We start from the raw sequence: 70,580 nt of genomic DNA, 5'->3' as shown, positions 1-70,580 counted from the left end.
GCGCAAGGGGTGTGCATGTGCAGGTGTGCATGTGTGCAATGTATGTGTGTGCAAGGGGTGTGTTGTGTGCAGGGTGTTTGTGCAGGGTATGCATGCATGTGCAGGGTGTGGTTGTGTGCACGTGTGTGTGCATGGGGTGTGTGTGTGCAGTGTGTGCATGCAGGGTGTGCAAGGGGGGCACGTGTGTACAAGCAGTGTGTGTGTGCCAGAGGTGCATGTGTGCAGGATGTGTGTGAGTGCAAGGGGTGTGTATACGTGCAGGCTGTGTGCAGGGTGGGGGTGTGCAAGGCATGTGTCCGAGTGTGTGTAGGCTGCATGTGCAAGGTGTTTGTGTGCAGGCTGTGTGTCAGCAGGCTGCATATGTGCAGGCTGCGTGCGTGCAAGGTGTGCATGTGCAGGCTGTGCATATTTAAGGTGTGTTTGTGCAATGTGTGACTGAACGGTGTCTGTGTGCACGCTGTGTGTGCGGGCGGTGCCTGTGCAAGGGCTCTGTGTGTGTGTGCATGTGTGGGGTGTGCATGTGCAGGCTGTGTGTGCAGCGTGTGTGTGCGTGGGCCATGTGTGTCTGCAGGCTGTGCGCGTACAAACTGCATTCGGACACTGTATTTGCGGTTTGTGCATTTTTCAGGCTGTCTCTTTGCACACTATGCACTCCAGGCTGTATGATTGATAGGGCTTTAAACTAGAATTGAAGGGCGAAGGGGGCAACAGTAGACGAGCAATGGGAAAGCCTTTGGCAGCCTGATTTAGTGGGATGTCCCTGATGCCCATGGCAGGGGGATTGGAACTAGATGATCTTTAAGGTCTCTTCCAACCCTAACTATTCTATGATTGTGATTCTGTGAAAGCCGCTGAAATCTGAGGAGCTGCATCCTAGTGCAGCTCTTCAGACTGCTCCACAAGGTGATGGGCACCGCGAACCACACTTGAAGTGTTTTTACACAAATACACACAGCACAAGGAACAAGCAAAAGGAACTGGAATCCCTGACCCAGTCCCAAAGAGATGACATTGTTGGCATAAATGAAATCTGGTGGGATGAGTTCTGTGACTGGTATACCGTGACAGATGGTTGCAGGCTCTACAGGAAGGATAGACTGGGCAGGTGAGGTGAAGGCACTGTATGTACTGGAAGGGCTGGGATGCATGGAGCTCGCAGTTGACAATGGCACAGTCAAGAGCCTCTGGGTAAGGATTAAGGAACAATCAATTAAAACAAATTCTGTTGTGAGAGTCTACTACAGGCCACCCAACCAGGATGATGACACTGATGAGTCATTCTTTAAGGTACTAAGGGATGCCTTCAAGTCATCTACCCTTGTCCTCAGGGAAGACTTCGATTTGCCAGATACCAGCTGGGAGTTCCACACAGCTACTACAAACAGGTCCAGAAGATTCCTAAACTATCTGGATGATAACTTTAGGGAAGAGGTGCTGCAGGAACCAACCAGGAAAGCTGCTTTCCTTGATTTATTGCTCGTTAACAGAGAGGGTCTCATGGGCGAACTGGTAACTGGCAGCTGCCTCATCTACAGTGACCACAAAGCAGTCAAGTATAAAATCTATAGTAACGGGGGGAAAACCAACAACACCACCTCATCACTGACTATGAGGAGAGCAGACTTCAGGCTGCTCACGGAACTGCTTAGTAAGGTCTCCTGGGAAAAAGCTTCTGAAGGTGCTGGGGTCTGTCGATGCTGGTCACTTTTTAAGCACCATCTCCTAAGAGCACAGGACCAGGTAATCCTGAAATGCCAGAACTCAAGCAGGTGAGGCAGAAGGCCAGCCTGGCTGGATCTTCTACTGGAACTAAGGCATAGAAGGAATGCGTATGGCCAGTGGAAACAAGGACAGTTGAGATGGGAGTACTACAGAGATGCTGTTTGTCACCGTAGGGCAGAAATTCATGCAGCCAAAGCTCAATTAGAGTTGAAGCTGGCCAGCACTGTAAAGGACAATAAAAACAGCTTTTATAAATATGCTAATAGCAAAAAGCAGGCCAGAAATAATGTTGGCCCATTACTCGATGAGGACGGACACCTCATAAACAGTGACATAGACAAAGCAGAGATGATGAATGTTTTCTTCACCTCAGTCTTCCACACTGGTGATAGGCTCGGACACCCCAGAGTCCTGGGCTAGAGAATCATGACTGTGCAAATTATAAACTCCCAATCAACCCCGACCTTGTGCGGGATTTGCTGCTCCAGCTCTATCCCTGTAAGTCGATGGGGCCTGATGGGATTCAACTGAGGGTAATTAAAGAGCTGCCTGATGTCATTGCAAAGCCTCTCTCAATGATTTTTCAATGCTTTGGGGAATCTAGAGAGGTACCAGTTGACTGGAAGCTGGCAAATGTCCCAATCTTCAAGAAGGGCATATGGGATGACCCCAGTAACTACAGGCTTGTGAGTCTCACTTCAGTGCCTGGTAAGATTATGGAGAAGATTATTCTGGGAGCTATTGAAAAACACCTAAAAGACAACACAGTAATTGATTCCAGCCAGCACAGGTTCACAGGAGGAAGGCACTGCTTGATAAACTCCATTTCTTTCTCTGACAAGGTTACCCAGCTAGTTGGCCAAGGGAAGCCAGTTGATGTAATCTTTCTGGATTTCAGTAAAGCCTTTGCTACTGTCTCTCACAGTATCTTTCTAAACAAAATGTCCAGGATACAGCTGGATAAACACATTATGCAATGGATGAGCAACTGGCTGTCAGGCAGGGCGCAAAGGCTCATCGGAAATGGGGTTACATCGGGCTGTGAACCAGTCACAAGCAGGGTTCGGCAGGGACCCATCTTAGGGCCAGTACTCTTTAAGGTCTTCACAAAGGACCTGGATGATGGAGTTGAAGGTTTAATAACTAAGTTTGTGGACGACACAAAATTGCAGGGAGCTGTCGACTCTCTTGAGAGCAAAGAGGCTCTGCCAAGGGATCTGGACAAATTGGAGAGCTGGGCAATTGCCAACACGTGAAGTTTAACAAGGGCAGGAGTGGGATTTTGCACCTCAGACATGGCAACCCTGGATGTACATGCAGACTGGGGAGTGAGAGCCTAGAGAGGCTGTATCTTTGCACCCTCTGGTCCAGGCTGTATCTTTGCACCCTCTGTTCCAGGCTGTATCCCTGCACACTCTACAGGCTCCACACTGTATCTTTGCTGCCTCCATGCTCCAGGCTGTATCTTTGCACACCCTGCTCGTTCCAGGCTGTACCTTGGCACCCTCTGTTCCAGGCTGTATCCCTGCACACTCCGTTCCAGGCTGTACCTTTGCACACTCCATTCCAGGCTGTATCTTTGCACACTCCATTCCAGGCTGTACCTTTGCACCCTCCACTCCAGGCTGTACCTTTACACACTCCGTTCCAGGCTGTATCTTTGCACACTGTTCCAGGCTGTACCTTTGCACCCTCCATTCCAGGCTGTATCCCTGCACACTCCATTCCAGGCTATATCTTTGCACACTCCATTCCAGGCTGTATCTTTGCACACTCCGTTCCAGGCTGTACCTTTACACACTCCGTTCCAGGCTGTATCTTTGCACACTCCATTCCAGGCTGTATCCTTGCACACTGTTTCAGGCTATATCTTTGCACACTCTGTTCCAGGCTGTACCTTTGCACACTCCATTCCAGGCTGTATCTTTGCACACCCCATTCCAGGCTATATCTTTGCACACTCCATTCCAGGCTGTACCTTTGCACACTCCATTCCAGGCTGTATCTTTGCACCCTCCGGCCCAGGCTGTCCCCTTGCCCCCCCTGCACTCCCGGCTGCACCTCCCCACATGGAGCGCTCTCTCCTCCCGCCGCTGCCTCGGGGACCCCGTCGGGCTGCGGGACTACAAGTCCCATCGTGCCGCGGCCCGAGGGGGCGGGCGGGCGGTGGAGGCTGCCGGTGCTCCCCCCGCCCTGCTGATGTGTACGGGCCCCGCGGCTCGGCAGGGCTCGGCAGGGCTCGGCACGGCTGGGCACGGCGGGCGGCGCGGAGGGCGGCTGGCGCGGTATCCTGCCCCGCGGGGCCCCGGGCCGGGCTCCGGCAGCCGTCCATGGCCTCCAAGCTGCTCCGGGCGGTGGTGCTGGGACCCCCCGGCTCCGGCAAGGGGACGGTGTGCGAGAGGATCGCTCGCAGCTTCGGACTCCAGCACCTCTCCAGCGGGCAATTCCTGCGGGAGAGCCTCCGCGGCGGCAGCGGTGAGAGCGCCGGGAGCCCCGTCGGGACCGGGGGCGAGAGAGCGGGCAGCGGGGAGGGGAGGGGATGAGGGTGGAGGTGGGGAGGGGATGGAGATAAGGATGAGGAGGGGATGGCGATGAGGATGAAGATGAGGAGGGGATGGGGACAAGGATGAGGGTGGGGAGGAGATGGAGATAAGGATGAGGATGGGATGGGGATGAAGATGAGGAAGAGATGGGGATAAAGATGAGGAGGGGATGGGGGTAAGGATGAAGATGAGGAGTGGATGGGGATAAGGATGAGGAGGGGATGGGGGTAAGATGAGGATGGGGATGGGGATAAGGATGAGGAGGGGATGGGGGTAAGATGAGGGTGAGGATGGGGATAAGGATGAGGATGGGGAGGAGATGGGGATAAGAATGAGGATGGGATGGGGATAAGTTTGAGGAGGGGATGGGGATAAGGATGAGGATGGGCAGGAGACCGGGATAAGGATGAGAATGGAGATAAGGATGAGGATGGGCAGGAGATGGGGATAAGGATGAGAATGGAGATAAGGATGAGGATGGGCATAAGGTTGAGGAGGGGATGGAGATAAGGGTAAGGATGAGTATGGGGAGGAGATCAGGTGGGGGAAACCCACCCTGGTTATGCCGTAGGTTTTTTTCTTTCCATGGGTTTGGCACAGTTCTTTCATTGCCCTCTCCCTCCAGCCTGAGCTCTTAGATCTGTCTGATAAAAGTGGGGTCTGGTGCCATGCTGGCTGCATGGGCCTTTAGTAGCTACATCCCTGTGCTGGGTGGGTACGTGCTCTGGAGAAGCTGGTACAGGTAACCTGCCTGCTTGTGCACCCATGGTTGATGGCAGCATCTGTGGACGCAGGTCGCAATGTATTAGTAACTTCATCCTGCCTCAGGTGGTTGTACAGAGCAAAGTAAAAACTGCAAAGCAGTGGATGGCAGATGGTTGAAGTGCTGGTGTGTGCTCTGCCTGTGCAACACCCACAGTGGGAGGGACGGATTTGGAACGTGCATTCATCCACGGGGCAAAACCCGCTGGGAAAATTGCTGCAGGTCCCAGGGCGCTGTGGCTGGGTGCTGTGCCAGGCCCTGTGGCAAGGACAGTGGGCGTCAGTGTGTGTCCCACGATCCTTATAATCTCCCTTCCAGAAAGCAGGGAGATGAAGGAGGTGGGCGCAGCACCCGTTCTGCACAGATCACCCCCACCCAGGACCCCAAGAGCACAGCAGGCATCCGCTGGACATGGTGATCCTGCCTGCAGGAGCACAGCCTTGCCGTGACGGCTCTCTCCTCCTGCCTGTCCTGACTATGACAGCCAGGTCCAAAGCCCTCGGCAGTCTTTGCTGTGTTTGTGCCCTGGGCAGCACTGTCGGCTGGTGAAATGCTCCCCAGACCTGGCCAGGCTTGGGAGTGGGCGTGCTGCACCCCGGTTCCTCTGCTTGGGTTCCTCTGCAGCTGCCATTAGGCAATCCCAGCAAATTTCTCTTTCCAACAGCTCCTTCTCCTCTGCTAATGTGTGAAAGATTGTCCCGGAGAGGAAGCTGACTCACCGGGCAAAGGAACAGTTAAATGGCATCAATAATACAAAACAAGCTGAGAGAACCCAGAAGTGATTTCCCTTTTTAGAAGGGTGGCAAAAAGAGGGAGGAAAAAAAGGAAAGCTGAAGTTCTGTAGAGCCGCACGCTCTGACAGGAGGCATTGTGCACAGCCCTGTGCTGGTCACTCATTTAAAAATATCCAGATTTCCTTTTATAAATAAAAAGGACAATAATATTTCCTTTGGAGAGAGGCTCAAAATTAGGAAAATTCCCATGACTGCTTTGGCTGAAGGCCGAAATTCCTGGGTGAAAAGCAAGCAGAGGTACAGCGTGCAGGAGCGGGGCAGTTCATTGAGACCATATACCCACCCAGAAACTTGCACAATCAAGGTCTAAACAAGCAGCTTGCCTGGATTTTATATTTCAGTTCATACGCTTGCTGTAGACCTGCTCTGGGGACAGTGAAGAAGGAAGAAGGGGCTTTGAACAGAGTTAGTGGAAAGTATTTCCCAAAGCAAAATGGGATAAAACCTGTTTCTTGAAGGAAGTGACACTGAGAAGTGTGGGTAATATTACTCAAAAGATAATCATCCTCAGTTTGGTACAGCTGGTGTGGCATTCAGGTCCCACCTTTGACTCAGTCTCTGGTTACAGCTCTCAGTAAGCTGCAGCTATTTGCTGTTTGCTTTGGACAAGCTGTTACACGATGCACTATGGTGCGGCAACACTGGGAGGAAATAGGTGGAAGCAGACTCTCTGCCTGAGTTTATCATCTGCACCACTGGCTTTGCTTTTTAGGAGAGCTGGGGCCCTTTGATACAAACAGCCGCGCTGGAGAACTGTAGTCTTAAAGGGACCTGTTGGTCCGGTGTTCATAGAGTAATCTCAGTCCAAGGATGGTGGGCAGACATCCTTGTGCAGGGGATTTTCCTGCTTGCTACTGCAAGATGTAAAGTAGCTGTGGCTGAGGCGTTCGGGTTTGGACGGCTTGGAGGACTCCAGCCGCTGCCTGGCATGGAGAGCGTGCCCAGCTCGCCCCTTGTGTTGGCAGTCTTGGGGAACCAGGACTTCACCATGCAGCTGAGTGAAGCAGCTGAATGCATGGCTGCTGCTGAAGTGTTTGAAGTTTTGCTACAGCAACCCTACAAGTACATCCCCTACCGCACATTTGTCTGTTAATTAGCATCCTGCTTAGTGAGTGGCTGCTCTGCTGCAGGAAGGGGCTTTGTCAAGATCTTGGAAGACTTAGAAACTGTATTGTTGGTGCTAGGAAGGGGTGATGGAGGGTGGTGAGCCATTTCCTTGGCCCATTCTTCCCCTTGTACCTCGGCGGTTGTCTCCGGTGTTGGCAGCATCCCAAGGTCTTAGCAGAACCAGACAGTTAATCTGCAATATAATTAATTTCTTGTCCCAATGGCTTGGGCTGAGGGTCTGTATCCCCCCAGACACACGTGGGTCTTATGTCTGTCCCACTGCTCCTTTTAATGTGCTTCAGTGGAGACAGAAATGGCTCCAGTCCCCTCCTCGTGACAGATTTCCTTTGTTAGGGTTGACTTAAGTGAGCACAAAAAAGGGCCAAAGGGTGTGCACATCTGAGCCCCACAGGTCCTTCTCCCCACCTTCTCCACAGGTGATGGTCTCCGCTGCCAGAACCACGCACTGGCCCAGCTGCCTTTCGAAGCTGAGGCGAGGAGGTGCAGCTTGCCAGACCCTTGGTTTTCCATAGGGATGGTGCTGTATCTTTATGTGTGGGCACAGCAGTGATGCTCTGGCTGTGGGGGTTTCCCTCTTGCCCTGCAGCCGGCTGAGGTTGTCACAGTTTAACTGTGCGGGTGCACAGGCGTCTGCGGTTGATGTCCTATTGACCACCCAGTGTATCTCCTCTCTGTTAACTCTAGATCGTGTTGCTGTAGCCTAAATAAAAAAAAATCACGTAGAAGGTTGCAGAAGGTGAGGCAGAAAGTCTGGCATTATTGTGTAAAGTCTGGAGGCTGCCAAGTGCTGTGTTTGGGAACAGCCTCTCCTCCAGCCTGTCCTGCTTCATCCTGGGTGGCTGTTTTGTTGCTGGTGGCCTTGAGGCAGGAGGCGTCCCTCAGGGCTGTAGCTCCATGTTGCTTTTGTAAGGAGAGATGCTGCAGATCAGGGTCATGTCGGGAAAGCCACAGGGAGCCTGAAGTCCCTTGTGTTACAGAGTGGATTAAACTCACGGTCAATAGATTAACAGGATTAAGCCCCTGAGTCTACAGACTGTTTTGCCTGGAGCTGAGCCCTGCAGGGAGCACTTGCTGGGCTCAGGCAGCACAAGCAGGGTCTAAGGAACCTCTTTCTACCTGTAGTAACCACAGAGCGATTCATGCAACTCCACTCTGAACCTAGCTGTAGCAATGGGAATTTTGGTGCTTGCACAGGTGCTGTGCAGTGTGATAGGGGTGAGCCCTAGGTCCTTGCATGAAGAGACCGGGATCTTCCACCCTACTCAGGAAGGACTGCCCAAACCCACTGCCCTTTGGGTTGGTGCTGGGGAGCACCAGGGGGGTTTGAACAGAGCAGGTTGGAGTCTGGGGCTGATGGCTGGTGTGGCTGGAGAGGGGATGCAAATGTAAAAACTAAAGATAAAGGCTGCCTTGAAGAAAGCCCTTGGGAGCGGGGATATGCTGTAGGGACGATGTGCTCCAGAGCATCCCTGGTGCTGGGGGACCAGGGGACTGGGCAGTTCTGCAGGTCTGTCACGTAAAATACATGTCCAATCCTCCTTGGCAAGAGGAGGGGTGGTTGAGCCACGTGTGCTATGGAGGAGGCTGAGCAGGGAGAGGGAGGCTGGGGGGTCTCCAGTAGCTGTCTGGAAGCAGTCAGCAGCCTGTGCTGGTGCGTGGACCCTCATTGTAGTGCATTTGCCCCATACCAGAGTGTGACCTCTGTGCCAGTGTCTGCCGCCTGTGTTGCTATGTGCACCCCACACCTGGGCACGCACCCCCATGCTGATGCATGCCCCCATCTCCCAAACCCCCTTGTCTGCTTTCGCTCATCACCCCACACTCATGTGTCCCCCAGCATGCACAGAGGAGCAGCATCCCTGGCAGCAGTTGTCCATCATGGAGCAGTGGAGAACCATCCACTTACATTGGTGTGGGAAAACTGCAGCCTCCATGATGCAGATCTGTGATCCTCAGCCGTATTTCCAGACTTCACAACTGCAGCTCCGTGTGTTTTTGGTTTGCAGTGGTAGGCCTGGCTCCAGCAGCCTGTCTGAGCAGCAGCCAGTCTCTTGGATGGCCAGACCTCCTCGGGGCAGCAGCGGGATGTTCTTCATCTCCAGCCTCTGCAGATGCTGAGCTCTGCCCTGGGAGCAGCTCTGCCTGCCGGCAAGTGCGTTCCCTGCAAGCCTGTGGCAATGTGTAGACCATGTGAATAAATATTAAAAAATGTAGGCGGATGCAATAATATTTATGCCCTAGCAGGTCTCCGTGCTGGTTGCATAAGATGTCGTGTATTATTTCCATCCCCACGTCCTTTGCTTCCCCAAGCAAGGAGAGCTGCCAGCAGCTCTGACGATGTATGGGCAGTGACAAAAAACTTGTCATTGAAAAAAGGTATTTTCTGCTTGCTGTGACTGGCAGCCAGTGGGACTGTGAGCCAAGAGCGGCTCAGCAGGGTCAGCTGAAATGCTTTCATGGAGTGGAGGGAGGGGGATGCAGTCCGTGTCCCTATGGTGACTCAGCCCCGCAGGCTGGTGACTCAGCGCCTGCTGCCTGCCCCGTTTTGGAGGCAGGGTTCCAACCAGGGAGCGTGGCTTTGCTGGCAGCCCCAACCTGCCACACTTTCCTGCCTGGCATCCTCTGCAGATCATTTCAGGAGGCTGTGAGCTTTCCTGTGCACACCCTTGCCCAGTGCTCCTGGGGTGATCCTTGCAGGTTGCATCAGGTTTTCCCATTCGACTCTCTCCAGGAGCTGTATGTCTTGCAAAAAAAAAAGCACCTCCTGCAACTCAGGAATTCAGCCTTCAGCCAGGTGCACCTGCCTGCCTGCTTTGACATCTTGCTGCAGCCTAGAAGGCCAGATCCTGCCTCCAAATGCAGGATCCTGTGGCTTTTTTTAGAGCAGATTTGTACCTTGGGAGGGCTAGAATGCGCTGCCCTCACCAGAAATCTTGCAAAAGTTGATAGCAAAATTATTCATTTCTGGTGACAAATTATTTCAGCTGCTGTGGGAAGAGAGCAGAAGAGGTGTTGATCAGGTCCTGGTCCAAGAGGAAAGAGGCTGGACCTCTTCTGGTGGCAGGGTCAGGACTTGTCACACGTGGTGGCAAAGAATGTTTGCATTTTCCAAACAGTTTCTTTGTGTCTCCAAGTGGCTGAAAGAAAAACGCAAGCCAACTGTGATGTAAGAAGCAACTGAGTTTATTGCATCTCTCCTTGAAGTAACATCTGCTTTACACCAGCTGTAATAATAATATAAGCAGAATAAACCCTTATTACATTGGCTGCTGGCAGCAGCTGCGTGGCTGCTGTGAAGGTGGATTGAGACTTGGTGTTACCTGTGCCGAAACCGCCGCTGGCTTCTCCTCCAGCACTGTCGGCTCCAGCTGGGTGATGTGGGGGAGAGCCAGGTGGGAACCTGGTAAGGTGTATTTACCTTGCAGTTACACTGCAATTATGTACTCAAGGATTTTATCTTGGAAATAATTTTCTTATCTGAGAATATCTTAAGTTGAGGCTCTGAAGTATTAAAACCCTTTGGATGGGAAGCTGTTTTCTGCTTTCAGCAGTTATTTAACATACACTTTGAGGTTGGATTTCCCATGAGCTCTTTACTGCTGTGTTTCACACATGAAATGGTGGATTTGCACTCTTCAGATCATTTATAAATGATGATGCCAGTTGTTCCTGACAATGGCTGTACATGGGAACTTCATGCCTATGAGCCACATGCTTCCAAATCTGCAAGCACTGCTTAAATGTATCATTTGTCCTCATGGCTTTACTGGAAACCTCCTCTGAGAAGGATTTGCAGCTATGGCTCAGTGCCTATAGGAATAGGCATTTTTAGCATCCTGTATCCGGCACTGACATCACTTTAAAACAAGCAGTGAGCCAGACAGCGGGATGTTCACCACATTTGCAGTTGTGGATTGGGTGACTGTCCAAACATTGGAGCTGTGTAGAGGTTGGTGGCATCCCTTGCAGCTGGTTCAGCATTTTCAGGACATTTAATTTCCGTGCCAGCGTCACCTGTAACCACACCAGTACTGTCTCCAAAACCCAAGGAGCGTGGTGTATAGCACGCGGTGGACACATGCGGTGTGGTGGGGACAGCGCCTGTGCCCCCTGCTGCCATCAGCTGGCTGGCAGGGCTGCAAGGGCTTGGCTGGTGCTTGTTGTATTCCTGCTTTCAGGTATTTCAGGCATTTCCATTTCTACAGCACCAAAAGGACAGTGTGGCCCCAGCCATCCGGAACAGCAGCTATGAACAGAAGGATGTTGCTGGGAAGCTCCTGGCTGAGCAATTTGGGAGGACAGGCAGAGTTTGAGGGGGAGTGATATTTTTGGAGCGGAAATGTCATGCTTTTTTTGGCTTTTGTTTTTTTTTTCTTCTCTCAAACAGAAGTTGGCATCTTGGCAAAGCAGTACCTTGAGCGAGGCCTTCTGGTGCCGGACCACGTCATCACACGTGTGATGATGACGGAGCTGGAGAAGCGGCGAGAGCAGCATTGGCTGCTTGATGGTGAGTGCATCCCAGCATCCCCTCCAGACAGGAAAATCCCATCCCCCTTTAAAACATTATTTTGATGATCTTGGTTTGGCAGCACCATACGAGAGAAAAACCAGAAGGTGCCTTTGCTGGTCCTGCCAGCCATGGGAAGAGAGGCAGGAGCTGACCTGCTGGCAGAGACATCTGCCAGCGGGTGTTTCTTCCCTCTGCCCTAAGCAGCAGCAGCAGCACGTGCGTGTCCAGCTGAGCCCTTGGCACGTGTTGGGGAAAGGGAAAGGCAGGGAAAGGAGATCAGTGTCTCATAAAGCGGAGCCAGAGAGCAGAGTGGGGTTGGAGGCGAGCCAAGAAAAATCTCTTACCGCCTCCATATGTATGCGGAGAAGCTACTCGCTCCAAGCCTGAAAGCCCCTTGAAGTGAGGGTGGAGAAGACGCTTAAAGCAAACCGGCAAAGCCTGGGAGATGGCAAGTGCTGATCGCAGCTCTAGAAATTGCCTGGAGGGTTGGTTATGGCATGAGACAGGGCTTGGTGGGTCGTGTTTACCTGTGGCGTTGGATACAGGAGAGTGTGACATGGGGACAAGTGACTGTGGCTGTAGTAGAGGGAGAAACCCTCCCTTGGCAGTCTGCTAAAGCTCTTTGAAAGAGTGAGTGAATATGGAGATAAATCTGCTAAAGCTCTTTGAAAGAGTGAGCGAATATGGAGATAAGACTGAGACAGATGATTTATAGCAGACTTGGGCTTTGGGAGAGCTCTCAGGCTCCTGATGGGGAAAGTACAAAATAGTTAACAACTAAAATAATCCCGTGGTCCGTGGATTGGGGGTGGTAAAGCCAGGCTGCTTCTCCCCATGACCCTGGGTGGCCCCAGAGGAGGGGTGGCTTGTGCTGCGGCTTGGGGTCCAGACAAGTTTTACTTTCCCCAGTGGGCAGCAGGGTTCTGGCAGTGTTGGCAGCGGGGGGTGCGACAGCATCGCCCCACTGGCTTCGCAGGGTTGATGTCAGAGACCTCAAGCCCTGTAGGTTCAGGCCTCCTTGAAGATGCCTGTGAAATTTCATTGTTCTTACAGAAATACCACTTAATTCATCAGGGAACATAGTGATTAACAACTATTACAGCAAAAAGCACTGCATAAACAAGTACACACTTCATTGTATTGAAACAGTGAAGGTTTGTATCTGCATGCTTGGATCTGGGTTCCTGCAGTTCGGGATGTTGGTTTATCATGGTATGGCTCCCAGTAGCCTGGCCTGCGGACCAGCTGCCATTTCATCACAGCTTTGCATCCAGAGGTCCCACCAAGGGCTCCACAAGGGTGAAGCAATTCTGATTGTGGACTGGTTACAAGGATTTTGGGAACTGCCTGCGTTCTGTGCTGACCTCTGCTTATACCAAGAAGTTTGAGGGATGGGCTGCCCTTGAAGCTAAAATGTGAATGCAGGTAGCAGCCCTGCTCTGTAACATTCCTCCTAATTTGAAGGGAATTCATGTGCTTAGGGGTGTGAATGGTGTCTGCAGTCAGAGTCCCAGTCCAGCAGTACTATGACATAGGGCATATTTATTTCAAGCTGTCTGTTTGATAACAGAAGCAACAGACCGACTTTACTTGGTAATACAGACTGAGTATATTCTTTCTTATAATGGCTGATTCATTCTCTGTGCCAGTGTCCTGACAAGCTCTCAGCTAAGAATATTTTCCTTGGGAAAAAGCTGGGAGGCCTTAGAGGGTTTTGCAGATGTAAAAAAGGTTAACAGAAAAGGAAAAAGTTGTTATCAGCAGAGAGAACTGGAGAGGAGACCAGTTCAGAGTCACTCCTGGTTGCGGTCTGGCAGCTGGAATGGATGCTCCCACCGCTGGCTGCCTTTTTCAAACAAAAGGTAGTGCCAGGTAGCTTCAGAGGATGGGGTTTTCAGACACCTAGGTGGTAGCTGTACAGATGATTTTTTTGCAGTGTCCTTGATGTCTACCATGTAAACGAGCAGTGTGTTACTCATCTGTGCATAGCATTTTGTTTCCTTCAGGTTTTGTTTTGTAATTCCAGCATCTATCCCCATTTTATTGTGGCGTGTGCCCTCTTACTTGCCTCCAGCTCCTGTGCAGGTGTGCCAGCCCTGCGTCGGACATGACTTTGCAGGAAAACACGAGGTGTGGTGACCTGTGTCTTTTATTTTGGGAGTCAGTGCTGTAGGAGGTATCTTTTGTGGCAGCCATATGGTGGATGCCTGTCTTTCACACTGCTTGTTCTGTAGCAAGGAACCACGGTGGGTTCGCAGCTCTGGGGCTGCGGGGTGGGTCTTTTTGGCTCCATCACTGCTGCTTTGCCGCTTCTCATGACAGACCCTTTCTGTTGTGATGCCTGCACAGGTTTCCCTCGGACGCTGGGGCAGGCAGAGGCGCTGGACAGGATCTGCGAGCTGGACCTGGTGATCAGCTTGAACATACCCTTTGAGACACTGAAGGATCGCCTGAGTGCCCGCTGGGTCCACCCTGCCAGTGGAAGGGTGTACAACATGGACTTCAATCCCCCGCAAGTCCACGTAAGAGCCCGCAGCATCACAGTGGTGCTGGCTGGGAGCAATTCACAGAAGGAAGAGATCAGAGAAACCTTTCTCTGCGTGAGCTGAGATTGTAAAAAAATCACTGGGGAGGAAATTCCAGGTAGTAAGCACTGAGTACAGGAAGGCTTTGACCCCAGGAGCCAGCCTGAAGGAGTTGTGCTAAATGTTAATTAGGGAAATGGGATTAATGTTAAATGCTGTTTGAGGATGCTCAATGGATGCAGAGCAGGATGAGGCTTTTGGCAGCAGTTGTGTGACAGGGATGGGGCTGGTGGCTACGTCCACTTGATGGTGTTTGCCTTCCTGCAGGGCGTTGATGACCTGACAGGCGAGCCGCTGGTCCAGCGCGAGGATGACAAACCTGAGGCTGTTGCTGCCAGGCTCAGAAAATACAAAGATGCTGCAAAACCAGTAATAGAGTTGTACAAGTGAGTTGAAACGTGTGAAAAAAATCATGGTTTACAGGCATGAGTGCTGTTTTCACCAGCCAGTTTCATGCTCCCATCCCAACAGTCTGAGGAGCCCTGACAAGGCCCCCAGCAGATTTTGGGGGATAGATCACTGTGCTCAGCAGCACAAAGCCCAGCCCTTCACTGCAGCCAAGCTCTGGCCCTCTTTGGAGGGAGGAGGCCGATGGAAAGAAATACACAGCTTCTGTTCGTCTTGCTGGGCTCCACAAAGGCCTTAGCTGGTGCTAGCAGTGGGAGGGATGTTTTGGCTGTGGCAGAAGGCACTTGCAAATCCCTTCTGCACCGCTGGGAAGCCTATTTGCTTTGCAGAGGTACTGCCCATCAGTGCTACAAAACTCCAGCACAAGTGATGGAGAAGCTTTGAGGTGCCTCGGACCTTGCCCTGTGCATGCAAAGCCATTGCTGAGCGAGCCAAGAGACTGCAGGTTGGTGAGGATGGTGACCTCGCAGAGAGAAGCTCCCCTCCTACCAACACTTGCAATCTGCTTTTGGTGCTGATCCAAATAAGATAATTTGCCCTGTGCTGTGCAGATCCCGGACAGTATGTGCTGTGTGTTCACACTGCAAAAAGCAGTCTAAGGGCCCCAGGCGTTTAGGAGGGCAGGAGAAGGATGAGACCCTGGGGCCGGCTTGGATGGGTCTGCTGTGAGCACAGGTGGGTTTCAGGGCTTGTCCCTTCTGCGCTCAGGGTAGTTTGGGGCAGTCATGCCCTGGCCAAGCTGGCGATAGGTGGATTGCCGTCGTGGAGCAATCCACTGCTGAAAGGGAATGAGTGCCCAGGAGCGTTTTTAGAAGCAGAATTGGTCTATGGGGGCCCAGAAGTATCCTAACAGGGGAAGGGGAAGGACTGGGATCCTGTTTCCCACTCGTTTAAGCAGGTGAATAAATCCTGCTGACTTTAGGTCTATAAAGCACTTTAGAGAGCAAGTGGTCTTCAGGGGTTGAGGGTAGCTGTCATCCTGGGGAAAGTGATTATTCGTGGTTATCTGGATTTGGCTCATCCATATGTGAGTGCAGCTGGGCTCTTCCCAGTAAACACTGCAGATGGGGGCAGCCACTGCTTGTCCCCTTTATACCCCTCCTCTCACCCAGAAAGCCATGGGTGAACTTCCAGCCCGGTCAGGCTCTTCCCTGCCAATGGCCAACCTGAATGCAAATTCCCCTGTCCTCAGGAGGGGTTGGTGCTGACTTTTCCTCCCATCTCTCTTCCAGGAGCAGGGGCATCCTTTACTCCTTCTCAGGCACAGAGACCAACAAGATCTGGCCATATGTGTACACCCTGCTTTCCAGCAAGATCCCACCCATTCTCTCAGATGAGGAGAACTAAACAGCTTGTGCCAAGGACCAAGAGTTAACGCCACCACGGATTTGGTTTCTCTGCACGGTGATGGGGCTGTGCTCAGAGTAGGCAGTTGTGCAATATCTGAAGTCTCTTCCCTGCATGTACTGGGTGACAGCGGTGTATATATGGTTGTAGCCAGTATCAGGGTGAAATGATCTTTGCTTGTAAGTTCAAATCTGCTAGAATAAGGGGTTTTCCCCCCTCTTTTGAGGTTATAAAGTATTCCTGCCTATGGTCCAAGTACACACACAGATTAGTGTTGCAAACCTGGATAATGATCATACCATCTTGTCATGATGTCTTTGCCACCCCCATACAAATCCCAGTCTCTGAACCTACAGTGTGCCCTGCCATTGCTCCACAGTACCCTTTACTGCAGAGTGCTCTCTAGGATGGTGGGGTTTTTCCTATGAATTATTTTCTATTAAATTTATTTCTCAGAGCAATAAAGCTCTGAAAAGCAAGACTTAGCCCAGTGGGAGCTGGTGGGAAACATGGTAAATGGGTACACTATGAAGCTCAGAAATGTGAAGAACACATTTTCAGCATTAATACACATAAAAGAGGGAATACATTGGAGGTAAAACATGCATTTGTTCTTCTTCCATAGAAACAGATGAAACCCCTTTTGTAAAAAGCTGCTGTACAGTCTAGTTTGAGATGCTGTAACACTGAGCAGGATGAGTTGCACTCCTTTGTGCTTACCTTGTTTATAGCTTTTAATACTACAAGATACAGTCATGTTATAAGAGTTTCTCCCAAAGATTTGTTTTAATGTGTGCTTCACTTTTGGAGAGAAATCAAGTCATTCCATCTTCTGTGCTGCCTTTGTTGCTGAGATTCTTTGGAGATTGGGTGTTCCCTAAGTGGTTCCCGCTGTGGCTGCGGCTTCACTGGCAGAAGTGGCTCCCTCCCCATGAACCCTTGGAAGGATGAGAACCTTTCCTTCCCTGGGACACATGCAGGGGCTGCTGAGAGCTGTGCCCTTGCATTTCCCTGAGATTTGCAGCATCTGAGCATGTCTCTTGTCTTCTTGTGTGCAGGAGCTTTGTGGCCAGTTGGAGTGGCTTTTCTCAGCTGGAAGTACTGTAACCCTCTTTGGTGGCAGGATGCAGTACCTAAACAATGGAGATGTTCTTTTTGTCTCCTTCAGTTGCCTTATTTTATAAGCTATATATTTAAGAAAAAAGCAAGATATGTATTTTTAAAGTTTTACAAAACCAAACCAACGCTGAATTTTAGCGTCAACTTCTGCGAACTCTGCACTAAAGTGCTTGTGTTCAGAGAATGTGCTACAGGCTGCCATGGGTGGCTCAGTGGGGGGCAGAAAAGCTGTCACTCCCTGACACCCGTTTGATTAATTAGAGCCGCCTGGGCAAGTTTCTGTTGTTGAAATGTCACTGTTTTTACTTTACTTGGAGAGCAGCCCTGTGGCAGGGGAGGGGGAGCTGACCGGCTTTTTTTAGGGACGCACGGATCCCATGTGTGAAGCTTAAGCACATCCCTGGGAGTCCACATCCTCGTGCTGTCAGAGGAGTCCCTGATGTCTGCACTCTCCATCGGAGGCAGCTTTGCCCTGGTGCTCTCCTGATAATGGAAGCAGAAGCCATTGGGCATCTGCCAAGCAGGATCTCTGCTCGTGTACTGCCAGCTCACTGTCTGCCTACTGGTGAAAGTGATGGTGCAGCAGCACCTGGGGAAGACTCCACATCGCACTCTGGATGGGAATTTCCTGGGTGGGAGTGAAGGGACCATTGGGTTTCACTGCTGTCCCCAGGGGCCTTTCCATACCCCGAGAGCTCCCAGGCTGGGAGGATGCAAATCTTCCACCCTGCAGTGAAATCCTATTTAAGAAGTATTTTTGATTTTCCCATGACCCTCAGATGAAGGTCTGGACTGTTTTTAAAGACAAATCTAGAAATAGCCAGAATGTGTGTGCTGTTGTCTTTCTAACGGTGTTGGGCAGGAGGGGAGGAGATGATGGGAGGGAGGTTTAGGCAATAAAATTAGCCTGGCCACAGTGGGCAGTTCTGCTGGAGCCATGTGCCAGCAGGGGGACTGCTCCCTGCTTTCCCTTGCCTGACCCTTCCCTGCTGCAAAATGTGTCCTTCCAGAGAGGCTTGACCCATGCAGTGCCCAGCAGTGGGACAGGGATTGCAGATGTCTTTGCCCCAGGAAAGACAGACAGGCGCTTGTTTTAAAGGCTTTGAGCCCTATAGTAGATGTATAAATCCCGTGACTATGCATGCATTGAGCCTTCGGGACAGATTTTTCTAAAAGAGTTGTTGTATGGTGCATTTTCATAGACCAAATACTGGCAGGGGTGAGGTCTCGGAGCAACACGTGTCCCTCGCCTGTCCTTCCTGCTGCCGCTGCCCTTTGGTACTTTACTGTGAATCTCACACCTTTTCTAAAGCGACAGCAATTTTGTACTGACCCAAGATACTGTGTGGTGGGAGGAGGGTCTCCCCTTGTGTGGGGCACTGCTGGCATGTCACACCGAGTCTTCTTCCTGGAGTTTCTTCCCGGTGAATCGCTGCAACTGTGTTACTGCTCAAAAGATATAAATAAAATCTTTCTCCTGCTTATCCCTGTGCTGGCAGTGTCTCTGTGTGAATTATACCTGATCTTCGCTGAAAGCTGCGCTCTGCCTAAGCCCCTGCCCTGTGCCGAGGCTGCGGGATGTGCCTCCAGGTAGCAGGTCATTTTTAATCTGGATTTTCTTTGTAGGAGACAGTGAGGAGGATGAAGGGGGAAGAAGAGGCGTCAGAGCATCCCCACTTGAACAAAGGAGAAAAGTCCCATGGTGAAGGGGAGTCCTACAGGTTTTGGGTGTGGAAACACCACCACCACTGTTTCGGTCCTGCCTTATGGCCAACTCCTTTATTTGATATAAGCCAAAATATCAGTTAAAAAGCCAATTCTGACAGTGCAGATGAAGCCAGTTGCTCCTACCCTCCCATCCTTGTTGCATGTAAAGTGGTTTTTATTTTTCTGTGTAACCTCCCCCAATAAAAGTAACGGAGAAGTGACTGTTGCCTGTGCCCCATGTAATCTGTCACATGCATTTTGGTAGAGGGAATTAAAAGCTGCAAGCTCAAGTGCCTCCACCCATCACTACTGGCTTGCAGATCCAAAAAGTTTTTGCTTTTTTCTTTAATTCCTAATAGCAGCTTCAGGGACCCTAGACCCCTACTTGGCATAAGCAAAGACTCAGAAATGATTGGGGAGAAATTCAAAGAAAGGGTGATAAGCAGTGAAACTGCTGCTGGGGGGTGAGAAAGCAGAGGACTGGCTGCGGGTTGGACTCAGCACCTGTGGGTGAAGAAGGCAAATACAGTGGATGCAGGTGATGCTGGGGTTTGGGGTCCTGGCAGTCTGGTCGAAGAGTAGGGATGTATTACCTCTGTGCAACTCCATCTGAGGGTGCATGGGTGGATATAATGAATACAAGGAGAAAAAAGCTACAATTCAGTCTGAAACCAAAAGTTTGGAGGTCAAAGAACAAAGGAATATGAGAGAAGTGCCAAAATCAAGCCTAGACAAAAGCCTTGGCTCTCCCTGAGTGCTGTCAGGGGAGCTGGTGCGGCACAAGGTTTGGCATCCCCATCCCTCCAGCTGCAGCACGCGCTGGACTGCCTCCAGCTGCCCCAAACCAGGGGCTCCTCCCTGGCTGTAAGACACAGCCCCCCAAACCTGGCACAGCTGGGGACACAAACAAAGCACCCCAGCACCTGCCAAGGGCTGCTCAATATTTCTTCTAATTTTGGAACAACGCTGAAAACATTAAAATTCCCACCTTTCTCTTACATTTGTATAATATATATTGTGAAATATCGATCCCTTCATGTAAAGTTTGTAGCATATTATTCTTTATTTTCTTTCTGCACTCCACACTGCTTATTTCCACCCTGGTTATTTAACTTGTCCTTTTGCGTATCTGCCCTTGGGGACCTGTGCCTTCAACTCCTCTATAATTTCCCCATCAGTCTGCTCTGCTTCCCCTGGGCTTTCTGCAGGGAGACTAAAGCTCCTGGGATGCTCCGATATGGCAGAGATAGGGGATACCCAAGGAAGATAAATGGAAGTATTGATGAATGCTTGGAATAAATGGCACTGATAGCTCGTAATCCCATTGCATTTGTGTTTAAGCTGTGATAAAGATTTGGGGGCAATTAACAGCATGTTTATAGCATCAGCTAGTGCTGGCCTTCCTAGGGACCCAGGGGAGTGCCCCAGGTGTGCCTCGACCAGCACGCCGCCCCATTCCCAGCTCCGCAAAGCTGTGATGATCCCCGCTGAGTCCATCTGAACGATTTAACCTTCTCCAAAAAGCTAAATATCACAGGGGGAGGGAGGGAAGATTTGCTTAGCTTTGCACTTGATGGATCAGACCTGCAGACTCCAGATCCCACTCCATGCCACATTTTAGAAGATGTGATATGTCTGCCTCCATCCTCATCCTTTCGTATGAGTCTCTGTAATCCCAAATATAACCCAGCAGGGCCCAGAGCCTCTCGCAGTTCCCTGGCAGCAGTGTCCCAGCCCATGGCTATCGCCCCGTGACCCGGGACTGCCGCCGAATGACAAGTCGAAACCCGGTGTGCGGGAGCACAGCTGGGCTCCCCGCTGCTCTGCTGCAGGAGCCGGGAGAGGAGGATGCACGGATCTGAAAAGCAAGGTAAGGAAAGCTTAGCCGTGAGCGAATGCGATGGAAAAAGAGTGGTAGGGTGCACGATCAAATATAGGGTGTTGTTTATGGCAAATTTGTGCTGAGTAATCATCGGGAAGGCATGCTTGGATCCTGCAGCTCGCAATAAAAGCAAAAAAAATCCTGCTTTAAAGCCTTGTTATATAACAGGTTTGAGGGTAGGTATTGCACAGAAAACTGCTTCTCTTGGTGGTGTAGCACATATTCCTGCCCGATGGGAAGTTAAGGTGCTGAGATTCAGCAGTGGGCACAGAGCATTTAATAACTCCAAGCTGCCTCCTGTTCTGGGTACATCAATAACTCCATGCAGAACATAACCATCTCGTCTTGCACCCTAAAATAAGTGTGTGCGCATTTTAGCACCGTGAAAGCCATTTGGGTATATTCCCTCTAAGGAAGAAAAACCAAGTGATTTTCAGGCTTTAAATAATAATTGTAGCTTATATCTGAACATAGCTGTCCTTCCTACAGGACGGGTAATTGGATGTATATATGCCTATATAAATGCTGCTACGAGATACTGATATCAAGCTTTTTGCAGTGCATCCACTGTGATGCTGACCTTCAAACACCTCCCCCAGCCATTCTCTTATGCCAAGATAAACACAGAGCTGCCTTCCCTATAAAAATCCTACTTTAGGCCAGAAAAGAGGGAAAAATATGTACTTAAATGCATACTTCATCACATTTGCTTCAGTCCTGCTAAGGAAGCCCCAGCCAGGTGCTCGGAGGGGGGAGGGCAGGGACTGGGCTGCGCGTTCCCCCCTGTGCTGCTGCTTCAGGGAGGTGTTCGGTCCCTTTGACACCACTTCAGGAGCACTGCGACTTTAAGTCAGGACATATTTAATGTCTTGCTGATGTCTGTGTGGCTGTCGTCATTATAATCTTATTTTGGATACTACCAAGGAGAGGAGGAGCAGAAGGGGAGGAGGAAGGTGAAGAATATTTTGGACAGGCCCCCAGGAATGCAAACTACAGACTTTATTCACTTTCTGCATTTGCACTAGGGCCTCCATCTTCTGATAGCCCTTCAACCGTGGATTTCTCTTAGTCATAGCCTCCCAGATAAATAGATAAATAAATAGATAAATAAATAAATAAATAAATAAAATCAGAGTACCAAGGAATTCAGATGACACGGGCAGCATGAAGGCAACCCAGGCTGCACTATATTTAGCCAGCAGTGACACAGCCAGCTTGTGTATGGCCCCAGAAACACTCCCAGCTGATAGATGCAGCATTTCGGAGAGGCTGCAGCCATTAAGGAGGAACCACATTTTGTCCTTGAGCACCAGGTTTTTCCTGCGCGCCACTGGCAGTGTAAGCGCCAACGTTTAATTGCTGACCCAAGTAATCCACCTCGCGGACAGCTTTGCCCTGCTGCAGATTAATCCCGTGGCGCTTTGCACGAGTCCTCAAAGCTGGATTTTTCAGCAGGATTTGCTAAAATCCATCCCACTTTGCTGCAAAAATATGGTGGCACCCCAGAGGGTGTGTCGGAAATGGAATCACTGGACTTTAGTGGTGGAGAGTTTGGAACTCAGATGTGCTGCTTTGGTTTTGGGATCAAAACTGGGCTATGGGGCTTGTGGGCTCAGTGCCAGCATCACAGGGTGGTGTTTTACAACACCCCCAGCTCTGCTTGAGCAGAGGCTCAGATTTGGATAAGAAAAATCTCATGCTGTAGGAACATGGTCTGGAAATCCCAGATGTGACTGTACTGGACCAAGATACTGTAATTTCCAACTACCGTAAAAATTAGATTACAGATGCTATCTCAGGGGTAGATAAAACAGCTGTGGGAAGCTCTCAATGTTCAAATGCTATGAATATTACCTCTTATTAGTTATACTAAATTATATTTTATGAACTCTTACAGTAGTTCACATTACAATGGTGTGTGAGGCTCTGTTTTGATAGGAAATGTAAACAACATACAGATTTCTTTCTCCTGAATAAGTTCTTGTCTTCAGTAACCAGAAATAATAAGGATGGGAAATGGTATTGTTTGCAACCCTGAATCACAGCTGGGAAGCAGAGACATGGAGAAATTTCATGTGCAGAAGAAAAACATACCATGAGACTGAGGTGAGGGCCAGGATTTTCTCCAGATCCTCTGAAATGGAGGTTTTGCTGTGTGGAAACTTGTGAAGTTTATTCCCTTCCCTAGACAATGTTTTGAAGCAAAAAAAACCCAAGAACAACAACAAAAAAAACCCAAACAAAAATCTAACCACTTGAATTCCTTTTCCAAGTAGTAATTTTAATGGAAAACTTTACAAAAAGATCAGTTTACTGACATGTCTGCGTGGGTCTCTGCCCCAGCACAGGGGCACTGGCCCAGGCACTGGGGGTAGGATGCAGGCAGGCTCTCTGTCTCTGCACACATTTACTCCTGGCATTTGTTTTCTTCCCCAACAGATTTTTGAAGATATTTTAACCGCAGCACATCCACACATAACTCCCAGCCTGGGAGTCAAACGGCGTAATTATTTTAAAGTCACATGGTATAGACTAACGCCTGCAATATTACTTTCTGAGTAATTTATCATATGTGATGATAAATTCTTTCCTGTCCTAAATGTATTGGAAACCTGAGCTAGATCTGGGTGGAGCCGTGAGTTTCTTCCAGCTCCATCACTTGCCCCTTGCCCAGGGCTGTTTCCAGCCTCCAGGAGAGCATTCCATGGTGCAGAGCAGCTCTCAGTGAACTTTTACAGCAGCACAGGATACATAGCCAAGAGAGGAAGATTGCTTTGAATCCTTTCTGCTGCATCAAGCATGCTTCATTTGGGTGTTCACAAAGCTTTTCTATCGCTTGGTGTCATGAAGGCATCTCAGACAGGCAACCAAGCTGTGGCATCCACAAGCAGCTGATTCAGTTAGTGTTATAGGAATTAGCAAAGCGGGGGTTGTTATTACCCTTCGTGGTGCAAACGAGTCACCAGGAACAGGTTGAGGGTGTTCATACCCAACCCTGCCCCCTGCCTCGCTTAAAGGGGCTGCAATGTCTCTGAGGACCAGACTTCTGGATCCTGGACCACTGAGTTTACAGCCTGCATCCAAAGTCATGATATGCTGCAACCTATTCCAACGCCAATGCAACTGTATGTCTCTCCCCTTGAATTACATCCAAGTTATTCTTCCAAAACTGCGGAGCACTCTGCAGATTGAAAGCAGCATTGTGGGAGGGAGCATATGCAGCCTGCTAGTGTCTGCTGGAGTATTACTTTGGAATGATGAACAGACATAACTCTGAACTCAAACTGCATCAATTAGGTGGGATGCAGGACCTGTAAGCCAGTAGATACTGTGAGCTGAGACAGACACCATTCATGTTTTATATAGCAGCCGGAACAACAAAGCTCCAAGAATATAATTTTTTCTACTAGTATTAGATAAAAAAATAAACTACCAAAATCTGTAAGAAGGTAGAGCCACTTTAAACAGGACGTGTTGGGTCTCTGGCAACCTTCCTGTGCTATCCGACCCATCTGTATCTTCCCACCCTTCATCAGCTGGACATCACTTACATATCCATCCAGGAGAAACCATTACTTTGAAGCTTGGAGTGAGGACACTCATGCCCTGGCCTACTCTCCCAAAGGAAACTCTCTTCCCATACATCCTACAATGAGGTAGTGATGCCACCTGTAGTTTCCATTCTGTTTTCATGGAAAGACTCACGGCATTGAGGAATCCTTGGTCAGAGCTACCTAAGAGCAATGACCTGACTGTTTTCACTACATTATTTGCTGCTGGTGCCTGACCCTGTGCGTAGCCGCAGTAGCTGAAGTCAGCCCATAATGTCTTACTTGCTCATGTAAGTGTTTTTCCTGGTTTTTAGCACCTGTCATTTTCCAATGTGAACAATAACCTGATGAAAAGAAATGCAAAATTCTGGACATTTTTTATGTGTTTAGAAACACAAGGAATCTGGGCGTGGTATTATTTCAAACACAGTAGAAAGAAGTGCTAATGCAATCTGCATTGTAAGTGCATGGCTTGATTAATTCCGCTTTGCCACTCGTTTCAAGTTACAAGAGCCTGGAAAGCTGAGAATTTTCTGTGGTGTGGACTACAGGCCCACCTCTGTCTCGGTTAATGAACATAGAACTTCTCTTGTTGCTAATGGAAGTATTTGTGTGTTTCTGAACTCATGCCTTTCACTCCAATGCGGATCACACATATACATATTTTGCAGACTGGCAAACAGGCTTTAGGAGGGCTCTGCACAGATTTTTCTTGGTATTTAGCCACTTACCTCACAGTGAATGGGAAATGATGAATGAATGGTAGTTAGGCCACAAAATATCTGACTTCTACCTAAATAGCTGATTTGGGCCTGAGGAATTGTATGAATGGCTGTACAGCCTCCAATTGTCCAGGCATTTGCAGGCTGGAGGCTTCCTGAGCCAACAGTGACACACGTCTATTTAATGGCTCCTTACAGATTTGGTTTTCCCATACATTTCACCACTCTCTTTGTGAAGCATATACATTTTTAGCATCTACAACAGCCTTTGGCAAGCAGCTCCATGGCTCAGCATTGCGGAGGAGCCAGTCAAATCCTTGAATACTCGGAAACAAAGTCTTGGGCTGAAATGAGTAAGTTGTGCATCATCCCTGACAGCACTTTAATGAGACGAAAAGGCAAGAAATACACAGACACAGCAATACACTTAATGGTGTGTGCTGCCACGGAGAGGAAAAGAAGGGAAAGAGGAGAATAACAGAGTCAAATACATCCTAGTGTCACCGCAAAACAAAATAATGATAAGCAGCCATGCAGGCTCACCAGTGTACCCCAACAGATTTTGCAAGCAAGCAAGGCAAGTGCAACCTTGCCAAGGATCCTGGTAGCCTGCGGTGGAACTGTCTCTCTCAAAAACCCCATATGCTCTCAGGATAACTATATTCAAGTTTTGGTGCTACGACCAGAAGCCACACTTTCGTGTGAGTGGTTGCAATGCTTTCTCTGCCATCAGGGTACCCTTCCATAGATGCTTGCGTAAGGACTGTGAACACTCTGAAATGAAATCACAGCCGCTGGTTGACAAACACTTGTGAATATGTTCTTCAGTGTCCCTCCACTGAAAAACACATTCGCTGGAGCTTCAGCTGCTGAAGCCCCAGCTGTCACCAAGGTGCTGAGTGTTGCAGTTAGGCTTTGCTACTGCAAAGGTTCAAGACTTCTTCTGATGAAGGAAAGCAAAGGTTTAACTGGCAAGCCCTACTTAAAAACAAAGCTGAAACTTTCTCAAGACCACATTTGCTTTTCATTAGAGATGAACAAAACAGGAACAGCCAGTTTGGAACTTTCTGGATATCAGGGGTGTTTAACAAAGGATTAGAACATTTGAGCCCTCTCTCCACCTGAATCCTCACAAACCAGTCCTATTTAGCCGCGGCACACTGCATCCCACAGTGGTAACATATGCTACACTGCATCAAGCAGCCGGTAGGCTGTGATAGCTCCTTATTTCTCCACTGAACTCGGGTGTGGACCCTATACTGCACATACAGAAAAAGGAGCAGCATGGGCAACCTTGACTGTAGTCCAAATACCACTATCCTTGGCACAAGTCTGGATGCTGCTTTGAAATCATATTTGTCTGAGAGCCTGTACCCATTTTGCTATCATGTCCCCATTTCCAGAGTAAAACATGGGAATCAATACTCCTGGCCAGCCTCTGGCCCTGCCAAAGTAATGAATGGAGCCTCCAGACACGAGGACAAGAAGTATAATCCCTGCTGTACAGGTCACATAAACCCCAAAATCATTTGTGCTTGCCCACATCTTATCCAAACATGGAAATGTGAAGAGCTTCTTCTACAGGAGTCAGAATTGCAACAGGCTGGTCCCGGGGTTCTGTTTTGTCAGCCATTGCCACTGTCCTGACAAAGCTCCTGCTCAAGGGAAGGAGGGTCTGGCTGACACTAAAACAGGGCAGGACTCAACATAAATTCAAGGAGGTCCCAGACTGAGGATCTGGCTATCTTTAGAGAAAGTGATTGTTTAGAAGGCACTGTTTTTCTCTAAGTTGGCCTCAAAGGTGAGTTGTAAGGTAAATCCTTTGGCTGAACCTGTAAAAGTTTATTAATTGCCTCTTAAAATCATAGAATCATTAAGGTTGGAAAAGTCCTCTAAGATCATCAAGTCCAACTGTAGAGCCAGCACCACTGTGCCCACTAAACCATGTCCCAAAGTGCCACATCTACACACTTCTTGAACATCTCTAGGGAAGAAGACTCCACCACTTCCCTGGGCAGCCTGTTCCAAAGCTTCACCACTCTTTCAGTAAAGAAATTTTTTCCAATGTCCAATATAACCCTCCCCTGGCACAACTTGAGGCCATTTCTTCTCATCCTATCATTTGTTACTTGAGAAACGAGGCCAGAACTTGCCTCACTACAGCCTGCTGTTAGGGAGCTGCAGAGAGCAATAAGGTCTCCCCACGGCCTCCCCTTCTCCAGGCTAAACAATCCCTGTTCCTGCAGCCGCTCCTTAGAAGACTTGTTCTTCAGACGCTTCACCAGCTTTGTTGCTCTTCTCTGGACATGCTCCAGCAACAAAATGTCCTTTTTTTAGTGAGGGGCCCAAACCTGAATTCTTGTAAAGATTGAGACTGATTTGACAATTGCAGTTTTGGTGGGAAGACAGGAGGAGATATTTTGGTTCTGGTTTTCTTAGGACAAGCAGTAAAGGAAAAAGGGTGATATCACACAGCTTCCTGATGACCTTAGTTAGCTGTCGTGATTTCTGAATTGGTGTCTTTAAAAAAACCACCAGAAAAACCCTATGACCCTATTCTGAGGTGGAATTGTTTTGGCTCTCACCATAGCTTTGCTTTCATTCCTTGCTCCACTAAGCCTTCATCAGGAGGGAAATGCAATACTCTTCTAAGGTGACAAGAACCAGCAGATGCAAACAAGAGGTAACACTTTCTTGAAGCTACTTTAAATGATGCTATATACCTTACGTTTTTAAGATCTTTGGTTTATGTTTGAACACATCAGGACAAAAATGAAACAAACAAAAAAAATCATTTCTTCATCTGTGGCAGTAATGACCCAAAATGCAGTGGCATTATTTCTTACAGTTCATCTGTGCTGCTTGCTGATGGTATCTGAGTTGGTCCATCCCAAACAAGGAGCTTGCTGGCTGTAATCAATTCAATCAGGCTTGCTTAACCAGGGTTAAACAAGTGGCTCTTCTTTAAAATGCTGGCAGCTGTGGAGGCCTTGAGCATCCTGCAAGTGGAGATGCTGCTGTCAGTGCTCTCTGGGGAGGTGGGCAGTGGGACTGACTCTTTTCCTGAGAAAAAATGGGTACTTGATGGAGTAAAACTGCTATGGGGCAGATCCAGAAGGAAAGGTCCAACTGGAAAATGTAATGATACTCTTGCTTTCCAGCTAGAAGAGTGCTATAGGCACTAGGGTCAGAGCTGATCCCTGCAGGGCGCGTTCCGCCCTTCCTGTTGGGGCTGAGCTGCTGTGACCTGCCCAGCATGGTGGCTATGGAAGGGCTAGGGTTTAGGTTTGGTCTGTGTTTTTCTCAGGACATGTTTTTGTCAGGCTGCTGGGGATAAATGTGATGCTGAGATAGACACAATTATCAGTGCTGTCAGTTCTGCGCCCAGTTAGATTTATGGTGGAAAGATGCCTGCACTACACCAAATTTTTGATGACTAGATTGTCACAGTCTTAAGCAATGCCTTGCTATCCAACGTGTAAGACCATGGCTGTGCTGTAGGTCTGGGTACTAAATAAACAGAAAAGGTGGTGGTTGTTATTTTTTCAGACCATCAGAAGTTTGATAAACTGCTTCAATTTATCCAAGTGTTTAAGCCTCCTCCTGCTGGCAGGATGGCTGACAGAAGAGCTCAGGCCCTCGATAATGCGGCAATGTGTGTGTGATGGGGTGGGTTACGGGGTCGCTAAAGAGTTCTGCACAACGTAATCATGGCTGAGTGCCATGGGTGCTCCTTGCAAGGTTTCAATGAAGGTAAGGAGAGTTAAAGAGATTAAGGTTATTTCATTAGGATTTGAGTGCTTTGAAGAGAGAAAAGGCAAAAATGTTAATTCTCTAGAACATGTTTTGATGGCTCAGTGTCCCACTGCAGGGAATGAGGTGCATGAGGAGAAAAGAGGAAAGAAATTATTGTAGCTTGGGCTATGGAGTGAAGGAGCTGCCCTGTGCAGCAGTATGAGCAGTTTGAAAATGGAAATATGCAATCTGCTTGAGCAAGTCTTATTTTTCTTAATAACAAATGTATTTTTTTTTCTGGGAGTGATCACAGTCCATATCGTATAGCATATCTGGTAATTCCTTTATCCTTACCTACCCATATACACGTGGGTTTGGGCTCCTTCCAGAAACACTTTATGCAGGGAAAGTTATTTCACTGTGAAAATGAACTTTAGAAAAAGCACTTATTGAGTTTTAAAGGTGTTGTTCTCGATATTAAACTAATTTTCAAGCTACATTTTTAATTCTTGCACCACTCCACAGTTTGAATGTGTTCATAAAGAATTAAGAGTATAATGTTTCACCTTAATTGTTCATCTATTTGGAAGAGAGGTGGAAAAAAATGAAATTGAACCTCAGTACAGTTGGTGCTTGATTACAGCTATGAAAAGAGACTTTACCCAGGAGAGGTTGCAACCCAGACAGAGAAAGGCAGACAGAATTAGAAGTTGGTGAGTCAATTGACTTTTCCAAGGTCAGTAATGGGGAGAGAATTTGTATCTCTTGAGTCTTGGACAACATATGACCCTTGGCATGTTGTTAACATCTCCCAGAGCCTTAATGGCACCTGCCAGCCTTATCATTCAAACATAATACATCCATGTTCTGTAGTATCATTGGCCACCACTCAATAAATCCTCAAGGATGTTAATGAATTAGTTTCTAAGTAGCTGTTCCCCTAGATCATTCTTTCTTTACTTTCATTCTTGAAAGCCATTTGCTATTTGTTAGTTGATTTGGGTTTTTTTTTTTTTTTTTGAGGTCTACATGATAAAGAATGTTCTACACAAAAGAGAGAAACCTTGTGGCCCTTCATCAACCTAACTTGAGGGGACAATAGGGGAGAGAGGAATGTTACTTTATATATTCTTTTCAGCTAAATTTCCCATAAGGCTGGAAAATGTGCAGTTTCAACCAAAGCCCACACAACATGCTTCCCTAATCCCACCTCTCTGTTTGTACTGGTGGTAATTATGAGCAAGGATAGGACTTTGCAGTCTGTTTCCTCCTTCTTCCTCTGCCTTGAGATCCCCTAAAAGGCTGCTCTGTCCCTGCTTAGTGCCTGTGCTGATGCCTTGCAGAACCCTTTTTCTCCAGGCTGGCGCTGAGGAGTACAGTGCTGATTCTCCTTCGGAACTCTATGGAGGGAAAGAAAGCTATGATCCCCCAAACCCTAGGACAAATGTGGCAAGAAATTAATTAATAATGGATTCAACAAGGAGAAGCTTTTTTTTTTTTTTTTCCCTTCCAAGTATGACCATACTTTACCTCTACGTAAATGACAGTGACATCAACATTGGATAGGAAACATTGAGCCAAAGAGGCTCTGGTGAGCAGCGACAATCAAACACTGTCTGGGGAGTTACAAATGCTCTACCTGCTTCAGTACTTGGAGACCCGCAAGCTATAACTCCTGCTGGAGTGAAACTTTCCTCTTGCTTGGATGATTTTTCCATGAGAACACTTTCAGCAGAACTTTGATTTTGCTGCCTAAAGCAGACAGACTCTTGCTTCTGGATTTAGGATACAAAATTTTATATAAGCTGAGCTTCCTGAGTTGATGGATAGAGGCAGCAGAGCAGGCCAGAGACCACAGCCTGTGGCTTAAGATGGGGGACAGGCTATGTAGGGTGTTCTGTTGTGCCAAGTTCCCCAGCTTGTTCCCTCTAACAGACTGCAGCTGTCTCCAGTGAGAGCATGCTTGAGTAGTCATGGAAATGTTACATAGACTTAATATGCCCCTTTCACCTGAGAGCCTGTTTTTTCATGTTCAGGCTGCTATCCGAGCGAGCAAAAAAACCAAGTAAACCTGCCCAATTTTCCATATTTTATTCTAAGGCACAAAACCAGTTGTAATCTGGGTTGACTAGGAGAGCCTAACAGATGTGATGCCTAGTAAAAATACCTGTGCTTTTTTTTTTTTCCTTATTAAGTCGCTGCACATGGGTGCCAAGAGGGAGGGGAACCCATTCCTAATGGCAAGCATTGCAATCTGTGTATTGCTCTATACAGACCAGCATATTAAGAGCCTAGTAATGAAGGGGTAGAAAACACAATTCTAACCCTGAGTTCAAGCTGCTAGCTGTGAACTAGCTGGGTTAGGCATCAGCTTGGATTTTTCTGAGACAATTCTGGGTCACAGATGTACCTTGTCTGCACTGTAATATAAAATTGCCGGAGTTATATAAACAATAGCACATGACGAGGTATGGCTGTACCAGATGCCTGCTGCTCTGGAGCATTAAGCAGAAAAGTTTAAGCCAAGTGTCAGTAATATTTCAAATTATGGTTAGTGCTACAGAAACGCTTATTGACATTATTGCTTTAGAAGCAAACCCACACTATTTTTTCTAAGCTGAGTACTTTGTGTGCTTTCTGTAGGAGATAGAAGGCATGCTTGTGTCTAGATGCCACGGCTACTTTTTGTGTTTACTTAGAGTAAAAAAAAAAAAAAAAAAGGTCAATTTAGAAGAGTTTATTAGTGGTCATTCCTCCTGGAGCATCCCTCAGTTCCTCTGCTCCATATACAATGAAATTATGATCAGCCAGCCACGCCTGCAAACTGTGTTGAGCAAGGCATGTCTCATCAGTTGTTCAAGGACATGCTTTGTGTTGGGTCTAAAGTCTGTTTACATGTGAACAGCTAAAAATAGAATGGCGAGACCCAACAACAAAAACAGCTTAGCAATGGGTGGTAGGGTTTCTCCAGCTGGGTACTGCCAGTGTTAAGGCAGCAGTTGCTCGGGCAGGGGCTACGGATGCTGATGATGCTCGCCGTGACACCGTGGTGCCGTGTTTGCTTGTTCACCTGCAGACGAACACTGAACAAAAGATGTTCTTCAGGTTTTTGGAGGCTTAGTACAGAACTGCTGTGCTACCCCTCCTCCTTCAGCCTGCAGAGGTGGCTCTGTCAACCCTAACTGAGTGACCTTGGCTCTTCCCAAGGAGCGCACCTCTCACCAGGGTGAAGGAGCACTCTTACTGCAGGTTGCTCTATTGAGCCCCTTTTCACGCCAGCCACACAGCCCACTCCTCCGAGCGCAAGGACCTCTCTTGGGAGAGGGATGCGCTTGCCAAAACTTATCACCAGCAGTGACAGAATCATAGAATCACAGACTCACCAGGTTGGAAAAGACCTCTTGGATCATCGAGTCCAACCATTCCTATCAACCACTAAACCAGGTCTCTGAGCATCTCGTCTACCCGTCTTTTAAATCCCTCCAGGGACGGTGATTCCACCACCTCCCTGGCAGCCTCTGCCAGTGAAATGGAAAGGGTGTAGATCCAGCACATTTTCCTAAGGGATCGCTCGCAGTAGCCGGGGGGACCCTCTCCTGCCGAGACCGCCCCGCGGCAGCGCTTCCACCACCGCGGGATCTAATTAATCAGCAGATGCTTCTACCGGGGCCCTCCAGCCCACACCGCCCGCGGCCCCCGCGATTGCTTCCGGGCCCCGGAGGGGCGGGAGGGGGCGGCACCGGGTGCGGGCAGGGGGGAGGGGGCCGCCCCGTCCCGCCCTTCCCCTCCCCTCGGGGCGGCCGGAGCGCTTCTCTTCCCCCTCCTGCCCGCGGCGTCAGAGGAGGTTCTCCGCCCGGCTCGCCCATGAGCCTGCTCGGGAGCTACCGGAAAAAGCCGGGCAGTGACGGCTATGAATCGTTGCAGCTGGTGGACAGCGGCGCTGAGGGCGGCGGCGCCAAGCCCGGGGCCAGCGCGGCGGCGGGGTCGAGCGGCCGGAGCCCGGCGCGGCAGCAGCAGCCGCCGCAGCAGCGCGGCGAGGGCGGCAGCACCATGGACAGCTCAGGTAGGGGCGGGCGCGGGGGGCGCGGGCAGGGGAGGGGCCGGGGCGGCCGCGGAGATGGGGGGGGCGCTGGCCGGGGACAATAGCGGCCCTTTGTCCAAGCGGGGTGGTGGGAATGAGGTGGTGGAGGGGCTCGGGAGTCCTCACAGTGGGCTCCTGTCTTTAGCCCCGGAGAGGAAAAGGTTCTTCTGAAGCTAAAATGGAGCGTTTGGGGATCTTTCCCCACTTATTTAATGGAATTATCTTTACTTTCCCCCCCAAAAAGCGTTTAAATTAATTCTTATGGATGATGCCCTGCGTGCACCATAAGACCAGATGGTCTTTATGACTGGCAATGGGATAGAGAGTTCCACATCTCTAAATCACAGGTTCAGATTTACCTGGATAACCAGTAATCGAGAACACTCATCTGACCGCTTTGAAGTGATCTCTTGAAATGAGCTGGCTCTGGTTCTGGTTGGGTAGATGTGCCCATCGCGTTGAACGTCTACAGCCTTTGTAGGGAACTTGTAAAGATCAAAATTTTCCAGGGAAATACCCTGTTTAGTTGTAGAGGACCAAATTTGATGTCTGTCCATTGTTATGGGGTGAAATTGCAGTGATAACTGCACCCTTTGATGAAAGAAAGGAGTGGGCCCAAGACACTGTAGTTAAAGTACATCACTTTGTTTTAATGTGGTGACCTTTTCTCAAGGGGAAAATCCCCTAATGACCTCTGTCTGGACTTAGGTGGGCAGAGTCTTACCTTGAATTTTTTTCCCATGTTATTACAGAGTCATGTTTTCCTCTTCCCCCTTGCCATTTGAGTTTGCTTCCAAGAGTTCCTTTGGGGGTTGGCTTTGTTTTTTTAACTTTTTTTACTCCTGGACTTTAAAAATTTACTTGAATTTGCTGCTGTGATGTCTCTGCTACAGTTGCTTGTAATCATAGCATGTGTCAGTAGATTCTTTCTCACAGTAGGCTGTTGTGTTACGGTTATTTGGATTCTTACATTGGCATCTGCTGCAATAGTTAGACATTGAGGTCAGTTTAATATTTACGTTAGAGCAATTATCTGAATGAGTTTCCTAGAACTTTAAGAACCCAGGGCATTAGTGTTGCAGAATGTGGCATTTGCATCCAGCCAGGCGTGGGAGCGTGCTGCAGACCTTGTTAAGTCATGGCTTTTGTCTAGCGTCAGCCCAGTGTATTATTTGAGTGTTGCTGTTGCAATAGTTCTGTTCGGTTGCTCACAGATAGCTAGACAATACCTTTATTTACAGATTTTGTGCAATATTCAGCCATTTCAACACTTAAGCTACTAACCATGAAGACATCCTAGAGCTTTAATTGTATTAATGCCCTCTATCAGTTTCAAGGATGTTCTCCCCTTAAACACATGGGCTTGATCAAGGGCTGCTTCTGGGATTTGGAAGCTAGTGGTTAAGAGATCTGCGTTAACCAGAGTTTCCTTCCCTTAGTTCATTTTGGTACTCTCACTGCCTAAATTTTACTGGCACTATAAACCACGCATCTGACACTTAAGCAGCAACAGACATCAGGCCTTAATACAGCCCTTGAATTGAGTTTATAGGATTTTTTTTTAATATCTTATCCGTTTAATAAGTGCTCTTTACTGGGTATTCTAAATCTCACATGAAATTTTAAAAAGCTGTATTGAAGGTAATGCTCTATTCTAGACCTGAAGTCCACAGTTGTGTTTGCCTTGTTAATTCAAACATTTTATGCTGATAAATGCCTAATTTTTATCAGTTCATTGCAAAGACATTTTTCTTTGCCAAGTATGAAATTTTAAAAGCTTAAAAACCCCATATCCACTCCTCAGGTGTGCCTGTGATTTCTAGCGATTTAGTAATTGAAGCTGCTCATGAATTGTGGGACGTGATTTATCTTTAATGCAGTGTGAAGATGGAGAGTTGAGGAGGGAATTAGGGAGGAGTGTAAGAGAAAGACGATAAAACAGGATGGCTGGGGTCCTGGCTTAATAGGAGCAAGGAAAAGTCCACCACCCACCTTCTGTGGTTTTGTTTTGTTTTTTAAAATAGAGACTATATTCATATTATAAATACTTCAGACTCCTCCCACTAATGATGCCAAAGTCCAAATTCCCAAGATGGGCAGTGCTAGAGCATATTTCAGGTGGCGACCTGAATTCCTTGGGAAGGAAGAGGGTGAGATGAACTGGTGGTGCAAAGGAGGTGTGCTGATGGGTTTTGGTGGGCAGGGGAGCATCTCATCTGCATAATTAGGTGGCAGAACCTGAAAGTGGAATCCTTGATGTGCCCTGGCCAAATCAGAGCTTGTTGTGTACTTCCCACCTGCCCAGCCTCCCTTTTTTTTCTCCTGGGTTTAAATGGGTTTCATGTGTAGCAGAACAGCTGCTGCCTGAGTTATGGGAATGGCTGTTTGCAGTTCAGGAGTGAAACAGTTCTAAGGTACAACTTTGTGTCACCAGCAGTGACAGCAGTGTGGGACATGCAGTGCAGTGGGCTGTGAGTGCAGTGCCTTAGCTTGTCTGTCTGGCGGGGGAGGGTATTGCTGTGCCTGAGCCGAACATCTCTGGGTGCAGTTAAATAGCATCTTCGAGGAAGTTAAGGGAAGCCTATGGCAGGGGGTTGGAAGTAGATGATCTTTAAGGTCCCTTCCAACCCAAACTATTCCATGATTCTAAATAGCTGGAGAATGAAACCTTCCTCTTCCTCTCTCCCTCCTCACATATTACGTTTTGTCTGCAGTAGGGCAGTGCACTCTGGGCATGGTAAAATATCCTTTGCACCTGGAAGATGTGTGTGTAGATTAATATTAAGCAATTATAGCAGTTAGACAGGTGGGGATTTGTGCTGAAGGCAAAGTGCTGGCAATTCTGGGCAAACTGCCGTTGGTTCAGCTAATGTAGCTGTATTTGCTATTGCTGCAATGACACTAGCTCACACAAGTTGAGAAAACAGGCCCTTGTGGGGTTTTTCTATTAATTTTTTTTAAACTAATTCAAAGTATTAGATCTTCGGATATTGTCTCATAATGTGGGCTTGTGTTCTCATAAACAGTTTTGTTGCAATGAAAATAGTCAGCGGTTACAGCTATGCTGTAAGTGCTGGCTACTTGTGATTATTGGCTTAATATTTATTTTTTTGACTGGTATTGCTTCATGTTAAAAGGGAAAAAAACAAGAACCAAGAGCCGTCTGTGTGGGGGAGGGGGTTGCTGTTGGAAAGCAAGATCTGATCCTGGCTGGAAAGGGATCTAGTACAGCGAGGCTTTTTGACCCTACCGTGCCTCTGTGCCAGCATGCTGGGGGTGCAAGCACTGGGATGGAGGGTCTGGCCAGGCTGTGTCCAGCAGCTGAGCCTGGGAAGATAAGATTGGCAAAGTCTCTGGGACTGGTAAATGCTTCTTGGCTCAGATTGTTAAAAATCCTTCTGCCATCATCACCTGTGCCACACAGAGGAGCACTGATGTGAGCTGTTTGACTGAAGTAGTGACAATATAAGTTGCTCAAGTATAGCTTGGGGTACCTGTGTGCTCACATGCAGCACAGATGGAAACTCCTATCCACAGTAATGTCAGCTGCCTCCTTGTTAGGATTGGGTGTAGCTCAAAGGAGCCAAGAGCAGAAACTTTATTTCAGATAGGGCAGCTGTATTGCTTACTGCTGGTATCTGATGATGCTTGTGTGATGACCTTGTCTTTAGTTGCTTTAAACTTTGCCAGACTTAATGCAGTCAGAATGAAATATTGGACAGTGTGTGGTTTAAATCTCAGATTTAAATCTCAGTGTGGTCTGTTCATCCAGGATTATGCTTAAGTTCTGTGACACTTTGAGAGGGCTCTGTGCAACTTTAGCATATGCCCTTAATTGCTGAGTGTTCAGCTCCTGATTTAATGTTTTAAACAACTCCTGTGGAATTTGCTGTATGCAATACAGTAACATGATCATATCACCTGCCTCTAATGGGACCTATCCATTACTGCTAACTGCCAGTTCCTCCAGAAAGTGAAGTTGAAAGTTTGAGGGTGAAGGGATGGGGTAATAAGGAGAGACTTGAGCTGAAGCTGACAGGACATAAAACATTGTGAGTTCAAAAACAAATTCCAAGAGAAGCATCTATGTAGTACTCCTTTTGTCTCTTTATTTTGCTGAAAATACTCACAAGATGAGAAGCAGACAGTTAATACACAATTTATTTGGATTTTTGCTGTGGCATTCAATAACGCTTTCTTAGCAGCTAGCTGGGCATTGAAAGAAGAAGAGGAGGTTCTAGAAAATAAGATATAAAAGTAATAGCAAGGATACATATTATGAAAGGAAAAAACATCTTTCTATGCTCTTCTGTGGTATTTATAGGCTTAGTCTACAAAACAGCTTTTAAACACTTAGGATAGTCTTGCTTGTGCTACGATTTTCTTCAGGCAGCGTAACTGTAGAAGAAAAGTGTTTTAAGTAAATTGCAGGTGTTGAAGTTGAGATTTCTTGAACTGTTTTACACTTGCAAACATAATCTCTTGTACTGTGGTAATTCTTTTCCACTGAGTCAGAAAAGAGACATCTCCATGTCACTGGCACAGGGACAAAGACCATCACTGACAATGTTGTCTTGTATTCTCTTCTAGCTGCATTTTCAAACAGGGGGGTTCAGTTTAATAACTCCTTTGTTTGGTTGGTGTTTTTTGGACACTTGAATGGTTTGGTGTTGGCAGTAGTGCTTTCTTTTTTGTTGTTTTGACAGGGAAGAGAAGCAAAGAGAATGTCAATCAACTTTAAAGACCAATTTCATGGTTCATGCTAGTAGTTCAGCATTCTGGCCTCACGTGCACTTTGTTTAATGTAGTTCAAGCTTCGTAAGGGAAAATACATAACAAATGAAACAAATTTGGCACAGCACTGGGGTGATTTCTTCCTCCCTCCCCCAGCATTACTACTCTTCTAAAAAGGGAAGCAAAGCTCCCTCTTCGTGGAAATCTTCCATATCGCTTAGTTGATGGTGCAAGCGGCATTCTTTAGTTACTATTTGTCAGGCAAAAGCAAAAATATTTTAATTCTTCAAATTCCCATGAAGTTTACATTTAGGCAGTCTCAAATGAACCTTCAAATAAAAAGCCTTGGTTTCATACAATATTAGTTCTAGCATTTGATCATGGAATAGCACAAAAAGTTCTTGACCTTCTCTGTCCTACAGTGTGCTACGTGCTGCCAGCGGCTCCAAGTGCTTCCTAGGGGAGGTCAGGGACCCTGTCCTAGCTCACACAGAGAAAGGGACATTGACTTCTTGTGGTAGGGGGGAATACTGCTTTTTCTGTTGTCAGTACCTCCCTTGAGGAGGGAGGCAATGCTGCCTGTCTGGGTATGCAGGTAAACTCTGTGTTTACCTCCTGTAGCCCATTCTCTCCCAGCCTCACCTAGTACTGCTTATACAGTTGCAGTTTGTTTTGTTGCCTTTGTCTGTGTTTAATGCCAATTGCCTGCTTAGGAAGTAAATATTCTGGCATTCCCCCTGTGTGTTGGAGTTGGCCGGGCTCTGGGGAGCTCCCTAGGTACATGTCTCCTCCCTGGGTAGTCAGACCCAACTTGCCTCTGATGAATCCAGCTTTCCCCTCCTACTCAAGAACCGCTGAGTTTTGTCTTGAGCAGTCTCATCATTAAAAAGCATATTGCAAAACAACCAGACTGTGCAGGTTTTGGTGTGAGGGATAATAGTGGTTTGGAATCTCCTGTGATTTGTGATCTGATGAGCCCTTATGCATTAGGCTCCTTGGCTCATAGTACATCTCCTGCTTCCCTATGCCCTTAGACAGTCCAAATATCATTTTAGACTGATCTTAAACTTCCCTTTGGCCATGCTGAAGTCATTCCCATTGGCTTTAACCTCTTTTCTTGGGGATTACACTTGCTAAAGCAGCCTTCTGCTTGTATGTGTCCTCTATGTGTTTTAAAGCATCAGGATGAGTAAAAACTATGTTTGGGGGTCTCAACAATGGCATTAACAAGTGTTAGGAGCCTGCTCTGCTGCTGTTGTCTTGCAGTTCTTATTCTGCATGTGTTTTGATGTTTATTTTTGCAGAACAACACTAAGATATCTGTGCTTATCCTTGTATGGAATCTAACTCTACCAGGAATCTGGGACAGTGGTGAAGGAGGGCTCAGATGAAACTGGTAGCAAAAAAAAGAAAAAAATCAGTCTTCAGGGTCTGTGTGAGTCTCAGGAATGTTGCAAGTAACTGCTGCAGGTAGGAGCATTCTCCTTTCCTGCAAATGCCCCTTTATCACTGTTTTTAGCTGCCTCTGTGTCTGCTGATTTCTCCCCAGCCCCTTTGCAAACCACTACCTAGTGCCTATTAAAAAGTTGATGTAATTATTACACTTGGGCTGCACCTGATCCAAGAGAGGAAGTAAGTGCAAATAATAGCATAGATGTTCAAGAGTCTTTGTTTAAATGTGAAAAAGCTCATCTGTGCAGAAGTGAGCAATGTGCTGAAAGGAGCAGTTAGGGAGGACTGGGCTTCAGGGCCCTGAGATTGTGCTCTTAAAACAGAGTTGACAAATGGAGCGCTCTGATCTAAATGCTATTGATTATCACTGGATGATGCAAAGGAGCTACCTGCTTAGAGGATTTAATTTAGAAATACCTGCCACCACTCCCATTGAAACGGGAATTTAAACTCTTCCAGTAATGCCTACAAATTGATTTACAATTCCCTGAAAGCTGAAGTGCTGAGCATGGAAGATACACTCAGTGTGGGGAGCGGCAGAAGCTGGGGATGCTGAGGGTGCCCAGGGATAGGGGGACTCCGCTCTGCCTGGCGATGTTTGGCTGTCTGCCCATTTTTTGCACACATATTCCCCTCCATACGTGAGGATGTTCTAATAATGCTGTGGCAGGGGTGCTTGCACCAGAGCTGCTGCTTCTCCCCTTCGCACACTGTGTGGGCTCTCATGCAATGCCAAGGTGAAGCCTGTAAATATGATGATAGGGCCACAGCAGCCTGTCTTTATATCCCTAGTGCTGGAGTGAAATCTTGTCCCACAGTACACAGGCTTTGCTGGGAGACTTGCGTGTGGGAGGAATGTGAGCTAGCGTGGCTGCTGGGGGGAGGCAGAAGCACAAATAGTTTCATTTTTTGCTGAGTGTTCATTAAAAACAATTTGTGCTTTGTTGCTGAAGCCACAACAACAGCGGCTCAACTCCTTTCAGTTCAGGGCCCTTTCTGCCAAGGCACAGGGCACCATCCACTGCATCCCTTGCCCCCCTTTCATGCTGTTCCCTGGTAAAGTCTGGGAAGGAAAGGCAAGCAAACAACTCCCCCTCCCCTATAACACTGTGAGGAGCGAGAAGGCTGTGATGAGCTGCTGAAAACTTTGAGGAATGTGGAATTCGAGACTGCTAACAATTTTTTTTCTCATCATAGTGTCAGGCTCTCGTGGTACTACAGAAAGAGAAAACAGAGGAACACTTAATACTCCCAAACCAACCCCTCATTTTGGGAGGGTGAAAGATGAAAGCTTTAATGCTTTTCTGGAGAAAGATTGTGATGAGGAACAGGGAAAGTGTGGCTCTTTCCTCACTCTGTCTCTACTGAAAGCACAGGCAGTAGCTCTCTGAGCCAAAAAAAAAAAGTTTGCCATTAAAGATACTATTACATATAGTCTGGGCAGACTGAGGTAAACCTGCTTCCTTTCCTATGGTTTCATGTCTGCTTTTTGTCTGCCCTTTACAGGCAAAATGAGTCTACTTACTCTTGCTAAGTAACCTATGAAACACAGTACTTAGCTGCCTGATCTGCAATTTCTAGACATCTTGCTCTCACCTCCCTGCTCACAAACTAAGTATTGCTTCATCAGCATAAATATTCCAACTGACATGGTCTTAAATGTCTTTTAAATGTTGGCTCATTTCCCCCTTAGTTCTCCAGGGAGGTGGAAATCATGCTTTGTGGTTTATAGGGTTTGTGGGTTGGCTGGGGAGGCTGGTGCTCAGGGAACCCCCAGGCAGATGAGGACCATAGTGCGCAGATTTTGCAGGGAAGAGATCCAGACTGGGCATCTCTCACTTCTCTAAGCAGTGAGCATCTCCATCAGCTGTTGGTAGTGTGGAACCATCTGCTGCTGGCCCCTCAGTGGTCCCCAGTGAAAGCTCCTGCTGAAGGTGATGGTGGCTGGTACCCCTGTCATGCAGGGTCACATCAGCTTAATTCACCCACCATTTCTGGCCCCAAGCCCCAGCCTTTACAAGACTGGTTTAAGTGTCTTTGCTTTTGGCACTAGGCACAAACGCTACCTGTGGGACTGCAGCAAATGGAGATGAGGTGAGTGGCCCTTTGTGGGGGTATGGGAGGAGGGAGGTATTTCCCTTCTGAATACAGTGCAGTTTCTTTCTCTGTCCATATGCAGAAGATGAGCTTCATAGTTTGGCAAATATATACGCTTTGGGTTTGCTTTACTAAGGGAAGACAGGTCACAGCATGTCTCTTTGGGCAAAGTGAATGAGTACGCGTCTCTCCTTAAGCTCCCAACACCTCAAAGCTGTTCTGTTAGAGCACTTCATATCACTATGGCATAATGCCTGTGTCTTTGGAGAATAGGTCATGATGGGACTGCAGGCAGAGGACTCTGCTCAGCTTTCCCTGTACCAGAGTACATCCTTCTGAACTTCCCGGGCAAGTGCAGTGTTCTCCTCCAAAGCTGTGCAGCTGCTCTGGTGGGACATGTCTATAGGGACACAGCATTTGCCACAGTGTCTTGGCAGTCTCTCGACCTTGGGAGAAGTTCTCCTCCTGTGCTGCACATCCTTCTTCTGATACTCTGTAAAATTAGCTACAGAGCAAGGAGAGAGCTTAAGTGCTTTAATACTTCTACACTTTCCAGCTCCCTGTACAGCACAAGGCTGGTGTTAGCAGAAGTTCCTTCAGTTGTAACCTGCCCTGAGAATTCCCACCCTTTAGCTGATAATGAGAGAGAACTGTGACAGGAATGTTACAATATGACATATTTTACCTTTGTAGGAAGATGCAGCAGGTTGTTGCTTTATTTGGTGACTGCTGGAAGCTCATTCTGAACACTGAATAGTCTCTTCTCAGAGCAGGTGTTAATCCAGAGCAAGTAGCTTTGGCTAGAATAAACACGAACTTCAACTTGTCAGCTGAAGGGATGAAGTTGACTCTTTCGTGCCACTCCATTGACCTGAAATGCTTCAGTGAGGAGATCATTGTTGTCATCACCTAACAGAGCTATTCAGCAAGAGTTACCCCATGTATCTTGGGCACGCTTTTGCAGCACATGCGCGACAGTAAAACATTAAAAGTTCCTTTACTAGGATATGAAAAGGCTGCAGTGAGCAAGCGATCCCTCTGAAACCTGTGCTACAAATACAGGTCAGAAGCGTGTCTCTGAAGTGCGCTAAGCCTTTTGGGGAATATCCAACAACTGGGTTAATGAAGAGTTCTTGCCGTGTAAGGAACAAGATGCACCTCATATACGTAGACACTGATGCTCCATAATAAGATTTCTAGACAGCAACTCCAACCCTTAGTCATCATTACCTGAACTGCTATGTGATAACGTGCTGAAAACTGTGATCTGAGCCACGTGGCAGGCTCCTGCACTGCTCACTTGGAGCAGAGTATTTCTGCTCAGACAAGCTCACGAGCTCTCATTTCTGCCGTTGCAAAAGATGTTTTTGGACCTTATGTGGAGACTGTGAGTATTAATTTTGGCTTTGGCTGCACCATGGACAAAGGGGATGCAGTTCCTGGTGGGAGAGAGGAGAGGTAGGGGTTGTCATGTGCCTCGGGCACTTTGTTGTAATACAAAGTGTGCCTTTTGCATTTGTGTTAAGGGAGAGAAATATTTCCCTCTTCTGAACTTACCACCCAACTCTGGTAGGAAGATCTTCCTGAGAAGGTAAATGCCATTATGTTGCCAACTCAGTATACTGACCAAGCTAGTGTTGATTACCGTATCTACATGGTGAAACTTGAACTTCCTTCCTGTAGGACTCCAAGAGGGAGCAACAATGGGATCATCCCTTCAGACTCAGCAAGTGTCTTTGGTCCTGCTTCTACCATAGAAGAGGTCATAGTCCTCAACCAGTGTGCTCAAAGGAAAACTCAACTCCGATTTTTCTCAAGACTTATATGTTCAAGAAATCAAAGCTATAAAGATAGCTGTCTCTGAGTATGATTCAGGGCAGCAGTAGGTGATGCCTGGCCAGGTGGCTGACTTCCACACAAAATATGTGGGATGTGGGGCTCAGCCGTCCCATTCCGGTGCTCTGTTCCAGGGGCTGTTGCATGTGGCCCAGGGTACTGCAGCCATCCTTTGGAAAGGTCTGCAGTAGCTGTGAAGGTCTCCATTTACAAAGGGCACTTAGCACAGAAATGTTTTATTCAGCAAAAAAATGCAAGGGCAGGCTACCTTTTTTTTTTTTGAATCAAATTTTTTTTGGCTGTTCTTGTGGGTTTCTGTATATATTGTCAGGTTTATGTGTTAATGCAATGACCCTTTCTGCTCCTTTATACATCCTTATGCTGTGTAAGAGACACTGTCTAGCAAAGGAGACTCTGAATGTACCTGTTTTGCTCTTTTATGAGCAGTCTACAGAGACCGTATCATTCCTAGTAACGGCAAAAGACTGTCAGCACTGAAGATGCTGCTCTGATCCAGCGACTAAAAGATACTGGAGCAAATTACAGCACCAAGTGCTGCTGTGTTCTAAGCTTCCTCAATAGCTTCACAGTAGCTAGGTAATACCGCCTTACATTGAATCTTAAATACGGGTTTTGTGCTCTAGATTAAGTAGCACCAGCTTGTATTTCTTCATTAGCCATGCTTTTTCTCTCTCCATTTTAGTGTACATCGTAAACTTGGAATTAATTGATGCTGCTTCTTTTAGAAATACAGTGAAACTCTTATTATCTTGCTGTTTCCTTTCTCTCTCCCCACTCTAGCTCCCTCCCTCCCCCACCAGGTTGGTTTCTAAAGATTCGAGTTTTTCCATGCTCTTGAAGCCTTTCTGTTGCTCTCCTACAGCATTACCAACAATAAAATTTCTCCAGTACCGTTAGTTCTGTGATCCTTTTGCCCCCCCTTTCCTCGTTCCAAGTTACCACCTTTCTGCCTCCCTTTCTTTTAAAAGCTGACCTGCAGAGCCAAAGGTACCTTTTGAACACTACCTCTTCCTTCCACCGCAGGCTCTCCTAGCACACAGTAATACGCAAGCAAAGTTTTTGAAGTATGATCAAACATTGATTTCATACTTGGAAGCCAGTGAGCTACTTTGATTTTTTTCTTCCTTCTCATTTTTGTTTCTTCTTTTTTTGAAAAAAAAAAGAAAAAAAGAGATTTTAGAAATCATATTCAAAGTAGATACTTGCAAGTGGTTTGGCAAAAGAAATATTCCTCTGCCTTGAGAAGGCATCTTCTGTTCTAAAGCTGACAGAGTGCAGAGGGTAAGATATGGCCTCTGATTTTACTGGTCTAGCACATAGAGCATGTGGATCATGACAGCATCAGAGTGCATTAAGCACCCTCTGTGCATAGGGGGAATAAGCAGCATCATTTTACCAATACAGCTTCCAGCTTAAAGATATATACTATATTTATTGATGGCTCACTCTGGGTTTGAGAGAGTGAATGCCATTTAAATGGGTTTGGTAATATACAGAGTAAGTCAGTAGGAATGGTTTTAGATACAGTTTTTTTAATGTTTCTTAACAATCTGAATGCCTCTAGAATATTTCTTCAGGTGATGATGACTATGTGAGCAATATTTCAGTAGCATGTATCTAACTCATGTATCACTCACAGACGTGATATAGAACCAGAGACGTGATAGCTGCAAGGTCTCTTTGTAAAATGTATAATGAGCCCTGGCAATGCCACCAGCCTGCCTTAACTATGATAAATCTTCCCCATTTCTGGGTGCTGGAGTAATTAATAATAACTGGCATGTTCATTTTGCAAAGCAGCTGTTCCGTGGCTCTACAGCAGGACAAATATTCTCAAAGTTTCTGGGTGCTCTGGGAAAGGCAACACTTAGCAGATGCCGTCTGGATTATGAGGCTACCTGAGAGCGTGGCATGCGTTTACATAGGTTGCTTGTTGCTCCATTTGCTGTGCAAGAGGCTCTAGATCTTCTGACTAATCTGACATGAGGTAACAAATGTATAAGTAAAGTAATATAGTTAAAGTTCGCAGAGTTCAAAATAGTTAAGGCCTAGTGAACAGAAAGCAATTTTCAAATAATCGAGAGCTTAATTTGTAGCTAATAGGCAGGTAAAACATTATTTTACTGGGTTTGCGTCTAATAACTCAATTCCTGCAGAAAAACAAAGTCACATTTATTCATTTCTACATCCAATTTATTATAGTTCTGCTTTTCTAAGAATAATGCTATTATCACAGCAGTGCTATAATAAGGAAGGCTGCAACAAATTTTCCTTGGTTAAGACAGTGGAATAGTTTTTCTATTATAATTGCGAAATGCAAACACTTGAGATGTAAGGCCATCACAGTGCACCAAAGTAACACCTTAAATGGCTCTTGGTCTGTGTTAGTCTCCTGTTGACTTTGCGGCTTCGTGCCATTTCAAGCTGTGTAGGAAAAGCTTACCAAGGAGTTCAGCCCTGCTCTGCTTTAGCCTTAGCAATTTGCTGAGTCCTGTACTGAGGCTGCAAACATACAAGTATCCAAAAAGGTTCTCATTCTCACCTGGAAAATTGAATTCCTGAACTTCCTTCCTTTTTTCACCAAAAAGCCAAACTTTTATTTTCTCCAACTCAAGCAAATCTAACTGGACTAAGTGCATTAAAATCACTATGAGGATTTCTCCTATATCTACAGAAAGGGATAATCATAAGACAACCTTCAGTCATCAGCTGCAGTCAAACTGGTCGCTGTAACAGTCGGGCTGAAGAGCTATCATATAAACTGGTGCCTTTTTCTTACCCCTGTGGAGGTAGTTGTTGATTGGTCTTGGTTATGATCAGCAAATTCGCTGCATGCTGAAGGGCTGGTCCTGCATTGGGTTGGATTGAGAAGTGAGGGAGATTGTTTGGTTGTTTCTGAGCCCAGCAGGCAGCAAGAATGTGCTCTTTTATCTATGGAAAATCATGACTTTAAAACTACTTTTGCCCTGTACTTGACATGCAGCAGTGCACGTGAATACTCTTGATCTGAATAGGGCAGTGGGTTTGTTGGCTCTGTGGATTTGTTCCAAGTAAGTGATGTTGGCTTTGGTTTTGTTGTGCTTGAAGGTGCCTCATCACCAGACATGGAGTCCAGCTATGGGGGAGGCTTGCTAGATATGGTGAAAGGAGGAGCAGGGAGACTCTTCAGCAATTTGAAGGATAACCTGAAGGATACCCTGAAAGATACATCTTCCAAGGTCATGCAATCTGTTGCCAGGTACAGTACAGCTGAAGCTGCCCAATACAGGTAAAATCACTAGCTGCGAAGTGCCAGTTTGACCTGATGTCTTAACTAGTACAGTACCACTTCCAGGTAAATAAGGAAGAAGGTGAAAATCACAAGTGACTTATTTGATTCTGTCTCATAATTGATATTTGACTTCAAGGAAACAGGAAAACAAAATAAAAAATTCTAAGCTTCACAGTAAGTGAGCCTGGAATCTGGAAAAGGCCTCCCGAGTGAAAGTGGAGCGCTTGGTCACCAATTCCTTTGTTGACCTCTATGGGGTCATTCTGCTCAGCCACCACTTAAATATTTTGTCACTGAAAATTGGCTCATGTCGTACACCTTTTGCTGGGCAAGGAGACTATTCTTGCTGATGTAAGAATAGCAAGAATATTCTTACATATATAAGAATATATATAAGAATATAAGAATACGTGCTAAAGCCACGTTTTGAGTTGAAGAAGTAGCTGTGCTGACTTTGCTTTGGTTACCTCTGCTGGTTTGTCCCCTGTGCTTGGCATTCTACCTGCCTCTGAGACATATGGAGCTACAATAAATTAAAGAAACTTAATGCATGCAAGACCTCAGAGGCTTTAGGGGATCTGAAATGTGGCAGACTACTGGAGATTTCTTCTGAAAACTGGCACTGAAAATTAATGACAAAAGGGAAAAGGGACCATTTTTGCAAGCGTCTGCTTCCAATTAATTGCATATGTAGAAGGGAAGGCTGGGTCACTGTCTGGAGGAAGCTATTTGCACCCACTTTTTAGGGTATAATGACAAAGTACAAAGAATCAGTTTTCAGATCATTCTTTCATTGTGTCATAGGCAGATCTTTGTGGGAAGACACTCCTCTCCTGGTCCCTCTAACGTGTGCGCTTTTCTATAAACATGTGCATAATTTCTGTCTCCTCCTTTGTCTTCCTTTAGTTACACCAAGGGCGAGCTAGATATTTCATACATTACCTCAAGAATCATAGGTAAGTACTGCTTATCAGATAAGAAATGCTGGTCTTATCCCAGGGTTCAGAAGTTCATGAACATGTTATGGTGCATGCTCAGCCTGACTGCTTCTTATATTTCTAGTGATGTCTTTTCCGGCTGAAGGCGTTGAACTAGGATTCAGGAACCACATTGAAGATGTACGGACGTTTTTGGATTCCAGACATCCCGACCACTATACCGTCTTCAACTTGTCACCCAAGTATTATCGCAGTGCCAAGTTCCACAACCGTGTGAGTGTCTTCTGAGAGGTTAACGAGAGCAAGGGGGGAAATTCTTGGGAAAAGGGGCACCATGTTGTTTTTGTCTATCCTGAGTGTGGCAGAATGCAAGGAGATAAAAAATGATTTATAGGTGTTTCTAAGCCTCTGTGGTTGTTTCTGGGTTTTAGCTGATGCCTTAGACTGCAGGGATTAAAGAACTGGAAAGTTCAGAGTGTAATGCTTGTGTTAGGAGCCTGTGAGAGAAAGCAGCACTGCACTAACTTGAGCCTGTGCTGCTCTTGGCTCCTATGTAGCTGTTAGAAGCTGCTGCAGAGAAATAAGGAGTAAAATGAAAGCACTTTGAAGAAGTTACCAATAAAGGAATGTAGATTGTTTTCACATTGGACAGTCCTGTAGTTGTGCTTTAATCAAGCAGGAGCCCTTAGCAGGCAAAGCACAGGACTATAAACTGGATCCAAGGGGCGTTTTGGCTCTTCCAGTAGTGTATGACTTTAAAAACCCACCTCCACTTTCTGTCCCAGTTTCCTTCTCTAAAACCAGAACAGCATATGAGAGCATTGTAGGGCTCTGGTTCATTAATGGCATTTAGAGGAAATCTCTATGAAAGACTGCTGTTCAGATGCAAGATTAGATCTAATCTTTCAGAAAACTTCCTATCTTTCTCTCTCCCATAAAGGAGTGATGATTCTCTCTCTGTCTGTCTTTCTGTCTGTCTGTCCATCTTTCTTTTTCACTGCCTTCCAGTAAAAAAGCAAAAGCAGTTGCCAGGCTTAACCCTCAGTCAGTGTAGGTGAATCTTGTGCCGCATAAACCTCATTTCACTTTTAATTTGGAGTATGTCTTCATTAATTGCTCTGATCATCAGAAATCACACTTGAAGCAAATTTCTCAGTGGCCATCAATAACCTGCCGTGACTTCAAATATGTCAAGGGCTCTGAATCTTCAGTCTCACTTGGTTGTGGTGCATCAGTGTTGCAGTTTGTGAGAGGAGAAAGAAGGATCTACTTTTGAAAGCCCAGCATTAAATATCTGCTGGTATATTGCTTGACTTGGCCATAACTCCTCCATCCCTGTGCTTTGTTTCCTAGCCTATCCAACAGCTTGATGGATTATTTGTTATCACTCTTGCATCATGAGTAGGTGCTCTATAAGCTACTGCCTCGACACTTGGAGGAATAAAATGATGCATCTCTCACTAAAATACTGTACTTCCAGGTTATGGGCTAGGAAATACTGACTCAAAGTACTTTTTGGGAAAATGAAATGTGGAGAACACAATATATGTGATCAGATGAAACATGAAACAATTATAAATATGAGCTTGAACTTCAAAGGTATTGGAAAAAGTACTAATGGCCTATGAAGGAGATGAAATCACATTAGGAGTATTTCCTGCATTGGATGGTGATGCCAGATGAGCTGAAGTTTTGAGACATACACCACTTTGAAGTGAAAGGCTTTTAAATTCCTATCTTCTTTAAAACTCCTTTTTCTTAAGATCAAAGTGGGTCACTTTGTTGCATAGTGACACAGGAGGGACATGACAGTTAATGTCCTGCTGGGCCATTTTCCTGCCCTGATGTGGCTGCGTGGGGCATAAAGCACCAAGTACCCAGTCTGTTGAAGAGAAGAGGAGACTATGAACACTAAAACCTGCTGCTCAAATCTGGCTGTGCTCTGTTCTCCTCCCTGCCTCTCCTCCCCAGCAGGAGAGGACGGCTCACGTCTGCTCCAGGAAGTGTGAGCAGTTTGAAAACATATTACTCAAGTATAACATTAAAGAAAACCAAACTTCAAAGTCCCTGATGGGTCACATTCTTGGCTGTTGCTGCCCTACTCCTAAAGTAAAACAAGTGCTGCCTGTTTATCTCTGAAGCTCTAGAAGTCCTGTTACTTTCCTGTAAGGTTGTCTTTCATGAGTAGTGGTGAGGTTATGTTTGAGAGAAATTAAATGCTACGTAATGCATATTTAATTTCCTAATTGTGAACCAGCAGGCAGATGTGTAATTATAGGCAAAGTAAATCTATAATTATGGACTGTTGGGAAATGTATATTATTTACTTGGTAAGTGATAATGGCTTTTCCAGGTGCTTGACAGTGTGTTGTCATGAGGTCTGTTTAGAAAGTCATCAGTGAGAGGGTCACTGGTCATATTAATTTTAACAGCCATTTGGAATGGAATCTGAATTGTTTTAGTGGTCTAACTGCAAGTGGATTTTGTCTCCATAAGCCTGCTGCAAAAGTAGTTGAGTTTGGGAGGAGAAGACTTCTGCTTGATATAAAACAATAAAATAATTGACAGATCAATGGAACAGAAAGCTAACGCTGGGTGTTCCTGCACTGGCAATTACTGTGTAGTGAACCTTTGGGCATTTTGTGCCCCCATAGCCTTTCCTGAAAATGGACAGAAAAGGTAGAGGCAAGGGAAAATCAAGTGTATACCACAGAAGGAATGAAATAAACTACAGCTCTTTAGATAGGAGAAGATGAGGGATGAGTATGATGCTGTAGAGAGGGTAAATAGGGCATGGTTGGTCACTCTCTGTCAAAGCTTGAGCATAATTTGACTCCTTGGGTCCCTTCTACAATGCAAATCTGCACTTGCCCACTAAGTGCACAGCTGAATTTCAGAATATTGTGGAGACCAAAAGCTTTCATGAGTCTAAAAAAGCAATTAGACAAATATGTAATTAGCTATTAGATTAGAAAAAAAGGTCTCAAATGTTAAGCAGGGGTCTGCCAGCTCAGAAAGGCTGGCAGCAGAATGGATGCACTGGATTAGGCCACGCTGCCTGCTTGCTCTGTCTCTGTATCCTTTGGATGTCATTGGAGCTGTGGTTTGAGACAAATCAGAGCTTGGTAGTGCTCTGGTTTGAGTTAGGATTCCTGTTTCTGCTATAAGATGTTGTGCAGGTGTATGTAATCGAGAACCTTAAATACAAGTTTTATGAAACCTGGAGCACTTCCTTCCTCTGAGAGATGAAAAGGTCGGGTATGGAAATCATATGGCTATTTAAGAACATGGGGGAAAAAGCATCTCTCTCCTGCCCCCAGTTCTTGTTAAGCAAGATCCAAATGTCAGCTGAGCGAAAGAACCAATTCTTTATCTGAGGACAAGCCTCATGATGTTTCTCTTTTAAATTTGTTCTAGCCAGAAATGCCTTTTGAAAAAAAAAGATATTTCAATTAAAACCAGATGAAATGGAGATATCTGTAGCAGGCTATTTGATGTGCTGTTCAAAACTGCAAAGACTGTTCTTGAGATAAGTGCTATGACTCAGAACTAGTACATCAATGAATAGTAAATAGACATGCTTTAGGATTTGTGGGTTTTTAGCTCTAAGAAACCATTCATTTTCCTGGCCCATATTTTAACTATATTTAATCAGATATGATATTTTTAACAAAAGTTTCCATTTCATCAGTCTAATATCTGTCAAATAGGGCTTGAAAATCTTATGACACAAAATGACTGAGAACAACAAACGCTCAGTATCCTTTGATAATCAGAGCTGCAAGTTGTGCAGAGGCTTTAGATGCAGCAGAAATCAATGTACAGTGGCAAGACTGGAGAATTATGAAAGGCCACTCAAGATCATCTGACTTGGAATGTAATTTTTTTAAAAAAAAAATATAGTCAGTGGCGATACATCAGTATTATGTTATTTAGTTGAGAATTCTTTTTTTGTTTGTCTCCTCATAATTCATGAAAGTCATGGAGCAGAATTATGCATGAGAAGAGATGGAGTAGGTTTCAAGCGCATAACTCCAGGCTGTAAAACAGAAATACGTTTCTTGGCAGAAAACATTTGTAAAAGCATGCCTTGCTCAGTGCTCTTATAAAGGTGCCTTTTGTTCATCATGCAATTCCCGTAGGTATCTGAATGTAGCTGGCCAGTACGACAAGCGCCCAGTCTGCACAACCTCTATGCTGTCTGTAAGAACATGCACAACTGGCTACAGCAGAACCCCAAAAATGTGTGTGTGATCCACTGCATGGTAAGTACACCAGAAAGTAACCAATTTTTTTAGACTTATGAGTCATATTGCTAGTTGCGTATCTGGATTCTGCGTACAAGGAAGGTTACAATTTCTAAAAGAAAAAGAAATTTAATAAAACAGACCTCCATAAGAAGGGACATCATCTTCCTCATACAGCTACATAGAAAAACATGGAAAACCTATCACTGAGCAAGAAAGGAATGCAAAGCAAGAGAGGTCACAATTTTTCTAGCAGTGAACTACCAGAGGTGACGAGTAGCAAAAGGGTTTGAATTTACCTGAGAACTGACCGTAAGGGCTGTCAGCCTGCTATGGCTTTGCATTTTATTAAGAGTAGTTGCAGGACAAAATGCAGCCTCTAAACTGAAGATTAGTGATGGAATCTGTGGAGAAAACATATAGTTAGAAATTCTGTTGAGCTGTGAAACTGAGATTGCGAAAGTCTCTTGTGGCCACTACTTGTCATGCCTGGATGAAGAAGTCGTGTTGACTTCTGCTCCTCTCTGTGCCCCACAGCTGAAATAGTTGCTAAATCCTCCCTGCAAGGGTTGTTCAGTACTGGGCAACATGTAGATAGGATGCTTGAGAGGGGGGTAATTCTGTATAACTAACTTGTAGTTTATCTCATATGACCTTTAATACTGACAGGAGTGCCCAAAAGGAGAGTTCTGATTTGCTCCTGGAGCCTAAATTAAATCCAGGAGGTTGTCATCCCTGATCAGCATAAACTGGAAGGAACATGGGAAATGACTGATCCCAAGCTGCATAGACTTTACATACAAGTCTGGCATTCTGCCTTGTGTAGCACAGCCAGAGGCCACAAGATATAAATTCCATTCAAACAGAAACGAAGATGTACTTCATGCCTCCAGTCCTGGAGATCTACCTCAAGAATCAAATTCCTTTAGTGTCCTTTGAGCAATAAATATCAGAATAATGTAGAGGACAGGGAGTCCTTTTAAACACTAAGGAGTCTATAGAAGCCCATTTGGTTTACGTGAAACTGAGAGATCTCTTCAGAGCAACTGGCAGGGGCTAAACCTTAAAAAAGCAAATAGCCTGTTAACTTCAAGCGTATACTCAGGCTCAGCAAGCTGCTGGGGTCGGGGTCAGCGCTGGTATAGCAAATCCTACAATATGGCTGGAGTGCCTGAAAACTGCCTAAAATAAATAATCACAAGGAGCCTGTGTAACTTTCATGTTTCAGACTTCAAGGGTGACAGTACTGCCTGAGGGGGCAGTAGTTTCGTACATCTTCCTTGTAAATGAGTCTTGACTTCTGGGATCTTCTGTCACTGTCTGACAAATGGGATATGAGCTAGGTGGCATGCAGCTCTGGTATTAGTGAGCAGGCTCTCATACCCATCACTACATCATGAATGTGCATCCAGAACTAAGCAGGTGGGAGGGCTTTTTCTTTTTGTTTGGCTCACCAGAGTTGGGGTATGGTCCATATGGTTCATCACCTTGTGTGTTCCTAGGTATAGCAGGGACCCAGGGCACAGGGGATACTTTAATTCTCTCCTGCTGTTTGTATATCTTTGATCTTTTTGTATCAGTCTGACTCAGCAAACACATTTCCCTTCATCTTGACTGTAAATAAAATGTTCAGGAGCAACCTGTAGGTCGAGGGCTCTGGAGCTGTTTGGGTGAGGACACTTTGGACTGGATTTTTTTTTTGTTTGTGAACTCTTCTAGGCTAAATTCCTTTTAGACGACTGCCTGCAGCTGTAGGATGGGTGTACTCTGACCCTTGTGATCAGTTCCAGGCCGATGTTTGAAGTAATTATAACATTACAGCTTGGGAGCAGCCATGAAACACCAATATTTATAGACAAAATGTACTTCTGGGCTTTCAAAACAAGTCTAAACCATCCTCAGCTTTGGCCGCTTACTGGATTGCCTTAGCTTTCATCCAGACCTGTGCTGCTCACTGAAGTCCTTGGTATTAAACAAATTACACTGGAAATTCTTCATCATCTTGAAGTCTCGATCCTACTCTTTCTGGAGAAATTATTTTATCTTATTAAAGGAAGAGCAGAGAGTGCTCTGCTGCAATTTAAAGGATGTCCCTGTTACTTATGTATCTTTCTCCCTCCACCCCTTTCCTTAACAGGACGGCCGTGCAGCCTCAGCAGTTCTGGTCAGTGCGATGTTCTGTTTCTGTCACCTCTTCTCTAATCCAGGCCCCGCTGTGCAGTTGCTGAACACAAAGAGACCTGGAATTATACTGTGGCCATCTCACAGGAGGTAGGGTATACTGTTCAAGTGAGCTATATTCCTCACACTACAATTTGCCCAAGCAGTACTTATGGCACTTAGCTTTGACAGCTCTTAACCAATGTTTATGGCCACTTCCATTTTACCCACATTGATATAACAGTAATGGGGGAACAAAATCAAATATTACAACAGCTTTGCTTGCTAGTTCAGGAAAGCTGACAAGGCTGTCATTAACAGGGCCTGGGTGAATCCCTCTACCCACGTCAGCTTCATCCTTACAAGAGTTTACACAATAAAAATGTCTTTTTTTTTTTTTACAACTTCCATTTAGCAGAGGAAAAACTGCCCATCAGAGCAAACCAAAGAAATAGTGTTATATATAATGAACCGTTACTACATGACTAACGAAGTAATTCATCTGCTATGTGGATGTAAAATTTTACTTATACTGGTAAACCAGAATAATGATTGCTTGTCTTCTAAAAGCTGAGGAGAAATGATCTTGTGCTCAGAGCTAAAGGCCAACTTCCTTGCTCTTGAGCTCTTGATCTTGTAATTAAACAGAAATTTTGTGCCAGCTACAAGGATGCTGGAGAGCATGGAAAATCCAGTCCTGGAGCTGAGATAGAACCACGCTTTCACTAGATTTCAAGATAAACTTCAAGTACAGAATGAAAATTGATCACCTGGGATGGAGGTTTTAGTAATGGCTTTCTGTGTCTGCAGATACATAGGATACATTTGTGATCTAATAGCAGATAAGCCTGTCATTCCTCACTGCAAACCACTTACTATCAAGTCAGTCACCCTCAGTCCAGTACCCTGTTTCAACAAGCAACGAAATGGCTGCCGGCCGTTCTGCGACATTCTAAGTGGAGAAACCAGAATCCTTACCACTTCCCAGGAGTATGAAAGAATGAAGTGAGTTGCTGTGATCTCCTACCATCCTTAGGAGCTTAATGGAAGGAGGCTTTTGTTTTGCTGTAATGTGTCCAGTATCTGTGCTGCATTCATTGCCAAACTTCCTGATAAGTGCAGGAGTGGATATACCAATCGAAAGTGGGTACCTAGTGTTGAAATAAACTGCCTGAGGGAGTTTGAAGTTGTCGTGTGGTGTGATGCCTTCACAGAGATAGGTTTGTGCTGTGCTGGTTCCCCCAGTGAAATGTTTCTGTTTCAACTAAGCCTAACGTGAAGCAGTGCTGAATATACACCCTCTGTTTGCTTGGCCTGAACAAAATGATAGCTTTTATGCTGACATTGTTGATGGGTGGTATTGGCACTGTGGAAAGGAGCTTAACTGTGCATTTCTTTTCTCCTCAAAGAGAATACCGCGTGCAAGAAGGGAAAGTCCTAATTCCACTGGGAGCCACTGTCCATGGAGATGTTGTTGTTTCTGTCTACCATATGAGATCAACCATTGGGGGACGCCTTCAAGCAAAGGTAGGAGTTTTGTTTAAATTCTCTTGTGCAGTAGAGGCAATGTAGCTAACTAAGAGATGGCTAAATATGGGGTCTAAGAATGCACGTGGCACTTGTGATATAGGAAGTTTCATTTCTGGGTAGTAGCTAACACAAGTTTGAGCATTGCCAAATGAAAACAAAGAAATGCATTCCATGGAAACAGGTATCGGTTTCATTTAATTGCTGAAGCCTCAAGTAGATTCCAGAACTAAAGACAACCATGGGCTGAAGGCACCCTGCTTTATGGAGGCAGCAGCAGCAGGGTTTAAGGCAGATGGAAATATTTGGATTTGAGAAGGAAAGGTTCTTCTTTCTGTAGAAGCAGCAGAATTAATTAGCTTATATAGCAGTTAGAATTAGTCTATATAGTAACTGTTAGTAAGGTAGGCTTAACTAACTGTCTGCATGTACTATAAACAAGTACTCAGTCTGGTGCTCTGTGTTTTTCAGATGACCAACACACAAATATTCCAAATTCAATTTCATACTGGTTTCATAGCCCTGGGAACAACCACACTAAAATTCACCAAGTGAGTACTATAAGCTGAATATTAATCAAACCTGAGGCATAAAAGCCTTATGAAAGCTAAAGGAGAATATTCACATCAAGTATGTGTGCATGCATACATTGAAAGACTTTGTATAGCTTTGCAGAAATATTCTTTCCTTTTTAACTGAATGGCTCTTGTCCCCATTTAGGCCTGAACTGGATGCCTGTGACTCTCCAGATAAATATCCTCAGCTCTTCCATGTTATACTGGAGATAGAAATACAGTCTACTGATAGACAAACTGAATTAACTCCCCCATGGGAGAACTTCACGACAAAAGACATCAATCCAACCATTCTCTTCTCCTCTCATCAAGAGCATCAGGACACTCTAGCTTTGGCAGGTAAGAGCTGCATGGTTTTGCTCACTTAATTTACATGCTTACCTACATGCTGGACTTTGTTTTGCTTGATTTTATTTATTTGGTGCTTTGTGCTACAGGTAGAGGTCCCACTGATTCCCCCCAGGATAACATAAGAAATGTTGGACAGAGTGCATTCTTCTCATCTCTCAGCTGGCAAGGTAGGCAGACTTGGTGTTCAAAGTAAAATCTCCTTTGAACAAGATAAACAACTTTTTTTCCCCACTCCCTGAAGCACAGAGTCAGGCTGAAGGATCTGATTGCAACGTGTCTTTCCCATTAGATCACAGTGTATTGCTGGTCACACCCTTATGTTGCAACTGAGTGGGAATTAATTTCCTACTGTCCTCTTCAAACATTGCCTGCTTGTGCTGATATGACAATTATTGGCATAGATCTAGTGTAAGGCTTTACCCTAGGCCTCCTTGATGCTAAAACCAAATTTAAGCTGCTTTCTTCTAATGTTGCACTTCATATATAGCACTGTGAGAACACAGCACTCAGAATGTTGGCCTGAAAGGCTGTTTGATAGTGCTGGACACCTTGAAAATCTCATGGTGCTGCTGAATGCAGCATTTCTCCTCTGGCCTCAGCACCATATTAAGTAGGAGCCTGGTATATGAGATCCTTGTGGGCACAGCTAGCAGGGTGTGGTTTATGTCTCTGTTCCTTTACAATGAGTCTTGTTTTTGTCTGGATTTTGAGTAATGGCTGGAGAACATCCTGGATGCTTGGTCCCAACCCAGAAGCTTGTTTGGTTTTTATCTGTGGGTGTTACACTTGCTGGCTTTTCAGGCTTGAGGAGAGTCCATTAACCTCTATTGTTGTTTCCTGATCAATAAAGCTGGCTCCTTACAATACAGACTAGTGAAGACTTCAATCTTTGCCAAGGACTCTTATTTTAAAATCTAGCAAAACGCTGCTGTGATAGTGTCAGTAGCTTTTTGTTGTGCATGTAAGCTGATTTTACTATGGGACCTTTGTGATGACAAAACTAACAGCTACCTAATTTTATTTTTAATCATCATTTAGATCAGAAATCTGACAAAAGTAGCTCTCACCCCACCTCAGAGGATCGAGCAGCGTTGGTACATGAGGAAAGCGAACAGTCAGATGACGAACTCTTGTCCCTTTCCAGTCAGCACAGTAATGCCAGTGGTGACAAACCTCATGGGACACCAAAACACAGCAAAAGGCAGCAAGAGCCTCCAGCGCCACCTCCGCCTGAAGACGTGGACCTGCTGGGCCTGGATGGTAGCCCTATGAGCAAGAGTTTTCCCTCACAGCCCACTGCTGCCCCCTCTAACTCAGACTTGCTGAATGATTTGTTTGGTGTTGGTGGGCCGAGTTCCCAGAGTCAAAGTGCACAGCCCACTGCTGAGGAGGTCTTCCATGTGGGGGGACCTGGATCTGTGCAGTCAACTCCTCGGCGTTCGGCAGCTTCAGCATCCCCATCCCCATCCCCAAGGGTAGGAGAAGGTAATAGAGGCCATGCCTAATGTGTAACTTGGATTACATGCTTTGAGAATCCCTGTTCTGTGCTGTTCGATTTGTCTTTGGTTCCACTCATCTTGTGATAATTAAGAGCTGCCAGGGATCCCAAGAGGCCAGTCACCTCCTCCACTCTGAGACACGAGTTGGTGCATCTTCACAGGCAAAAACACAAGCCAGATTATCTAGTCTGTTTCCTAAAACTGGAGCTCACCCAAGTGTTTGGCTGGCTCCTTACATTGACAGCCACTGGAGATCATCAATTTTATTCTTACTATGTGTCCCGAAATGAATATGAGGAGAATATGTATTCATTTAAAAAAAAATTAAATAAAAAAGCCTCTTGGGTAGACCCATAACAGTTTGATTTTAATTTCTCTTGTAACTTTAGGGGGTTTGGAGCTGTGATACTGATCCTGGACTATGAAATATGGCTAAGCAGTTCTGCTGTTTCTGGTCTTTCTGCGAACAATATAGACAATACGAGAAGATCTTTTGTTTCTTCAAAACCAGTCTGAGATCAGGCTGGCAGAAGGAGTGGCTGAATAGATATCAGAATGAAGGATCTTTTGGAGGGTTAAGTGAATGGAGGAGGGCAAGTGAAAATCATTTGTAAGTGAACAAGTGAAGAACCCAATCAAAGTTACTCATATTCACTGAAGGCCTCTGGAGCAGACGGTGGCCCAGTGTGACAGCAGGTCTCTGTGTACCACGCTGACCGGCACAGCCTACGTTTGGATTGGCCTAATCCTTTATGCTGTGGTTTAAAAGCCGACCTTGTCAATGTGTACCTAATTCAAAGAGCATAGTGTGCTTACTTAGCTTTTTCTCAGCAACTAATAATTTAATGCATTTGCAACATGTGCCAACTTTCTTGTACAGAAATGGTATTTTTTCGTTTTGTTAAGGAATTGCAGGCTTGGGCGATGCTGGAGCTGATGCTGGTAGCACCTACCACAGGATGGCTGTGCAGCAAACTTCTAGAGACTCTTCTTGAGTCTTCCTTTCTCAGCTAGAATGAAAAAAAAACCCAAAACCCTGCAGGCTTGAGGAGGTTTGTCTGCCTCTACACACAAACACCCTATTTGTCTGTGGTAGTTTTTTAAGCGAAAGGGACAGGAACAGTTATAATCTCCTTGTATTGAGACTTGGGAGGGGAGGGAAGAGGAGGAGGCTGACAACTGGAGGCAGGAGAGTGGAGAAGAATACAAGTTTCAGTGGAAAAAATCAGGCCACTTGTGTATGGAGAAGGTTCATCTTGCTGTGGCTGTTGTATGCTTAGTCTGAGAGCTTTCGCCCAGTGATGGGCAAGTTGTGTGGACATGCACCTCACAAAGCAGAGGTGCAACAAAAGTATGTGCAGAAGATTTCTGGATATTGTTGCCAAACTTTGCACAGACAGACTGATGCTTGAAAGAGAAAGGAAAATTATCACACAACTAAGTTGTCCCAAGCCAGGAAAGCAAGAACAAGAGCTTACAAGATAAGTGAAGGCTAGTAAATTATTGAATATCTTAAACAATGAGTATCATAAATGATCAGTAGCATCATTAACGTAGCACATGCATAGTGTCTCAGGATTGTATCTTTCTTGCAGTAGTACATATTGCATCTCTGTTCAAGATGCTCTTTACCTTAAAATTATTGACAAGAGAGAATTCGAGTGAATTCATACAAGTTTGTTATTTTTTTTACATGAAAGGAAAACAAGTTGATCAAAAATGGAGTTTGAGAATTAACTGGATATCTGTAACAAATGATGCGATGTAGGAAAGATGCCAAATTTTTTTTACAGCTATTTCTAAGAGACAGTCCTTTTACTCTTGACATGTATAACCTTTGACAGCCTAAAATCATCTTGGACTGTGTTTGGCTCTTGAGAGGAAGCAGGAATTGTGCCAGGGCTCTAATTCCAAGCTCCAGGCTGTCCCTCACCATCCATTTATGTACTGGCAGTACGTGCAAGTTGCAACTTCATCTGAAGTGTCTTAAGTACCTGTACTGGCTTCAACTGCTCCTAAACCCAGCCCCTGTCTTTGAAAAAGACAGATGGGATCAACATCTGTATTGCCATGACCAAGTCACGTGGCTCTCTAGATCCCCTAGAATTTGGCTGGGGTACTGATACGTTCCAGTTGCTCTCCCACAGTCTCATGCTGTCTCCTATTTGGTATCTGCAGGTATTAGTTTTTCTTCTCCACATATCTATCTCTTCTCCCTGAAGCACATTCATTGTACAAGTTAATGATTTAGTTTTCTCAAATATGTTTTCATAGCCACTGCCTTTGATCCATTTGGAAGCAGCCCTAAGCAAACTGGTCCAGACCTCCTGGGTTCTTTTCTTGGTTCATCAGCTGTCCCTGGTGATCCTTTCCTTCAAGCAACAAGAAGCCCTTCACCAACTGTGCACAGCGATCCCTTTCACATGGGTAAGAACGTGAGGCTCTTCAGTTGTATTTAAGTAAATGTGAAATGATGGGGCTATTAAGTACAAACTGATGCTTACCACAAAATGACTGTAAACCACAGAAACCCCACTAAACAGGAAAGAGCATTTTGTCTCCAGACTTAAAGCATACTCATTATTTGAAGTGGTAGGATGAGACTAGTTTTGCTCAAGTCTTATATTAATTAATAGCTATTTATATATATGAAAAAAGAGACCATATGCATATGGTCTCTGCCTGCATATTCCTGTGGTTGTGAAGTCTTCTTTGGTCCAAACTACGATTAATTGAGCTAAATAGAGCATGACGCATTAAGCCTGATAGAGAAAATGCATATCTTTTGGTGATTTTAGTTACAGGCATTGGCTTTCTTTAGATCTGATAATAACCCTAGCCAAATCCACAGTTGAATTGACTCATTTGAAGAGAAGATTTTTTTTCTCTTTCCTGGACTTTTTTCTTCTCTTTGTTTGAAATGTTCCTTAGCTGTCCCCTTCTCTCCCTGTAGCAAATTCTAATGTTGTAATCTTCTCTGAAACACATTCAGATATGAATTAGTTTGTGTCTGATAATCTAACACATGTCCCTTGAGTGCAAGAGTCTCGCTGGAAAGCTAAAATGACAAAGGAGGGAACTAGTGTGCTGCTGGCAGTGCTTGCATCCTTGCTTTGCCAAACTCAAGTATTGGATATTAACTGTGTGAATAAGACGGTTGGGTCACACTTGGAGCTGGCTGCACTAATGAAAAGAATTTAAATGGCATCCCAGCATGATGAGGTGTTAAATTACAGTGCTAGTGTCTACAGATAATGAAATGCTGGCAGGGTGAACTGTATAGATGTACAGACTTTGTTGATACAGGGGTAAAGGAAGGACTGTGTGTTTTCTTTCTGATTTGCATCTGTGTTGGCTGGTTCTGCTGAATTTGTTTTCTCCATCCTTGCCCTATGCATGTAGAGTATTTCCTTGGGTTGAGATGTATTCAGAAATGCTAAACCCACGTGTTACTCTAGTGGTAAGGTTTCTATGAATGAGTATATAAAGCCTCTGAATAAGCCACCATAAAATGAACACTGTAAATCTGTGTCCTTCCCTACCTACCTCTATATAATATGAGATCAGAAATAAAGGTTGAATTTGTAATGCCCATTGTAGGGGAGAAGTTCAGTTCTGATTGGTGAATGGTAGGTGGACACAGTACTGTCACTCCTGTACCTTGCCTTCTACTTTTCCTAGGTGCTGGATTATGTTGGTTTTGCTCTACTACTCTTAGAGATTTATATGTAATCATTCTGTTTAGCTTCTAGCACACCAACGGTTTCTATACAGCCAGATGTTTCCGGTGGCTGGGACTGGCCTAGCAAACCAGGTAGGTATCGTAAAATTTCAGGACACTGAACAAAAAGCCTTTAAGGCTTTTAAGCCCTGAGAGAGGAGAGGCAGATGGAAAATGCTACAGTGATTACAGAGATGAGGTTCCCTCTTTCTGCTGCTTAGCACTTTGACTAATACAATGAAACTTCAATCAGAATTTGTCAGTCTCATCTCAATGGCAGCAGGTATGCTGCCTGTTGTCCTGGTCTCCCGGTCATCCGGGTGAGGATCTGGCTAGACACTACAAAACTCCATCTGTTCAAAAATCTGGGTTTCCTTCCTCTAGAAACCAAGGCCTGCAGTTGGACAGGGACTCGGTGATAGCGTACCTAGTTGTGTTTCATTCCAGTGTAGAGCCAAGGGAAGGACCTGGAAAGTTCTGTGTTCCTTGGATGCCTCTAAATAATAGTGTGATACTTTGTAGTCGTGGGACAATATGTATGTCCTATCAAAAGTTGCTTCCTGAAGGCTTCTAGTCCTTAAAATATATTTATTTGTCATAATTACTCTTTCACTGCAGACAGTCTAGGAAACATTGCTGTTGCTGGCAGCTTGTCTGGGCCAGCGCTGAGCTGAAACTGCTTAGGAACCTGGCAGTAGTACTCTAAGTTTTAACGGCAGTCTTCTAACATCATGTAACTGAGTACTGGATAAGAGCTGCACTCATGTAAAATAGGGATAAAAACTGACTTTTTTTTTTCTTTTCTATATATTTTTTTTCCTTTAAGGTGGCCTAGGTGTGGGAAGTAAGTCAGCTGCCACCAGTCCTACAGGATCCCTCCATAGCACTCCCACTCATCAGCCTAAACCCCAAACACTGGATCCATTTGCTGATCTGGGAACTCTTGGAGCAAGTTTAGCAGGTTTGCATCCCTTATGTAAAGAAAAATTAAAAACCCTACCAGCTCTATTTTAGAGAAATAGGATGAACAGAGTGGTATGTGATGGAGAGCTCTAGGGATATTCTCAGCCTGCCTGCACGCCAGTGCTGCTTTCAAATTTCCCTTCTGCCTGATTCGGTGTAAGCTTTCACAAAGCTGTGCTTTTACTGATCCTCCATGAAAAAAACTGCTGATAACTTGTTGGGACCTCAGTGGATTGCAAAGCATAACCTATAGCTCATAAGTCTAAATGGTCTCTGGCTAACTATGCTCTGTGTTTGACTTCAACAGGAGAGCTGTTGCTACAGACCTTGGAGCACTGCCTAGGAGAGGACTTTGGCTCCTCAAAGCTACTGGGGTCCTTGAGGAATTGTTTCCTTCTAAACTTGACTCATTTTTGTCTGTTGCAAGGAAACCTGTGGAACCTTGCTAATCTGCCTCTAATTTGCAGTACTATCTAAAGGTGGAGTCTGAACCCATTTTCATTTGCACCTGGCTACAAAGGACTGTTTGTTTGACTGCTTAGACAAGCATCTCTTGTTTTATCTGAGAAAACAACCAGCAAACCCTCGAGCCAGTGTGAAAAAGGCAGTTCTGACAAATGATTTAAGTTTTCCTTAAAACTCAGCATGCCAGCTTCTCTGACTCTGGTAAATAGATTTTTCTTCACTTTGGCACTGCCCTCAGCTCTTTGCAAGCCATTGTGGTTTTATCTGATGTTTTTTTTCTCCTTTGCGTCAGTACCAGCATGGTTCTGGAATTAGGTTTCCCAGTTCCCTCTGCTGGATCACTAGCTGCTCTGCAGGAGCAAAATAAAAAGTGTGCCAAGACTCACGTCAGAGCCATCGAGGTGCTTTTAAAACATGTATTCTGTAGCAAAGTTATGGAGTTTCAAAATAAATGACTTGGCATCCACTGGACATTTAACCACATTTTTGTTGTTCATGACTAAGTCAAAAGCACTTGATCCAGTTTCCATGACATGTTTCAGAGCTCAAATTGAGTGTGGATGTTAGTCTCAAATAATAAAATTTTAACACTGTGTACTTCCCACCACAAAGTAAAGCAGAGAACCATCCCCTGAAATAATAAAGCACTGAAACACACAACTCGGTGGGATAGTATTGCATCAGCACAGCATAAGAAATACTATTTCAACTTATATCAACTTGATGGTGCCATCATAACACATAGCAGCTGTGGTTCCCAGTTAGTTGCACATAGCTTTCCCTGCGTTTCCCCAACAAATTGCTACTCCAGGTGCTGTCTTTTAAGCAGCTTAAAGAGCAGCGACAGGAAAACTGAAGAGCTTTGCTTCATGTTGCAAAAATAAGTTTGTGGCAGAGTTAAAAATAGAAGCCATCTGCCTGGGGGATTCTGTTTAGGTTCCCTTTTTGGAAGGCAAGTCGGTATCTTGTTTGCTAATACCCACCATCATTCCTTTCCCTCCGCTCTGCAGGTGGCCCTTCGTTTGCCAGTAAACCAACCACGCCAACAGGCATGGGTGGAGGATTCCCCCCCTCGCCACAGAAACCCTCTCCCCAGCCCATGGGCGGCAGTGGTTGGCAGCAGGGAGCTGGCTATGGCTGGCAGCAGGCACAAGGCAAAGCCCAGCCAAGCATGCCTCACGCCTCTCCCCAGAACAAGCCCAATTACAATGTGAGTTTCTCAGCAATGCCGGGAGCACAAAATGAACGTGGAAAAGGACCAGCTAATGTTGGTAAGCTTCTTGGAGTTCAGCATCCAAAAGGCTGGCTCCTTCTAATATTGCTTTGATGCTCAAACATCTTAACAGTTTAGGGTCTAAGCAAATATGTCATGCTGATAATTTGGTAATACATAACATTCAACACTTGTTGTCCTGTCCTAGACACTAGAACATGCTAATAGTTAGGGAATCCTATATTCCAAATGGGCTTCAGTAATAATAATTCAAAAGTAACATTGGCCTATACCTCTTTTCTCAAACCTGCATGTACCTGCATGTTCATTAGCACTGGGAGATTATTATAGAGGTACATGTAGGAGGGTGGCTTGAGTACGAAAGCAGTGTTAAATGCACTTGTGTTGTGATAACATCTTCAAACCTTTCTGGTTTTCAAGATTCAAAACCAAAAGTGTCTGCAGATTTTGAAGATCTATTATCTGGTCAAGGTTTTAATGCTCACAAGGACAAGAAGGGCCCCAAAACAATTGCTGAGATGAGAAAAGAAGAAATGGCTAAGGAAATGGACCCTGAAAAACTAAAAGTAAGCAGTTTTCTTGTTTATGCTCTTAAAATTGTTCAATGTGTCTTTTGTCCTTATTGTGCTGGAGATTGTTTGAAATGCTGCCCCTAAAAGGTGCAGGGGGTAGTAAGCCACTAGCCTTCCTGCATGTTGAGAGGTTACTGAGCAAATCTTTCAGACCATTTACTGCCAGAAGTTGTCTTCCTGTTTGAGCACTTATTCTAGTGTGCATCCTCCATGGCATTGCTGCATCCCGAGGAGCACATGCTGTCTTTCACTTTCCACAAAGTAGATGTTTAAACTTGATAGCATCAGAAACTTCTGTGCTCCCCATTTGCATTCCAGACAGCAGTTAGCTAGTGTGACCAGAAAAAAAAAAAAGGGAATGTCTGGAAGAATCTCCAATATCTCATCAGAATGAGAGATCCTGCTTACAAAATGTGTTATTTTTGTATAAATTCTGTTCTAAAATAGCTTATTGTAAATAAACCAGATAAAAGAGCAGTGATCATCTCTGCCTTTCCTTCTGCCAAACCCAGGTTCTGGTGAAATGAACTTGCCTTAAGTCAGAAAGGGAGAACTTTCTGGTGTTTGTTCATATAATAAGTTCTCCTGTCTTCCTTGGACATATGAACTTAAGTTAGACTAGATTTAAAACTCCAAGCTTACATTTCTATCCAAAACCAGACTGTGGCAAACTACAGTGGCTTGCTTGGTGTTACTGTCAGGGCTGCTGGTCTTCCATGTCACTCTAACCCTGATTAGCAGACACAGCTAATTGAACTAATCCTCTGCCTCGTTAATCTTGCCTGCTTTGGAATTCTCCCGTCTCTCCTCAGGAACAGCCAAACTACATGAAGTCACTACATAGCCAGACTTTCCCCTACATGAAAAGAAGGAAATTCAGTCTGTCCTGCTCTACATTTGGATTACGAAGCCACAAATTATATTTACAGAAGGATACAGAACTGAGAGGAAAAGCCCAAGTGAAAGCCAAGGAAATTTCTAGAAAACAGAATCAGTGAATTTTTGTTTTGTTTAACCTTGTAGAAAGTTTTTAACCTTTGGAACGTGTGTGCCAGCAACCATGCTGGACAGCTGTCAGGTCATCAAGTGGGCAATATTTTTTCCAATTCCTAAGCTATACAACTTCAGCAATTAATGTGGTGCTACTTAATGTGAGCAACATTCACCCCCAAGCCTTCAGCAAACTAAAGAACCCAGCTGGTTCTCCCTTCCCAGTACAATTCCCTTTGCTCTGATGCATTTCATTTAATTGAGTCAGTTCAGCCTGGAACTGTTAAATCTATTTATGCTTTAGTTTTCACATTTACTTCCTTTTCCCCCTCCTTTCCTCAGCTGTAGGCTGAGATGGCAGCTGCTAAGGGGGACGACATCATCTAGGAAAGAGGACTACCTGTTGCTTTATTTGACTGCTGGATTGCAGATAGCAAATAGGCCTGTGGAGAGAATTGAGGATCCTGTTCTAGAGCTTCAAAAGATTTGTATTGAAGCCAACTTTCAACATGAGTCTTTAGAAGGCTTAACTCTAAACATGCACAAGAGATACACATCCACAGCAGAATTCCAGTTGTGCTTACTTCAGGTGTCCGATTAAGCTTGCTAAAGAGCCACATAGTTAAACATTTAATTTATCTTTCAGCCTATTCATTCTCATGAATGTTCCTAAGTGTTACTAACTAAAGTATTTTTATCAGGGATGTTGCTCAAGGTATGTTGTAACTTTCAAGCAGTGATATAAAAATTAAACATGAAGTAGAATCATAGAATCGTAGAATAGTTAGGGTTGGAAGGGACCTTAAAGATCATCTAGTTCCAATAACCCTGCCATGGGCAGGGGCATCCCACTAAATCAGGCTGCCCAAGGCCCCATCCAACCTGGCCTTGAACACCTCCATGGATGGGGCATCCACAACTTCCCTTGGCAACCTGTGCCAGTGCCTCACCACTCTCATGGTGAAGAAATTCTTCCTAATGTCTAGTCTAAATCTGCCCCTCTCCAGTTTGTACCCGATCCCCCTCGTCCTGTCACCACAAGCCTTTATGAATAGCCCCTCTGAAGCTTTCCTGTAGGCCCCTTCAGGTACTGGAAGGTCACTATAAGATCTCCTCTGAGCATTCTCTTCTCCAGGCTGAACAACCCCAACTCTCTCAGCCTGTCCTCGTAGGGAAGGTGCTCCAGCCCTCTGATCATCTTTGTAGCCCTCCTCTGGACCCATTCCAACAGCTCCATAACCTTATCCATATACTTAACAAAGTAGAGGCCAACACATATCTTCCATATGTTTTCTGAAGTTTGGAAAGAAAAGGAAGGTGCTCCTTGGAGTCATTGCTGTCAAAATAAAGGATTTTTTTTCCTACTGGAATATCTAATGCAAGACATAAATTGAGACTCATCTTTTTCTCTCCAGATCCTGGAATGGATTGAAGGGAAGGAGAGAAATATAAGAGCCCTGCTGTCCACAATGCATACAGTCTTATGGGCAGGGGAGACGAAGTGGAAACCTGTTAGCATGGCAGATCTTGTAACGCCAGAGCAAGTGAAGAAGGTCTACCGGCGGGCAGTGCTTGTCGTTCATCCAGACAAAGTAAGGTTTTCCTAGTTTCACATTGTTCAGAAATTATTATTGTTCTCTTAATTATAAAGTGTTGCATGCCTAATTTATTGGTGCAAACAGCTTTGTGGAAAGTAACCCTTCAAGACTTTTGACAGTTTCTAAAAGGTGAGAACTCCAGCCACTCCCATCCCCAAGGCTGTGCTTGGCACAAGCTACTCCAAGCAACAGAGACTCAGTCTCCAGCTTTGATCACCCTCACATTAGAAACCCTATGGTAGTAAGGCTTCCACTTTTAATGAAATGGAGGCCCTGAGAGTTTCAGGGTAGCAGGCAAAGCTTGAGAAGATGTGGGCTGCCCAAAGGCTTGCAGAAATATGGGTTTTATCATTGAACTGTGTCAAGTGGCAGCTCTCTCCCTTCAGTGCAGGTAAAATGCCTCTGACAAAGCTTAGGTTACATTTTTTCGTCCTTGGGACTGCAGTGCTTTATCAGTTTTGGGGGGTTATCAGCTCTGAGGAGCAGAAGGGCCAAGGAATTCTTCAGCTGTAAACGAGGTAAGCAGCCCTCAACAGTAGCTTATTATTGTGAAAGAATAAGTGAAAACCATTCATGGAAAGTGAACCATAACTGTTTGAGAATTTAGCTGCTTGAATGTCAAGTTTTGTAGTCTAATTTGGTAGATGTGATATACCTCTTTCTGTTTTATTTCAGGCTACTGGGCAGCCATATGAACAATATGCAAAGATGATATTTATGGAGCTAAATGATGCCTGGTCAGAATTTGAAAACCAAGGACAAAAACCCTTGTATTAGGTACTTTCTCAGTCTCCACTACAGACCTGTGCTAGTGCTTATATAGTCTTTTGTCACAAATGTCACAGATCAACAAAACTCTGGATGTAAATTCAGAAGTTTCAGAAAACTAAAAGCCTAATACTTACCATGAAGAACAAGGAAAAGATTTCCTTATACTCCTATCTAGAATCCTGAGTTCAGAGGAACTGTAGCCACCTGGCTTGCCATATGAGGGCCATGGGGTTACAGCTCCTTGTACCTTTTTTTTTCCCTTTGGATTCAAGCAGTATAAGAGAGAATGCATTCTCTGAAAAGGTGGAATTGTTCTGTCTCAGACACAGTGTAGCTGGTGAATTTCCTACTTTTTGTGATATGAGTTATGGCAACACTTCAGTTGAGTTCAATAAGTAGTGGTGAAGCCCAAATTTTGATGTATGTTCTTTCTAAGTTTGGATCAAACGTTATCAAATTTAAGTGCTCCGATGTGGTTTAGGCACACTTCTAACAGTCACCATTTGCTGCTTAATTTCTCATATAGTATAGTATGCCTGAATAGAAACAAAACCAAATCCTGAGTTAGATCAGTGTGGCAGCAGCTCACTGCTGCTTTGTGCATTAATACTGTACTTCACCTCACAGTCCAGCAGTGAAATGTGTGTAAGAAATTCCTTAGCATTATGGAGCAAGTGTCTTCTAAAACAAGCAACAAATACTTGATGTTAAACAGCACCTTGTTGGTCTGTTAAAAAGCTGTTCTGGGGGAATAAGGAATTGGGGGCAAGGGTAAATCCACATTTGTAAAAGCGAGGAATAAGCATGTACTGCATTTCCCATGAAGTTCTCATCAATAGCTTGAAACCATCAAAGAAAATATCAATAAGGTAAACTAGTTTTAGAAACTTCACAGTCTATAGGTAACACTTCCCCTCCTGAGGATTCAGAAGGCTTTCTCCAGCCTACTTGTATCACCTCTATGCCTTTATCAGCCTCAGAGCACTTGTTAAAGGCTCTTGGCAAAATGCAGCCTGCTGCAACTTCACTTTTCAGACCATGGTGTACAAGCTGTTGTGTAGGCACCTGTGGACCGGGTCTGATTTTTGAGGTAAATACAGTGCAATTTGATTATCTTTAAAGTTTATATTGGACCAAAGCAGTAATGTCACAAGAAAATATCTCTGATGCTAAAGCTGAAGGATCGTTCTTAGTTAAAACCAAGTTACGCTCTTCACCCCAATTCTGGCATTCTCCTTTTGTGGAATAACTAAAACTAGCAGTTTATTTATGAACATGTTGTATCTGTATTTGAGCTTTGAAAGAGCAGGTATATTCAGAAAGAAATAATTTGTATTTATGGCTTAAAGAACAAGTTGCCATCCAATGTGAGTCTTAAAGCTGGTGGTTTTTAAAGACAATCCACTTGTTGTTGCACTTACATTTTCAAATGGCAAAACTTTTACTGCAAAGACAGTGTGTCAAAGTATATTGCTTTCTGTATAAAAGTCATCCTTTTGTTGTATTGGTCCATTATTTACTACCATTAATTGAAAATGTGAAACCAACACATAGGTCTCCTTTTATATAAAAGACCTTAAGATAATAGTAACAAACTGGATGTTATTTATTAATGTTTTGATCCAGTATGTGCTTGTCTTATTTAAAGAGATAACTGGAATGTGAATCATGTTCCTGTGATTTGTTGGTTTATTGTTTCTCATTCACATTTGTAGATATTGTGACCTATGCCTATATAATAAAAAGGATCTCATTACTATAATGTACTTTTTTTAATAATGAAAACTACATTAGCTTTGTATCGAGTTTGTCATGGCACATAACTCTGGGTACTCATGCATTCACAAAATACAAATCCATCATTAAATTTTATCTACCAAAAGAAACCGTATCCCACTTAAGCTTTGATTACTTCCATCCCTAATGTTTTTATGGATGCATGAAAGTATTAGGATGTATGTATAACAAAATAGTTAACTAAAAAAAAAAGTTCTTGTCATATCTGGTAGTGGCAGAGGTTATCAATGTTCAGGTTTACTGTTTGACTAAATTATTGTAATTTTTGTAAATACGGTATATACCTAATGAAATTGTGACTGGTCTAAAACATTTGTATATACATTAAAAAGAGCAAATTAACATGTTCGGGTACGTTTTGTGCTTGTGGGGAAAAAATTCTACCTTCTTTTTTTCAAACACAGTTCAGAAAATTTCTCCGCAAATACTGGATACACAACAAGGAATCCATGTGTGTTAAAAAGGAATGTCTTTTGTCTACAGTTTCTTACATGTGTAACTAGCTCTGCTTCTTGTTGCTATAGCACAGGGTTGGGTGGTACCTGCCTGGTATGCATATGAGGTCCTACAAGAAAACCCCAATATTGTGCTTGTAACTCTTTTTTTATTTAACAAATTAAGAAAATCAACTATGACCACCTTCAAAACAGTTCCCTTCTGAGCTAACACACAGCTACATCCGATGCTGCCAATGTTCAAAGCAATTCCACAAATTATTTTCTGAAAGACTGTTGAGGATCTCTGTTTGTTCTGCTTCCACATCAGATACTGACAAAGAATGGGTTGTTTTGAGTATGGACTTGATCTTTGGGAACAGGCAGAAATTGCAGGGAACTAGGTCTGGTGAATAAGGTGGGCACTCAAGCATAGCAACGTTATTAGCTAAAAACTGCTTCACAGAGAAAGCATTGTGGGCAAGCACGTTGCCTTGATGTTAACTTGCTGTTCTCTCTTACACACCAATGTTTTCTGACCGAGGGTAAGAAAATGTATGTATTTGAATGTGCGTCCGCTTGCACTGAGTGAAGTGATCAAGTTGAGCCTTGCGTCACTGTGACTGGTTAGAACATTTCTATAACCATCTCTCTGTCTCTCCCCTCCCACTCTTAGTTCCTGGGTTGGTGTTGTGGGTTTTGTGTCAGACCTTGTAATGTTAGCCATACA

The 70,580-nt window shown here is 45.3% G+C and overlaps 2 protein-coding genes across 3 annotated transcripts; both read left to right on the top strand.

Annotated features, from left to right (window-relative positions):
* Window positions 1-3,912: 3,912 nt before the first annotated feature.
* On the top strand, window positions 3,913-18,794 carry AK4 (adenylate kinase 4). The gene is made up of 5 exons (XM_009569211.2): window positions 3,913-4,197; window positions 11,338-11,457; window positions 13,810-13,982; window positions 14,313-14,431; window positions 15,686-18,794. Exons 1-5 carry the CDS (start codon window positions 4,053-4,055, stop codon window positions 15,798-15,800), a joined length of 672 nt encoding a protein of 223 aa, XP_009567506.2. The 5' UTR covers window positions 3,913-4,052; the 3' UTR covers window positions 15,801-18,794.
* A 1,337-nt stretch (window positions 18,795-20,131) lies between these two features.
* DNAJC6 (DnaJ heat shock protein family (Hsp40) member C6) lies at window positions 20,132-69,760 on the top strand. Of its 2 annotated transcripts, XM_054073281.1 has the most exons (20): window positions 20,132-20,496; window positions 32,441-32,579; window positions 45,825-45,975; window positions 46,915-46,964; window positions 47,071-47,219; window positions 51,089-51,211; window positions 53,331-53,464; window positions 54,164-54,358; window positions 54,763-54,880; window positions 55,352-55,431; window positions 55,601-55,794; window positions 55,893-55,973; window positions 56,845-57,291; window positions 59,580-59,732; window positions 61,051-61,119; window positions 61,853-61,987; window positions 63,465-63,725; window positions 64,109-64,254; window positions 66,666-66,842; window positions 67,524-69,760. In XM_054073281.1, exons 2-20 carry the CDS (start codon window positions 32,567-32,569, stop codon window positions 67,623-67,625), a joined length of 2,778 nt encoding a protein of 925 aa, XP_053929256.1. In that variant the 5' UTR covers window positions 20,132-20,496; window positions 32,441-32,566; the 3' UTR covers window positions 67,626-69,760. The 2 variants fall into 2 exon arrangements, with proteins under 2 accessions (XP_053929256.1, XP_053929255.1); XM_054073280.1 differs by lacking the exon at window positions 20,132-20,496 and having other exon boundaries at window positions 32,381-32,579.
* Window positions 69,761-70,580: the final 820 nt, after the last annotated feature.

The sequence above is a fragment of the Cuculus canorus genome, chromosome 8 (genome assembly GCF_017976375.1).
Source record: "Cuculus canorus isolate bCucCan1 chromosome 8, bCucCan1.pri, whole genome shotgun sequence".
Classification (NCBI taxonomy): domain Eukaryota; kingdom Metazoa; phylum Chordata; class Aves; order Cuculiformes; family Cuculidae; genus Cuculus; species Cuculus canorus.
Note: the sequence above shows the minus strand (reverse complement) of the source record. Positions and strands in the feature narration are given on the sequence as shown.

Coding starts and splice junctions, on each gene's coding strand:
- AK4 (XM_009569211.2), top strand. CDS start 4,053: ATGGCCTCCAAGCTGCTCCGGGCGGTGGTGCTGGGACCCCCCGGCTCC. Junction 11,458..13,809: donor GCAGCATTGGCTGCTTGATG/GTGAGTGCATCC, acceptor ATGCCTGCACAG/GTTTCCCTCGGACGCTGGGG. Junction 13,983..14,312: donor TCAATCCCCCGCAAGTCCAC/GTAAGAGCCCGC, acceptor GCCTTCCTGCAG/GGCGTTGATGACCTGACAGG.
- DNAJC6 (XM_054073280.1), top strand. CDS start 32,381: ATGAGCCTGCTCGGGAGCTACCGGAAAAAGCCGGGCAGTGACGGCTAT. Junction 61,988..63,464: donor TCTTGGAGCAAGTTTAGCAG/GTTTGCATCCCT, acceptor TCCGCTCTGCAG/GTGGCCCTTCGTTTGCCAGT. Junction 63,726..64,108: donor AAAAGGACCAGCTAATGTTG/GTAAGCTTCTTG, acceptor CTGGTTTTCAAG/ATTCAAAACCAAAAGTGTCT.